Source organism: Acartia tonsa, chromosome 7, assembly GCF_053477335.1.
Source record: "Acartia tonsa isolate MP-2025a chromosome 7, ASM5347733v1, whole genome shotgun sequence".
Classification (NCBI taxonomy): Eukaryota; Metazoa; Arthropoda; class Copepoda; order Calanoida; family Acartiidae; genus Acartia; species Acartia tonsa.
In genome coordinates this window covers 38,026,886-38,098,974 of record NC_137266.1, presented here as the reverse complement: position 1 = coordinate 38,098,974, position 72,089 = coordinate 38,026,886, and the positions used below count along the sequence as shown (strand labels likewise).

Here is a 72,089-nt window from a genome sequence, read left to right as displayed (position 1 = left end):
CCCTTCTATTGTGGAGCCGGAGCATTGGTTATAACAGCATTTATTACTCTCTTCCTGGATGTAGAGATCACTCCTGTCAGAACTAAAGTTGCTTGGTGGAAAGAATTGTCATGGTAGGTATTACCTTTTTGGGGTATAGCTCAGAGAGATAGGGGACAATGGACTGTTTATTACTCTAGTCCAAAAAGTTTTATGATAAAGTTTTCTCATTTGTTGGCTTCACAACTTTGGACACTATGGTGAATTTTTATTGGTTGAGTGTTTAAACGTTTCAACCACTGATTTTAATCTATAGAAGGGACAATTTTTTGTATCATCATTGGAGATGTACATTGTACATCAATTTATCAGCCATTATCTTATCCCTTTAGAATTTGCCAGACTTTTATCCAAATTTTAAATGTGAAAATCTGTCGGGTACATCTTTGGGTAAATTTGATTTTCGCAGCTGCTATTCAAGTTAGATGGCCTTTACCTAGGGAGTAAGGGAGGGGACAATGGATCGAATATTCAAGTTTTCAGAGTCTCAGACTTTGGGTACTGGCTTAAGGGGAATGTGCACGAATTCAGCAGGTTCTGGCTAACTTTGGGTACTAGCGCATCAATGCCCCGCTAACTAGCTGAGTTAGTTTTGAATAGCAGACAAGTACTAATAATCTTAATTTCTAGCAGACAGGCTGGTTTAAACAAATATTTTTTCCCAAGAAAATGTCATTTCATATATAGAAACTCTACTGTGATATTTATGTATTAAACAATTTAAGAACCCCTTGAATTTAGGTAGAAGTTAAAAATATATGAGAAGGGTTGACAAAGTTTTAACACGATATTTCTGGTGATTAATTACAGAATGTTTACTACATTGTGATGTATCAGTAATTTAATTTTCAAGTAAATGATTTTTTTCTTATATTACCATGATCGCTTTACAATTTTGGTAAAAACTTCTGGATAAATCTAGTTTTCATTGCTTTTCAGCGAAAACACTTGAATAGAATTAATTGCCCATTGTCCCCTCCCTTACTCCCTGCCTTTCCCCCCTAACTATTTCCCATACCATTCTTTAATTAACTGTACCTCTAACTTAAATGCAATGGGACATACAATATACTTGACATCTTTAAGAAACAAAAGTATTAAATTTCTTTAAATGACGAGAAAGACTGAAAGCATAAATAACAATGAACTTGTAAAAAGAAACTATAGATAGAAATGAATAAAACTGATTAAATGGTAAATCTGTCCTGTTCTTGATGACAAATTCATCTAGGATCCTTGCTCCTCCTGCTCTTGGCTTCTACATAGTTCTAATAATACACGGAGCACTACTTGGGGTTGACGAAGGATTTTATTCTGTGTACATTACTCAAGAACTTAATGTTCCTGAAATATGGTATGGTAAGTTTCTTTAGGTAGACAATAGGGAGTGGGGACAAAACCGCGACAAACAAAACCGCGACAGGGACAAAACCGCGACATAACAAAACCGCGACAGGGACTAAACCGCGACAGTGACAAAACCGCGACATTGCAAAAAAATCTATAATAAAAAAAATCTTAATGCTAGAAGGTCAGAGCTCGACCCCCTGGCCTGCCTAGCCGCGGGCGCCCGGCCCCCTTGCCTATAACCTAACCTAACCTATATGTTTTAATGTTTAATGTACATTAACTTATTTATAGTTTAGAATTTCGTGGATTTTACAAAAAGTGGTTGGTAGATTTTTTTCAAATTTTTCAATTTTTTTTTTTACAATATTTAGGTTAGGTTAGGTTATGGGCAAGGGGGCCAAGCGCCCGCGGCTAGGCAGGTTAGGGGGCCGAGCGCTGCGGCCATGTATTTTTACAAAAAAAATCCTACATAGTTATATTTTTGTTATTGTCGCGGTTTTGTCACTGTCGCGGTTTTGTTATGTCGCGGTTTTGTCACTGTCGCGGTTTTGTTTGTCGCGGTTTTGTCCCCACTCCGACAATAGATCTATATTAAAGATGAAATATACAGAGAAATACCTGTCTCCCCTTTCCACGGACCTTCCTCGTCTGCTAGCAAATTGTTTCCTGCTACTTGGCTGTGGTAATATTCCCGACACTTTTGGTGGTTGTTCAATGACCCAATTGAGATAAGGCACAAGGCTCTTGGGATGGGGTCATACAATTATTTAAACCATTCGCCCTCTAGTGTATTAATCTAGTAGGTAGACAGAAATAAGTTTAAATTAACAATATTAAAAAGGTTAGTTTATCTTTCAAAGATGTTAAGTATGATATCTATATCTTGTAACAAATACTCCATCTTTAAAGCTTTTAAGATGGAAAACCTTTGCTTTACAATAATTCTTACAATCTGCTATGTATACATTTAGGAAAAAGGACTTAAGTCCATAAGTAGGCTTATCTCAATAACTTGTATAGTTATAACTTTGATGAAAAGGTTATTCAATCAATTGGTTAGTTACAAGCTCCATGCCACAAAACTTTGTTGGTTTTTCTCTTGAGGATCTGTAGTTTTCACTATATTTTGTATATTTTTATCATATTTTATGTGTATGTTCAAAAATATTACAGCTTTTATACCAACTACGCATGCTTTTAAATCTTTTTTTTGTAGCATATTTGGTTTCTATCAAGACAGGAACAATTGTTGTTATCAACATATTTGCAGGCATTGTTCACAGATATGTAAGTTTTTGATTATTGTTTTTACTTTCAGATATATTCATTGACAGTCTCAGTACTTTGGATTATTGATAAATTGATATCTTATAATAAAACAAGGATGACAAGTGACAACGTCCATAAAAGCGAAGCTCTAAAACGGTAGGACAAACGAACATTAACACTTGTAGAGTTCAGAACTGAATAATCAGAATATTGTATAATAGTCAAAGCAAAATTATAAGTAAATTTGTTGAAAAACTGCTTATATACAGGATAATGTTTAAGGACATATTTACATGTTTAGTGCTTGATTATAGAGATGTCAACATATTTAAAATGGACGTAAAAACATTATAGTCACGATCATAGAATTGCTATGCATTCTAAACCGTACCTAACTACGACAGGAATAACCATGCAAAGTTTGAAATCGATAGGACAAATTTAACATGCCTAAATCAACGTAAAAAGCTATCCGTTCCAGAACTTACCCTAATTATAGAAAAGCATCGCTTTAAGAAATATATCTTAAAACTAAAATATTGTATAATAGGTTGGAAGTTTAAACCTGGCACTTTCCTACGCCATTGTTGCTGCCTGTAAACTTATCATTCTTTCTTTAATGAGGTAATTTCAAATTTCGATATGATATAATACGATGCGAGAAATCAATATTCCAGTATGGCTGTAAAACATGAAATAACATTTCTGAGCCATAATACTCATTACTCATGCATCATATAGTATTATAGATATTTTTTGATGAATGAGAAAATAAAATCAAAATACTAATAATTGTTTTGTTAGTCCAGACCTTGGGCCCCTCGTGGCCATGAAACTGGAATTGTTCTTTTATTCTATTGTACTATTTGCAGAAAGAAATGTAACGTTTAGTATTATAGACATTTTTTTAATGATAAAATAAAATCATCAAATTAATATAGTTTTGTTAGCCCAGACATTGGGCCACTCGGGGCCAAGAAACTGGAATTTTTCATTTATTTTATTTTATTTTACTATCTGTAGAAAGCTATGCAATAAAAAATAATTGTCTTTTAGTCCAATCCAAACTGATGCAGTACCTGTTGCTTTAATATTTCTAACTTTCACTGATACAGCTAATGCAATAGTAAGTTTCTTATTAATCCTTATATAAAAGTAACAGGATCTCTGTCTGTGTGTTCCGAAGGATAGTGCTGAAGTGATATGGTTCTTCTTTACAATGTAGCTTCTCATTGGTACTGGGAAGGTTTAGAACTATTTTCGGGGAGGGTGTCACCAGCCTACCACGAGAAATCGTCCCTACAAAAATATTCCCTCTCCCCAAAAAATAATTTTTGAAACTTTTGTTCAGAACTTGAATTGAAAGTGGGGAGAGTCTACTTCCACCCCCCCCCCCTCCCCTACCTCCTCTCCAAGTGCCTCTAGAGGCGTAACTGCTAGAAACAAATTAAATTGAGGACTACCTACAGATTCATCAAGAATTAATTTAATTTGTTTTTAGTGTGTAGGAGCTATTGGTTATGCCTCTAAAATTTCTCCAAGCCACTTGAGAGCCTCTGCTCTTGGACTTGTTGGTTCTGCAATATGGGTTGTAGGTATTTTTTTAAAATCAAAAGAGACATCTGTTTGTATATATCTAAACTAAAATTTTCTGCAGTGAAATTAATATAAACTAAATTTAACTTTAAACACCTGCAAGTCTAAAGTTTAAACTATTTTACTTCCTGAAATCTAGTAAGCTGTACGTGAAACAAATATATATTCAATTATCGTATTTGATAAAATGCTTTTTGTTCTTTTGTAGGGAATCGGAATCATTTTATTTCCGACGATATTAGCTTTAATACCCAATACAAAACGGAAAAGGTTCCAGGCCATGGGGGGGGGGGGGGAGAGTTTCTTATAACTCATATCCCCTCTATATATTCTTTTACTTTAATGATTTTCAGCTTCTACCTCTCAATTTTCTATTAATCTATATTGTTTTTTGATACACCTATTGAACCAAAAATAAAATAATAGTTATTTCTTTCATCGTATTATAAACGGCTTTCCGCGGATATAGAATGTATAATTATAAGATTAAAACCAGTTTTTTAGCCCCCAGGTGCCGAAGGCACGGGCTAAAAAAACTGGTTTTAATCTTATAATTATACATTCTATATAAACGGCTTTCCGCGGATATAGAATGTATAATTATAAGATTAAAACCAGTTTTTTAGCCCCCAGGTGCCGAAGGCACGGGCTAAAAAAACTGGTTTTAATCTTATGATTGTACATTTTTATGTTCGAAGAAAGCTGGATATAATACGATGCTAGACATAGTTTTTTCGTATGGATGAGAACCGGTTCCTATCCACCGGATTCGAATCAATACGAGAAAACTGTATAAAGGTCGAGGAGTTGGATCCATGATATCAGCTGCTGTCAATGAACAACTTGGAATGAGAACCACTCTCCAGATTTTTGGATTTACAGGTATTTTATATCCTTATATTATATATCCTTCTTGCCCACTTCCCTTTAGTAACATAAAACAAGTTTAGGCCAACTGGCTTATAACAAATATTTAATTTTTGGCAATTTTAAATGGAATTAATTTGATGAATACCAATCTCTTTGTTTGTTATACCTTAATTTTTACTTAATCTCAGAGGTTCACTACCATTTCTTTCCTTCTTTATGTTATTTTGAAATTTTTTAAAAAGTTAACAATGCTAATTAGGGGACAGCGGAAAGTGTCATGTGTGACGTCATAAAAATATGTCTATTACCATATCTTTTTTAGGGGTTTCCTTTCCCACTTCTCCTCTCATCCCTCCTCTTTTGACGTATTTTTATGACGTCACGTATGACACTTTCCTAATGTCCCCTAATTATTAATTTGATTATGATTAATAATTGATCTTCTTTATTCTTTCAACATACAGCAAGGATCAAGCCTAAAACATTATATTTTTGGTTGGTCATTGGTGGATATACGCTATGTTTTGTTTAATAACATAATAGCTTAGCTTATAGAATTTTTGTCAGGAGTTTGGTAGTTCTCCCCATTTTTCTTCATAAGGTGTTATTTGATTGGATCATTTTTTTTTTGTAGGACTTGCAGTTCACATCTTATATCTTGGGTTATATCACTGTTATCTCAAACACAAAGAAGTTGAGCCACAGGAGTTAGAACTTCAAGACAAAGATTCTTCAGATCAATGTATAAAAAATGATGTTGGCACTGAAAAGCTTGATTAATGTACTAGTTAATACATGATAAAAAAAATGGTTGTTTTCTCCTTTTTTCGTGGTTAAAATTAATTATTAGAATCCCATGTATTTATGCTCCTATTGGAGTTATTATAGAGATATATACATCGTTTTACATGATTCCTGTTGTTTTTTAAAAACAAGGATGACAACATCCATAATTTGCGAAGCTAAAAACCATGGAATTTAATTGACTTAAAGTGCCATAACAAAGCATATAAAGATAGGTAATCGGCAAATATTGAAAAAAATAACGAAACCTTTAAAAAGTAGGTTTATATGCATACGTAAAAGGAATCATCACTAAGGCTTTGTATCTTCAAAAGCAGTCGAGAAAATTTCCCCCATAGCGTTACGGACTGAATGTCTGACTGACGGATACACGTACAGACAACGTGAATTACAGAGTAGCTTCGCTCCTAAAATATTTGTAATAAATAAACAGTATAATTTTTTTAACTAGATGAACATTTGTTACTTAAATTTTTTTTGTAACATTACAATAAGTTTTCTTGAAAAAAAAATGGCAAAAGACTTAAGTTATTGTAATTTGTATAGCTGCAGAAAATGACCAAGGATAAGATTATTTGTAAAGAAGCTAAAAAAATTTTCAGGGTAGTTTTATATATTGTTAAACAGATGGTTTTCGGCAGGGCTCGGCAGCTGTGATTGATTAAGGCTAACGATGCGGCTGCAGCTTTATCTAAGATGTGTGTATGAGTTCTCTTTTAATTTTAAATTGATTGAAATAGAGGGAGGGCTGGTGGGGGGGGGATAGATTCTCGTTTGTTTGCTGATTACTATAGATCATGTAAGATTAGATTAAATTTTGGTACTGGATAGCCACGAAGTTCCCCCTCTCATCTAGTTAATCATTTAAAAGAGGAGGGTGAGGGGGGGGGGGGGTAGTGCTTGATAGGAACTTTGAATGAAAGCACCAAAATATTTTCTCCAATTTCATATTCCCGCATTCCTTAGGGGAAAAGAGTAAAATTACAGACATACATTACTTTAATTGCCCCATAAAAAAAGTAAAACTTCTTACACTAGGAGGGTTATAGTTATAGTAGATCTTTGTACTATGTGTATCTACAAGAAGCTTCTAGAACTATATAATTATACTAGCGGCGTTGCCCCTAGCCTCTAGGGGCATAGACGTCCAAGGAGGGGGGGTAATGGGGCGATTACCCCCCCCCCATTTAAAATTTACTGGACGGACGGACAGACATTATTCTACTTTGTATTATAGATTTATTTACCATTCATGGTTACGTTCCCTGAGGGTTATTGCTCCCTACTTTAGTTTTACCTAATGTTTGCAATATTTTTGGACTCGAAATACTCTATGACTTATAAGGTATGTAAGAAGGACTTTAACTCCTGTTTTTAATCATACACTAAAATGATGACAGCTTTTTATTGCTGCGCTTGTTATTGACATAATTGTACTTGTAATATATATTTTATGGCTTTTTGCAATAAAAATGTTCATTGCAAAATTGTTTGAATTATTACAAATGTAGCAACAAGGATAACAACATCTCCAAAAAAGTAATTCATACGAAGCTGCACATGTAACTCTAAATGGTAAAATTATTTCTCGTGTCGTATTATAAACAACTTTTAGCGGATATAAAATGTACAATCAGTAGATTAAAACCATTTTTTTAGTCCCGAGATGCCGAACAGTTCCAATTTGTACAAAAACGTCCACTGTCTAAGATTATCATAATTTAAGAATTACATTTAATGCGTTTGTAGACAATTTATCATTTTATATCTTGAAGATTAAGTTAAAGATAACAAACTTTTTATATTCAAGGGAAAGATTTTTTTTAAAATTTAACATTTATGCTTTTTTGAAATGAAAAAAAGATTACTACCCCTTCTTGTAAAAACATATCAAACCTATATAACGTTTAGAAAATATTTTCTGAAACATAGTAGCTATAAAATTTAAAATCAATATTAGGGGTAGGTATACAACCCCCCCCCCCCCTCGCTAATATTAAAAATAAAAATAAAAAATATAATTAAAACGTAAAATTTTTTTGATTATGATAACAAATTCCAGTAAAATGTAATTAAAACAAGGATGACAACATCCATAAGTAGCGAAGCACAAAAATTATGTATAAGAATTTAAAGATTAGTTGTCAAAAACATGTATATTGGGGAAAAATTACGAAACCTTTTTAACATTTGTTTTTAATTTTTTAATACTTAAATATATCAGTACTATGACTAACAGACTAACGGTCAAAGTAAATTACATACTGAATGCTCAAAACAACGGGAAATTTAATTTTGATATTTTTAACTAAAAAAATTTTAAAATCGGACCATAAACACCAAAGATATGACGAAAAATGTGAAAAATATAAAAATAGCCAAAAACCTGCAAAAAGGCAGTCTGACCGCCATTGATGTTTTCTTGAAAAGAAAGGAAATTTAATTTTGATATCTATAACTGAAATTTTTTTGGAAATCGGACCATAAACACCAAAGGTATGGATAAAAATGTGAAAAATACAAAAATAGCCTAAAACCTGCTTAAAGGCAGTCTGATTGTCATAGTTGTTTTCTTGAAATAACAGGAAATTTTATTTTGATATCTAAAACTAAAATTTTTTTTGGAAATTGGACCATAAACACCAAAGATATGGAGAAAAATGTGAAAAATACCAAAATAGCCTAAAACCTGCTAAAAAGTGGTCCGACCACCATTGATGTTTTATAACTAATTGGGCTCCTTAATAATGGGAATGTTGTCAAAAAATTTCTGCCTTTTATCTTTTATAGGAGCCGAGAAAATCACGTTTCCCCCAAACTAAGACAGACGGACAGACGGACATTTCAAATTATAGAGTAGCTTCGCTACTAATAAAATATCTAATTTATATTGAATATGTAATACGTATTACGTAAATTGAATTTTTATAAGATTTAATAAAAAATAGGTTGTACAAATGGATGTAAAATATACGTGGATATTATGACAGGTGGGGAAAGGTTGTCGTCAATTTATGTTGCTATTTGCCATCTCATTTTTTAATCAGTTTGTTTATCCAGTTGGAGGGGAGGGAATGTGGTAAAGGGGGTGCTGTAGGGAGGAGAACGTTACTTTAGTCCGCTGCGCGATTCACTTTATATTAGAGAACGTGATAATCTAGTGCAAGATCCAAGTAATAATATATCCATTGTTGTACAACGTGAAAGAGTTTAATGAACGTAAAATTAATCTTCCCTTTAATTGTTATGTTTTAAATATTATCATTGTTAGGTTGCAAATATTAGGAAGGAAAAGGGGGATATATTGATCAAATTTCATTTGAAGCTTCTCTATAATTTACTTTGTCTGTCGGTCAGTCGGTAAAGCTACGGGTGGGGAATTGTGATTTTCTGAGCTGCTTTCAATATAGACGGATGCTTTTTTTGTATGAAGGTTTCCCATGCCAATGAACATCCAGTCTAAAATATACATTGGTTGTCGGTCTGTCAGTAATGCTGAAAAATACAAACATTGAAAATATAAAAACTTGTGAGAAAGGTTTCGTGATTCTTTTCTCCATTTTATCCCTTTTCTTGATTTAAGAATAGTTATTTCTCACATCGTATTATAAACAGCTTTCCGCGGATATGAAATGTACAATTATAACATTTTTTTTAGCCCCGAGGTGCCAAACTCACGGGCTAACTAAAAAAACTGGTTTTAATCTTATGATTGTACATTTTTATATTCGTAGAAAACTGGATATAACACGATGCTAGACATAGTTTTTTCGTATGGACGAGAACCGGTTTCTATCCACTGGATTCGAATGAATACGAGAAATACGAAGTATTCATCCAATATATTTTGTGCGTCGCTTCTTATGTATGTCATTCTTGTTATTTTATTCTATGTGTTTTATTCTGTGTTTCAAACTAATTAGCTGCTGCAATTAATTTTCATAAATTCTAAACATTCAGAATTAATTTTACTCACAATTTTATAAATTGAAATCAAAGAGAATATTTAATTTTCCCACATTTATGGTCGTAACCAGTGGCGTGCAGAGGGTTTTGCCAGAAAGGTGCACAAGGCACCCCGTAAATGTTTTGACACCCCCTTTGCGATTTTTGACAACCTCCTTAACCAAAATCGAATGGGGTGTAGTTGGATGTATTATAGACCACAAGAGGGTTTATAAATTTTATTTTCAGGGGATCTATTTACACTCCCTTTAAATTTTAGGGGGTCGGGGGGGAATTTTTAACCTTGAAATACTCTAGGTGTATCCACCCGGTAGGTAGATACATCCTCCTTTTGCAAACCTCTGATAGCTCTTATTGATAATAAAGACATGTAACGTTCGTTTTTACGATGGCATAATCTGATGAGCTTTACTTTTATATATGTTGTAATTTTTCTTCTAAGAACCCATAATAAAATTGTAAACTTAATGGAAAATCCTTGGATCCTGTTTAAAAGTCGTTTTACCTTATATCTATTAAGAACCCAGGAAACTCATGAAAGGACAATCGGATGAATTGAGTTATAGAGCAGATTTACAAAGGCTTAAGAAAAAACGTACAATTTGAAAAATTGAGTGGACTAAAGGTCTTTGCCCTGTCCCATTATTCTTTCTTTCTATTAAATACATCTTTCTATTCCCGAGCAAGCTCAAATGAGAAAAAAAATGCAACTTAATTTGCAAGACAGCAAGTTTTATGTATTAATATCCATATACAAGGTGGTTCCATTAGTAAAGATAAAGAATAGAGGGGGCATGAGCAATATGTAACTCTGCACATGGGGTAGGGACACTTTACCTGTTTTGTATTGGGTCTTGAAATCAGTTAATAGTGTCGGAAATATAAACAAAGCTGAGTACATACTAAAGAACAGAAAACAATTTGCTAGCTGACAAATAGGGTTTCAACCAATTAGACCAGTGAGTTATCTAGATTATACATTTATTGTTCCATCTCAGATATGATTTTCAACGTTTGTTATTTTTGTCAATAGTTGCTAATTCTGTAATGGTATTGAGACAATTATATATACTCAGCTGCTAAAGGGCGTGCAAAAAAAATGCGGACATTTTTAAAATTGAAATTTCGCAGCTTGTGTTAATAGTAGAAAAATACTACGCATACCGTTAGAACCGCTAAAAAGTCTATTTTTAGGAAATATAAAAACGATTCCTGTGCTACGCATAGTTAAGGAGCTACGTGTTAAAATGTCCCAACTGACTTAAAACTTGACTTGCGAGTAAATTTTGGGACATTTTACCATCTGGCTCCTAGATTATTTGTAGCACAGGAACCGTTCTTAATTAGGATAGACTTAAGCTTACTACAAATGGATGTTATCATCAATGCTTAAGCTAAAATTCTATATATTTTCGTATTATCAAAAGTAATCGTATTATCTAAAGTGTAGCTACTCTAGAATTTGGATATCTTGGTACGTTAATCCATAATAGTAAATTTTTAAAGAAATTTAATATTTTTAAAGTATAACATTTTACTAGTATCTTCTTTAAAATATGTATGAAAAAACTGAAATTAGTGCACATAATATTATTGCCTGTGTGTGCTCATGAAACTCGCAACCAAAGGTTTAAATGCAGTGAAAATTTTTTAGGTAACATCCTTTTTTCTGCCAAGAGGGGCATTTTAATCTCTTATCTAGTACCTGGAAGGGTTTATTTAGTTTATCATCATTGGGTAGGGATGTAAAAACAAGCTGCTACGCCCCTAGCTTAAGGGGCTCTGTTATTGTGCAATATAATATTCTAAAACCATCACAAGTTTTACATAAATCTTCTATGAAAAGGATGACTTGATCAGACCAGTCATTTTCGAAATATTTTGGTTGCTACCTTATTTTATAGATTTTCAGTAAACCGCGACCGTGGCACAACCCGTAGCGCATCCGCTCGTCGTTGGGGGAAGGTGATAGGTTCGAATCTTGGCCCAACACCGCGCCATAACTAAAGACGTTCTAAATGGTACTGCTATGTCTGGTGCGCGAAAGACATTAGTAGTCAGAGTAGGGAGTATGCCTTGACCCATAAACAGGTGCAATTCATTACCATGTACAGTTAAGACTGCTCAGACTAAGGTTGTGCAATCAATGGGTTGGTTGTCTGTTGGATGTTAATTAACCTACTATCCTTGGGTGTTACAAGCGTATGATGCTCTGGATTCTCTAGATGATCGTTAAAAAAATGAAGGAGAATCCCGCCCTTACGAGGTAAGATATATATTTGAAGTTTTGAGAAAAGAAAGGTGGAGAGGTAAATGAATGGTCCACTGGTAAATTAGAGGGTTCCATAATGTTTTATTCCTACATATGCTATGGTCAGAAATATATTCTCCCAGTGCAAATTCTATTTTTCCTCATAACATTTCCTTAGATATTATAACTGCAGGGAGAGGACAATGGGAGATAAATTCATCTACAGACTACAACTCTATCTCCCCCCTTGTGTTATTGATTTACTTTTTTGGTAATTATATTTCACCTAATCCTATCATATAAATTACTAAGTTTTTTATTTGTAGCGAAGGATCTCGCTAACCACCGAACTGATATGGTTCTACTTTAGAGGGAAGCATCGTATAGTATAGGCCCTGATATGGGTTTAGGCTATTTTATTTTTATAAATAATTCTGGGTATGGTTTTAAGCTATTTTTCTGCCCTTCTATATAGAGCCCCTAGATGCTAGATGCGCAACCGCTAGTATTATATAAAAGTAATAGGATCTGTGTGTGTGTGTACCAAAGGATGTCGCTATACGCTGAACCGTTATGGTTCTCCTTTACAAATGTAGCTTCCCATAGGACCTTAAGAGGTTTATAACTATTTTTGGGGATGGTACCACAGCACTCCAAAGATAATTCCAACCCCCCAATTTAAAAAAAATCTTTTTAAAACTCAAACAAAATATTGGATTGTCGAATTCAACCCCAATGTTGAAATCAATAGGACAAATCTAACATGTCTAAATTAACAAAAAAAAGTCAACCGTTACGGACGGACAGACCAACCCTAATTATAAAAAAGCTTCGCTTTTAAAACTAATAAAAAATAACTGCAAGTATATTAAGAAAACTTTTTCGTCGTTGTTAACACATTGCGAGTTATTTTATGTTGAAAAAAACGCCAAAGTCAATAAAAATTTACACGGCTGTCCTTTTGTATTTCTCAATTTTAATTGTTTCATAATGATTCGTGTGATGATACGGTAGTAAGGGCTTTTACTTCAAGTATGGCTTCGAAACCGATTAATATCCGCACTGGATTAAGACCGCTTCTCATCAATACTGAAAAATCATGTATAGTATCATATTATAGACAATTTTCTACGAATCGAATGTTAGAATAAAAAAACATAAAGCCAGTTTGGTTAGCTCGGGAAATATCCGCGGAAAGCAGTATAATAATACAATGGGATAAATAACTATTATTTCATTTAAATTCTATTTCTTTTACCTTTGCTGCTTACTCCGTTATTTTTGGACATACTCATCCTTTTTTTTTACATTTTTTATAAAAAAAAATATTTTGAATGTATTACACAACTTTTTCTCCATATGTTGTAACAAATTCCCAAAAGTAATTGCATCACTTTAAACTTTTTTTCACTTATTTTTGCAATTTTTTTCTCAGTAAACAAAGGTAAGTAATAGTTATTTAATTCTCGCATCGTATTATAAACGGCTTTCCGCGGATACAGAATGTACAATTATGAGATTAAACGAAGTCACCGGCTAAAAAAACTAGTTTTAATCTTATGATTGTACATTTCTATATTCGTTCCTATCCACCGGATTCGAATAAATACGAGAATAGTTATTTCTCGTATCGTATTGTAAACGGCTTTCCGCGGATATAGAATGTACAATTATAAGATTAAAACTAGTTTTTTTTAGCCCCGTGGTGCCGAAGACACCGGCTAAAAAAACTATTTTTAATCTTATGATTGTACATTTCTATATTCGTAGAAAACTGGATATAATACGATGCTAGACATAGTTTTTTCGTATGGATGATAACCGGTTCCTATCCACCGGATTCGAATGAATACGAGAAAAATAATTAATCATATAGGTATTACTAGCGGCTTCGCCCCTATCCTTCAGGGGCTTTACCTCAAGAGGTAATTAAAAAAAATAAAAAAATGGAGGTGCAACCACTTATTTCGAACACATTTTAAATAAATAAAAAAAAAATGGAGGTGCACCCACTATTTTCGAACATATTTTTAAAAAAGAAAAAAAAGTTGGGATATTTTTTGTGTCCCACCCCCCAAAAAAATAGCCTAAAACCACCACAGGACCAGTAGGTATATTCCCTGGAGAGTAAACTCCGATCGGTTCCGTGGTTAGCGAGATCTTAAGGGACTGACGGACGGAAGGACGGACAGACAGACAGACATTGTTCTACTTTGTATTATAGATTATGTTATTAAAGTATAACAATAGATGAGGAAGGGGTTAATGAACTGTATATTCCCATCGCGTGGACCCTATGCCGACTTTCAATTAAGTATTTGAATATCAGCCAATACCGTGGCAAATTGTCAAGTTGCTACAAAAGCGAAATTTGCTTGCAGATTAAAAAGGTCACCATCACCGGATCCAATTAGTTGTCTGGGTTATACATTTATACTTAATATATTTATTATTTTAATTCTTATTTAAAGGTAACAGGATGTCTAACTGTGTGTCTGGCTTTAGCAAAGGATCTCGAAAAACGCTAAACTGATTTAATTCTTCCTTGTTTTAACAAAATTTTGTAAGCTAGGCAATAAATAGATATATAGATCCTGGGTTAGGGATCTTTTTCGTCTGCTAGCAAATTGCTTTCTGCTCTTTTGCACCGAATTGGCAGTTTTGATATTTCTGACGCTATTGGCTACCATTCAAGGACCCAATTGAAAGTCAGCACAGGGTCTACGGGGTGGGGACATACAGCTATTTAACCCCTATCCCCTTTATTGTTTTACTTTAATGGCCAGGCTTTAAATACTTTCATTTCCCAAAAAGCACTACAAACAGCAAATCTTATAGAATTGCTTTCCTACAAAATTTTGCAATAATTTTAGCCAGAAATTATTAAAAATTAATACACAGATAAAAAAGATTTTTTACGAACAAAATTTGAGGAAATTGAGGAAGAGGGACAAAGTGTCTCTAAAATAAGCCATGTTACGTCATAAAAATGAGGGAGATGAAGGGAGAAGTGGGAAAGAAAACCCCTAAAAAAAGATTGATAATCCCTCATTTTATGACGTCACATGGCTGAATTTTGAGACACTTTGTCCCCCTTCAAATTTTAACTTCATAAGTATTGATATTTCATGACTTTAATTTCAAGTTTCATTTAAAATTTATAATTTCTATTTAAATGTTTTGTGTTTTGTCACACTATTTTTGTAACTAAATTTAGTTTTTTACTCGGTTTTAAAACATGAAGCACCAAATGTATTTTATTTATAACCTCTTTGTTTTACTTGATTTGTTAAAATTAAAGCTTTCCAATTCTCCATTTCTTTTTTGGTTCTTTTACAGTGAATTCATTTGTGTGTGCCTTAGGCTATTAATAATTTGATCTCATCAGCGGTTTTTGAGAAAATTAAATTTGAAAATTTCAAGTTCAATTTTCACCCACTAGGAGTTACCGCATAATCATGACAAGAAAAGCAAAGATTATTTATTTAAAATTTTAAACAACTTTGCTATTATAAAGTTCTTCATAAAACCACTCCTGAAGTGAGTTAATTAATGGCCATTTTTATCAACTGCTTTGCTAAGGTCACGGAAATTCAGCCTTAAATAAATCATATATAGAGAGGTTTTATGACTTACTTTATAAAAGCAAAGTTGTTCAAAATTTTAAATAAATAATCTTTGATTTTCTTGTCATGATTATGCGGTAACTCCTAGTGGGTGAAAATTGAACTTTTTTAAATCTAATTTTCTCAAAAACCGCTGCATTTTAGATTTTATTGAAAAGTGAAATGAAGTTAATGTAAATGTCCCAATTTAGGTTCTGACACTAAAGTCAAAGCACCTTCGAAGGCACTGTGACACCATATTAAATGTTTCTCTAATTTAACCTGTAGTGGGCTAATATAACATTTATCCCTTCCACCCTTACTGTCTATGACACACGTCAGGGCTAACAACCAAGGGGAGTAAAATATCTTTCTTCTGTTCACACACCACAAACAGTATAAGTATCACCAAACATACTTTGATTGCACGGCCTTTATCTGGAAGACTTGTGTTTTGGGCCAACGCATCACTCCCCCACCGGTGGCTAAAGTCCCAAGAAAGTTCTAGATGAGAAAAAAAAAGAAATACCAAAATAATTAAAAATAATGTTTTTGTTATTTCTAAATTGAATTATTTACAATGTTTATAATCACATGTTATTGTATTCATTTTAAATTTACAGGAAGATATGCCACCTCAAGAAAATGTAAGGGGGTAGTTGCTTTTCCCCATGACACCCCTGGGTGTATATAGGGGGTGTAGTCCTTTAAGAAGAAAGTGTAGAGAGATGTAGGGGGGTGGAGATTATGGGACACCCCCTTACCCTACTTTCTGCACGACTCTGTTTTCAACCATTTTGTTTAAAATACAGTTTTGTTTTCTGTGTTAAATTTGAATTTGATTGACCTTGTTTAATATTATTGTAGAACGTCTATAATTCTTTTTTACAAATAGATATCAATTCATATGTTTACTCAATTATGAAGTTATCTTATCAATTTACTAGATTATTATTTTCTGCCATATATTTAGTTTATAAAATATTGTGGCTTGCATGCTTTGGTTTTGCTCCATGTTATAAACCTTTTAGGGAGTGGTAAAAGAGGCTAAGGCAGGACTGCCGAATTGTATAAAGTGGGGTGTTGACACCCCTTTACACCCGCCTAGCGCTAGCATAATACTACATGGAAAAAGTTAACCAACCTTAATTAGATAAACAAAGAATCTAAAATCATTTGATTCAAATAATATGTCCACAGTATGTCGTCTTTACGTAGTTTTGTAACAAATTTGTATACAATTTTGTTTACACTTATAAATTATTACTGACACTCTAAAAGTCTGATTTTACAAACCCTACTGTCTGATATGTAGCTTAGCTTTTATGGATGATGTCATTCTTGTTAAATACAAATTTTAAAATCTAAGTAAATTTATTTTTATTTACATTAACTAAAACAATATTGACATGCATATATTAGTGATTTATCGCATCGTATTATAGACAGGTTTCCGCGGATATTAGAATAAGAAATTATAAGATTAAAACCCATTTTGTTAGCCCCGAGGGGCCGAAGGACCGGGCTACCAAAACTGGTAATAATTATAATGTTTTATTTTAACATTCGTGGAAAGTTGCCTGTAATTCGATGCTATACATGATTTTTTAGTATGGCTGAGAACCTGTTCTAATCCACCGGATATTAATCGGTTTCGAAGACATACCGGAAAATATAATCTAGTTTCGCAGCTTGGGTTTGTTCGGCCTTTTATTGACATTACCTGTCAAATTTATCAAATAAATCTTAGTTTTTCTTACTTAAGATATTTAACTACTTTTATCGTAATGTTTGTAGACAATTTTCTACGAATAATAAAATAAAAATCATAATATTAATAACAGTTTTGTTACCACTGGCTTTGGGCCCCTTTGAGACTATCAAAACTGGAATTAAAATCAGAATTATTTATTTTACTACACGCAGAAAGCTGTCCATAAAACTATGCAATAAATAAATATTAATTCATTATTGATTAGAAATATGCTTAGCCCGTTATTGCTGCGCTACCTATGCATTTAATTCTCATTTTTTTAAAAAATAATTAAATGTACACAGTACATAATTATATAATAAATAAATAAATTTTAATAAATTTATATTAATAAATATTTCATAATCAATGCATAGTTAAAATTCTAAAAAAGATATTGTTTTTAAAGTAAAATTATTTGATTGATTTAAGTTTACTTAATTTTTATTGTAAAGAAAAAAAGTTTCTTCTAAAGAATTTATTTATTTTAAGCTCTGTCGATCAATAATTTCTTAGGAAATAAAAGAATTAAATAAAGAAATAATTTAATTTTCTAAGAAACTCTGTGAGACATATGTCAAATAAGTATCAAATGGTGTATTCTTTTAACTTTAAATTAAACTTTTTAATTCTTGAAAAAGTTTTAGATGTATTCAAAATCAGATTTCACACATTTAATTTATTTACATTTAAAAGGTCTTTTGGTGTATTTTTATTATATATACATATATATATAATGTATCTTTTTATTACTTTTTATTGTATAATTATCTTTTTTACAATAGGAAAGGTCTCTTGATTCTAAAGTTAAAATTTTTAAATCATTTTTGAACAGGTAATTTTTTTTTACATATTTTATGGTAAATTCTTTGTGTTTTGAACATTTGAAATAGATTACGAATTTTAGAAATAGATACAATTTTGTAGTGTATACTAATGTTTTTAAATACTTTACGCCAGCTCATGCCAACAACGAAATTAATTCGGGAAAAAATCACGAAACCTATATCTATGTTATTTTAGCTGTCGTTGGGGGTCAACATAATAAAATTGACGACCTTTACATCTGCCCCCCAAATATTATTTTAGATTTATTTCGCTTGTTGGTTATACCTTATTCCTGGCATAATCCTTTCACTTCATATAAATGACAAAAAATCACTGATATCTTTTATTTGCAGATTTTCTAGTATTTTTTTGTGAAGTTCCTGGGTAACTTTAGTAAGAGAAATAAAGAGCCCCGCAAGGTTATATACAAGGTTACTTTTTAGACCGTTTAATTTTTTTCTTTTCATTGGTACCCTTTTAAAAAAAGCTTTTATGAAGGAGCAAGTTATTTGGGGTAGAGTCTCTTTCGTGGCAACGCCTCTTAAGGGGCGATTTTTCTTATTTTCACAGTAGATTTATTCCTATTTCTAGCCCCTGTGGGGGGCTATTACCCTGCAGGTCAATCACCTAACCAAATATAACCCAACCTTACCTAAATTAACCTGTTAAACGACATTTTAAAAATACTACGAATCGCCCCTTAAGGGGCGTTGCCACGAAAGGGACTATACCCGTTATTTCTTCCATAAGTAAGTCTATTTTCTACAAATTTAAATTTAAAGGTTTGAAACTAATATCCACATTAAATAGCACAGCTACTCTATAACTTGTTATTTGTATAGTTTAGAATCCAAAGTCTCCAAAATCTGCACCAACATCAGTATCTCCCACCTCACAGTCTGGCTCGTCATCATAACCTGAAATAATTGTCTTGTTAAACTTATAAGCTTTTATTGTAGAATTAATAAAAAGAACACAAGACTATGGTCAATGATTGATCATAAAGTAGAATTTTAAAAAAATCTGTATTTTTCAAAATGTACAAATTATATCGTTCTCTTTATCTTTCTTGTTACACACCCAGTTTGACCACCTCCTCTCATCTTATATTTGGTTTTTATAGAGTAAAGATGTAAACAGTAGCTATGATATATCTTAACAATTTAACTATTTTTGTATAAATCTTAATGTTTTTTTTTCTGTTAAAACAGATTACATATTACACGATATGTTAGGTATTAACAGTATATTGGACCATAAATAATATAATTTCAAAATTTATATTGAATTTAGTGGATAAAGAACTTAAATAGGAAGTTAAGAGGTCTTAAAATAACCTTCATTCTCATAATTAAAATAAAATAATAGAGGAAGAAAAGGTTAAAAAAGCTGTAAGGCCTCACCCAGTGGACCCTGTGCCGATTTTCAATTGGGTCTTTGAATTTCAGCCAATAGTGTCTAAAATATTAATACAGCCAAGTCGATACAAAAGAGCAGAAACCATTTTACTAGCAGACGAAAAAGATCCCCAAGTCATGGGCCAGGTTATTACATTTATTTTCTCATTCTTTTAGAATTACGAATAGGATTAATAATTTTTTTATAAATACAAAGAATACAATGGAGGGAGGCGCATTCTTTTCTGAAATATGATTAGCAATTTTAAAGATTACAAATAATTTATCAAAAAGTTTAAAACTTGCCTATTGTAAATATAAACATTAATTTGACCCACAATAGGTTGCTTAAAAGCATCTATTGTAACAAGGAAAAAAAGAAAAGTTTACCATAGTTTATTTTGTTCTTAAGGATAAAGGGATTGTTAACTAAATATTTCAGGAAGTTTTGGAAGAATTAAACAACAGCCAAGATCTGTAGGTTTTTGCAGGGATTCATTAGGCCGTTAGCAGTATTTTAAGCTAAAGCTCAACAAGTAGTTATAGGTTTGCCGCGAAAACCCCTAATTTAAACCTGTTTGGAAAATTAATTGAAAAGACAAATTTCCATTTTAAAAACAAGTTTTGAACTCTAGAATAGTTTTAAAATTATTGGCAATTTTTTTTTCAATTAACTTTCTACTTTTGGATCTACTGCAGTTCACGGTAAAATATTGCTGGTAACGAATATTGCCAAAAATCTATGAATTTTAAAGGCTGCTAGCTGCCAAACGGCTGAACGTACAGATCATACCCACACACCATTTTAAGCGGTATAAGAAGGCCTACAAATAATCTGGAATAGCCAAGATCCAATGATGCACAGGGAAAGCTTCACTGAAGAAAAAACGCGTAAAATAGGCCTTTTTCGCGCATTTCTCTGCACTGCGAGATAATTATGCATTATTGACTTATGGCTATCCAGATTATTTGTAGGCCTTCTTATGCTGCTTAAAACAGTGTGCGGGCATGATCTGTACGTTCAGCCGTTTGGCAGCTAGCAGCCTTTAAAATTCATAGATTTTTGGCAATATTCGTTACCAGCAATATTTTACCGTGAACTGCAGTAGATCCCTACTTTTTACTTAACTAGTGGCTGCGCTCCTAGCATCTAGGAACTCTGTATTCAAAGTAGTAAGGAATGTAGGAAAATAGCCTAAAACCAAACTTAGATATGTAAAAAACTAAATTGCCGAAAACCAAGCAAGGAACTCGATTGGTTCAGCAGTTAACGTACTAGGATTTGACTGTATGTAGCTAACATAGAATAAGGAGGAATAGAAGTGAAAACCCAAAAAATTTCTGGGAAATTAGAAGGAATCCTTGACTTGCGCAGTAAAGACAATAAGGCTAAAGTACATATCACAATGACTAGTTGGACAAAATAGAAAAATTTAATTTGTATCAAAATCATGATATAAAATTATGTATTGTAGTATAACACACTTGACTTTAAAATAATTTAGAATAATTCTCTGAAATTAGAAGGTACTTAATAACCCTTAATAATAGATATCTGACTGAGACTTTCGCCTCTGGTACACACCTCTTATTGAAGTGAAGACAGCAAGAGCTGCTTGGTCATTTTAGACAATGATGAAAAGTCACAACATTATCGTGTTTTTATTTTGGTAAGTACGATTGACCACATTTGTAATTTTCAAGGGTCAGTTATATGGGTACAGCCCCTTCCTTGAATATTTTTTCTGAATAATTACTGAAATCATGTTATTTACTCACAGCCTTATAGCCGTTTTGGCCTTTCAAAAGTTCCAATTTTACTTCAGGCTAGCCAGGCAGAATCTTCTACCTGGATTCTATTCTATACTTTATCTTCTTTGGTAGCTAATTTGCAGTTTCCATTTTATCACCCAAAAAACTTTTGCTACACCCAACAGAAAACAAACAAAACCAATTTGAGCAAGTTTTTGATGGTTGTGTTAAAATATAGTTGGTTACAATAACGTCTTACCCTTTTAGATACAAGTTTTATTGTATTTAGATTTTAGTATGCCCTCGCCTCCTTAAAGGTTATTCTTTTTATGGAAAAACAGTCAAAGTGAGTTATAGAGCAATAATAATAAAAAAGAGAAATAGAATCATATAGAGAGGATCTTCACAAAAAATTAGCAGTATATCTCAAGTAACAGCCGAGAAAATCACCATTACACCACAGCATCACAGACTGACGGACGGTCAGAGGAAGTGAATCGTAGAAAATCCTCGCTGATTGGAAGAGGTGGGAATGTTTTACTTATCTTACCCTGGATCAATATGAAACTTCCTTAAAAATGAGACTAATTATTTTTATAAAATATATTAGTAAATTGTTTGTGTATCAATCTGAAAATATTGTGTTATTAACACTGGGCGTTTTCCCATGGGGGTATATTACAAGTAAAAGTTCATACAAAGTAGTAATATTTTCCACACTGAGATATGTTCCACTTAAACCCAATCCAATTACACAAAGTGGTAAGGTTTTTTTTGTCTCAAGCTGAAGATTTGAATAACTTATGTAATACTTCAGTTCTCCTTTTTAGGGAAGCTTCACATATGTCCTCGGATGTTTAAAGATATTTTATTTTGGAATTTAAGCATAATTTGTTTTAGGTTTATTTTTCGGCCACCTTCTTGCCCATTTTAAGACAGTTCCCCTATATGCTTGGGACGCAGTTGCAAGTAATATAATAAAGTAAAGAAGTTCGATGTCTATACATAAAGTTAAACATTTTTCTCGTAGTCATTCGAATCCGGTGGATAGGAACCGGTTCTCATGAATACGAAAAAACTATGTCTAGCATCGTATTATATCCAGTTTTCTACGGAATATAGAAATGTACAATCATAAGATTAAAACCAGTTTTTTTAGCCCGTGCCTTCGGCATCTCGGGGCTAAAAAACTGGTTTTAATCTTATAATTGTACTTTCTATATCCGCGGAAAGCCGTTTATAATACGATGAAAGAAATAACTATTATGTAGTAAAATTCTAAGATTATACTGAACAGGGTATCTTTTATGATGGTCCTTTGATTTATTTGGGAGAGTTGTAACATTTCTAGTAGACATTTTGTATAGAGGTGGATGTTGCATTGGGCTATAAAGATATAAACAAACCCACAATATATGAAAAGCTTCCCTGCAAAGGAGAAATAAATTTTGGTACAGACAAAGAGACACAAATACAAAATTCATATATCCTACCATTTAAAGTAGTAAGGTTTTTTTTGTCTAAAGCTTAAGATCTCAATGACCACAGTACTGATTGGGTTCTTTTTTTTTTAAGGTAAGCTCCATATAGATCCCGTGATGGTTTTAGGCTATTTCATTTTTAATTTATTTCTTGAGATGGTTTTAGGCTATTTTTAGTTTATTTGAATACAGTGCCCATAAATGGATAATTTTTCTCTATACCTTTTGTAATAAATTTAATTCTTTATTTTTGTAATATTGTTCAAACACTTTGGCAAAGTAGCATACTGTTGCATGAAAACTAGTCATCTATGTGAAATTATTTTATGTATACATTCTATATTTTCAGCGGAGGTGTACTTTTAAAAGTAACTAGCGGCTTTGCCCCAAGAGATAATAAAAAAATTAAGTACCTCTGGTACTTCAACTAACTATTTTAAATTAACTACCTAAAAGAATAGGGGGGGGGGGGGATTTTTTGTTTTTGGGGTGGTTGTGGGTGACCAAGCCCCAAAGGAAATAGACTAAAACCGTCACAGGACCAGTAAGTATATTCCCCGAAGAGTAAAATCCAATCGATTCAGTGGTTACCGAGATCTTAAGGGATGGACAGACAGACGGACGGACAGACATCAAGCTACTTTGTATTATAGATATACAAAGGGGCCAATACAGTGATAACTACCATTAACATTTAACTTTACTCATAAGAATGTTTAGTGAGAGGGGGTATTTTTTCCCACGGTACCATACCTTCAAAGGCGGTTGTAACACGTAAATAGACTAAAACTTGCCGTAAGTCAAGCATAGCGGGTTATTTTAGGCCTGTTCAGTCGGTAATGAGATTTGCATAAACACATAAAACAAGCGTTTAAGGACAATCAAAAAGCTTCCATGAAAGCATAATCAAATCAGTCAATATTCAGATTTTGAGACAACCAACTTTTTTAAGATCACTGAATCAGGTTTACAGATTAAACAAATCTTTCCAGAGAAGCCTGTATTTAAATTTTAAGAAGCTTATTATAGTGCCTATAAAAATGACGTCATACAATACAAAGGACCAATGAAAGGGCAATACACAAACTAAATTACTAATAGCCGGCTAGTATACATTTTAATTGACCAAAGATGGACTAATAAACAGACTAAATTACCAATTGCAGGCCAATATACATTTTAATTGACCAATAGTAGGCCAGTATGACGTCACTTTTTTATAGGCACTGTAAAAAGTTTCAAATCTGACCTTGTTGATGTCCAAAGGCTGGGAGTAGCCCGGAGTTATCAATCATGGCGCAGGTGGAACAGTGTGTGTAGTGGTTGACCCATCCCTCGCCAGAGCCCCAGCAGGTCGCACTGGCCGCCAGGTACATCATCTCTTCTCCTGAATTTTTTTTAGTAAATCATGATTCATGTGTCAGAGATCTGAAGGGACAATGGCCTATAAATTGATGTACGTTTCCGATAATAATACGCTTGGACACTCAACTTAATGAACCAACCAATCAAAATTCAAAAAAAGTCTCCAAGGTCGTTGAGCCAACGAATAAGAAAACGTTATTATAAACCTTTGGGGAATAGTGTAATAAACGGTAAAATGTCCCCTCTCTTCCTACTCATGTGCTCCTTATATATATGAATGTGCAATAGATAAAGATGTTTTGTTTGATATATTTGTAATATCATCATTAAAAGTAAAAAGATGTGTATCAGTGTGTGTGTGTGTGTAGCTGAACTGACTTGAACCTCCAGGGTATGTTTAAAACTATTTAGGAGAGGTTAAGACAACCCTCAAAATAGAAATCAACATCGTCAACTGGTTTTGATCTATCATGAAATTTACATATATTCAAAGATAACTAGCAAGCAAGCAGGATATCCAGAAAGATAGCCAGTGTGATTAAATATCTAGAAATATAAACCTACCTCCACTATAGTTATTACTGGATATTATTTGGTTTTGATCAATCATAGAATCTGATAAACTCCGCCTTCTTCTAAAATAAATAAAAGTCAAAACAAGAAAATAGTTATTATAGACAGCTTTCCACGGATTTATATTCGTAGAAAATTGTCTTTAATTCGATGCTATACTTGATTTTTCAGTAGTTGAATAGTAGAACAGGGCAGACAAAGTAAAAGAAAGTTCACGATTTTATGAAACAATTAATAAAATTTCAAATATTGAAACAAGTTTGATAATAAGCGTTAGCAACAATTATAGAGGAACAACGCGTATTATATTAATAAATATTAGAATATTATTTAAATTTCTATAATAATCCTTATAATAAAGTAAAATGATGTGTTTGTGTCTGTTTGTTTGTAGCGAAGGATCTCGCTAACTGCTAAACCGATCGGGTTCTCCTTAACAGGGTAGCTTCTAATAGGTCCCGGCAAGAATTATAACTATTTTGGGGAAGGGTACCACCACCCTCCCAAGAGAAATCGCCCCTAGAAAAAAAATTGGCCCTCCCCAAATATTTTTTTTACTTTTTCTTTTAAAATCTAAATTAAGAAATTAGGTTATCAAATTCGACTTCCCCCTCCTCAAGTGCCCCTAAGGGCCTCTAGGAAAGTGGCCGCTAGTTTTATATGAATTGCTTGAATTCAGTATGCTAACATGTCTAAATTTTTCTATCAGACCTTTCCAATGAAAAGGACAAAATATTTTCTATCCCTTCCACCCACCCCCTATAAATTTGAAAGAACCAGAACCAAGGATCTAAAAAGTTAAGCCAATGGCCGATCAATTGATTTATTTCCCCAATGAAGATGCACAAAATTACCCCTTCTGTAGATTATAATTAGTGGTTGAAACGTTTCGACACTAAACTAATTAAACAACCAATTACATTCAATAAAATTCCCAAAATTGTTAAGCTAACAAATGAATATTATATGATTACTATACCTGAAAGAGATGTGTTGGTCGTGTTGGCTGTTACTGATTGATTGTGCTATGTGAGGGAAGTTTTGTTGAGTTGCTATGCTACCTGTTTTGCAAATATGTTATTACATATCTGCTTAATAAATTTATTGTATAGATGTATAACCAGGCAACTACCTAAAACCCCCTGTTAAGGACCTGTTAAGTCTGCTAGCAAATTGCTTTCTGCTCTTTTGTAGTGACTTGGATGTGTTGATTTTCAAAAACCCAATTGAGGGTCAGAACGAGGTCCTCGGAAAAAGAACCACCCACTTTATAAATAAACTAAAAAAATATGGGAAGGGTGATTGATGGAGTAGTTTTTCGATTGTTTGTCTATTACTTTAGGACATGGTAGGTTAGGATAAATGGGGTATTCCTATCCAGTTTTTTGTTTAGGAATATATTCATTCCTAAACAAAAAACTGAGGTGGATTCTTAAAAAAAAATTGCCCCACTAATCGCTTAGTGGGGCAAAATTGTTTTCGTGAAAAATCCTCCAAAATCACATAAAAAATCTTCAAAAATTAAATAAAATCTTATGTTCATAACCCTTCTATGATTTTGTTTAATTTTTGTAGATTTTTAATGTGATTTTGGTGGATTTTTCACGAAAACAATTTTGCCCCACTAAGCGATTAGTGGGGCAAATTTTTTTTTAAGAATCCACCTCTTGATAGGAATATCATTATCATTTAAAACTCATTTTTAATTTGCTAAAATGTGGTTTAATTTTGGTTTTTAATTTTCATTTTTTTCCCCGAGGTAGTCATTTTTTCCCCGAGGTAAACTTTAAAATTTAAAACAAAAAATACATGTAAAATAATATTTTCAAAACAAAAAATTCAAACTGGAATATCTTTTTTCACAGATTGAATTTCAAAAATCGGTCTGACAGTTTTTTCAAAGTCGGGAAGATCTATCGATTGGAAAAGGTTTGAAACCTTAAGAAAATATTTTTATACTAAAACATATTTTTTCTCACGTTTTTTCCCATGCGTAGGGAAACAAATGATACCGGGGAAAAAATGACTACCTCTGGGAGAAAAAAAAGAATATTTACATCCACTATTTAAGGGGTCGCATATGTGAGAATGGGTTAGTACACTTCACGTAGGGGTTAGGCATAAGAAAAACTACCCCCTCCTACCTTATTTTCAATTTATAAAAAAATGAGATGGAGGGATATTATGCTACACAGTCAATTTAAGGGAAGGCATCTTATCAAATAATTTCAACAGGCGGATATGTGATAGAACCTTGGAATTGTTGATTTGGTAGGCTGCCGGGTGGAATAATTATTCGTCCTTGTTGGATGTTTCCTGATTTTTTTAGTAACAATATAAAATTAATTTTAACATTATAAATACCAAACTCTTTGATTGCACACCTATTCCATTAGCTAAAAAAAGTCCCATATATGTTTAGGAACGACCTGGGCCTCTTTACAGGCCTGGACATTCCCTAAGCTTTTTTGTATTGCAAGCACTTTACCGAGTAGGGGCAGGGATATCTTAACGTCTTTTGTATGTCAAGACCAACTTATTTATACATACATAAAAATGAATACTAAGGTACCTTATTTTTTTAGATATTTAGATATTTTTTATTATTTATATTTTTCCTGAAACGTGTTTTACAGGAATTGGCGGTTTCTCGGTTATTATGATACCTAAATATTATAAAATATATTTATCTTATAATTAATAAATCTGTCTGTTGGTGTGAATGTCTACAAATCTATATGGTTATCATTCAAGGGCGTTTTTAGTGAATTTGACATTTTTTTCAAAGGTTAGGAGGTGGTTATACCCATTCAAAAATCATTCAATGTGCTTGCTATCTGTCTAGCTATTTATTCATTTACTTATCAATCAGTTTATCAGTGGGTATGTCTTTTTGTTTATCAGTCTGTCTATCTTTTTTTTTCATTTTGTCTTTATTTTTACCTGCCTGTTTATTTACATTTAAATATATGCATGTCTCTTATCAATCTAATTTTTACCTGACAGTAAGTTTGTCTTTTTATGTGTCTCTCTTTTTGTCGGTATTATACACAAACACACATGTGAACTTTAGGTCTATCTATCTATTTATATCAACTGCTACTTACCATTTGAGTTATGTAAATTGTTGTCCTTGTGGGGTGAGGGGAGAGGAGGTGGTAATGGGGGAGGGGGCGGTGGTGGAAGCTGAAAAATAATTTATTTTAGTTCTATCTTCTTCTGTTTTTTTAGGAACAAACCCAGTAGACTTAAATGTAACATAAGTGAGCTTGCAAACACTTATTGAATTAATAGAACCCTTTGGTAAGAGGGGTGTTGATTTTAGATGCATATTTCTAACTTTTTGGACTAATTTCGATTATATTCATTTAATGTTGATTTAATTTTAATTTGTGTTCTTTTGACTTTAGAAGCATGTTTAATGATATGATATGTATAACTATTCAGAGAGAAAGAGAGAAAGAGGGTACAAGGGGTTGTTTATTACAATAGTCCCCAAAGTTTTATAATAACGTCTTCTTATTCGTTGGTGAATTCTGATTTATTCATAAAGTATAGTGTTCAAATGTTTCAACCATCAATTTTAATCTATCATTGGGGATATACATCAATTTATCGGCCATTGTCTTATCCCTATAGATTCCTGATAATTATTAGTTTGCTTCATTTTTCGTAAATAATTAATGATTTCCAGGGAGGGAGGGGACATTAGGATGTTTATTATACTAGACCCCAAAGTTTTATATTAACGTTTTCTTATTTGTTGGCTTTACAACTTTATAATTGGTTAATTAAGTGGAGTTTCCAAAAGTTTCAGTCACTATTTGTAACCTAAAGAAAGGGGTAATTTTGTGTATCATAATTAGAGCTAACACAACTGGTTCAAATCTCATAATAACTTTTTTGTGTGTTGATATTCGCGAAAACTGTCTAAAATACAATGCGATTAATAATTACTTTACAGACATAATTAATAATTACCCTTGTCCTTACTGAAGGGCAAATTTTTACCATCCGTTTTTCAGAATCATTGTTCATGTTTAAAAGTTTTTAAAAATGTGCAATTATGAAAAAAAATGCACTAACTGGTATTTCCTTTCGTATTAATTGTGCACAAGCGAAGGAATAAAGAGATATGTTAATGGAAAATAATTTGATTTCTTTGAAAAAATTACTCTTAAAGAAAATATTATGGTTGGCGTTATGATAAGAATTATATTTATTTTTGTTCAGGCGTTTTTTTCCTTCGGCCACGAAGGGGGGGGGGGGAGGTTGGGTTACGTGGAAGGGACTGGTGGTATGCAGTTTTAAAATTAAAAACATTAATTGACTTATAAAGTGGAGTTTAGATTTTCAAATTAACAGAAGACAAGTATACCACATACAAAAGTTGCTGGTTGTATATACTAATTCTGTAATATGAATGTCCAATAAATTCTCGCAAACGGTAAGAAATTCAATGATTTATTAAGAATCCTAGAACAAACGTCGGAGTTAACACTTAAGCTAACCTAACCTTTTTAAAACCACATTGTAGGCTTTTTTCTTATTTGTTTATCAATATCTTAACCTAACCATTAACTTATATTTTAGAAACTCCAGAGTTTTTCACTCCGACGTTTGTCACGCCTTTATTTTTCTTATCGTATATTATTTTGTATAATTCTATTAAAAAATACGATAGCTGAGATAATGTCTTATAATAATGTTTTCTCATTCATTGGCTTAACAACCTTAGGGACTTTTATTGAACTTTGATTGGTTGGTTAATTTAGTTGAGTGTCAACACGTTCCAACCACTAAATGCAATCTACAGAAGAGTTAATTTTGTGTATCATCATTGGAAATTTACATGAATCTATCAGTCATTGTCTTATCCCTTTAGATCCCTGGAAAATATGCCAAAATTTGCGAGCATCAATTTTAATTAATTGAATTAAAGTTTGAAAATATTGGGAAAACTTTATATTACATGAATATCAAATTTAAGGGAAAACCAACAAGCAAAATAAATCAACAAATTGAATTTATGGTTCAGATATTTAAAATTGCTGACAAGAATTGGAATTAGCTGTTTTTCTGAACATTAGCTGAACATTTGACCCTTATTTTTTTTTAAAATGCTGCTTATAAATTCTTACATACATTGAATAATTAAAATAGTATATAATCTACGTGCTTAAAAATGTAAAAGAAAAACAATTGTTTTAGAAACTAAAGCATGAAAATTTGAAAACTAAACAATAGAATACATAAAATATTCTTAAATCAGGTACCAAGCCTAATTTTCATAGGCGTCCAAGGGGGGGGTAATGGGGCGATTACCCCCCCCCATTTAAAATTTACCCTACCTTGGGGGAACCATTTAGGAGGGGGTATTTACCCCCCCAAGCAATTTTGGGGGGGTAAATACCCCCCCCAAAATCAAAAATCTTTTTTTAAAAAAATTTTTGCGCGTTCCGCGCGCATTTTTTTTATAAAATTTAAATTACCCCCCCCAAAAATTTTACCCCGGGGGTAAATTTTGGGGGTGGTAAACAAATTTTACCCCTGCCAACAGATTTCAGGGGGGGTAATAACCCCCCCCCCCCCAAGCAAATTTTACCCCCGGGGTAAAAATTTTGGGGGGGGGGGTAAAAAAAATTTGCGGCGCGTTTCGCGCGCCATTTTACCCCCCCAAAAAACGAATTACCCCCCCCTTAGAAAAATTTTACCCCCCCCCAAAATAAAAAGCTTGGACGCCCCTGCTAATTTTATCTCTCTCTTTTTTCCACAATTAGAATTTTTCTTCTTATTTTTTTGTTTGTTTTTCTACAATTTCTATAATTTTCATTTTCTGTCCTTCTCTTTTTTCACTTAAAATTCTGTCTTTTTTTCCTCTATTTTTCTTGGCTAATCTGATTATTGAAGATGCACAGAAAAGGTTTCTTTCAAAACTTTACATTTTTGGTTGAGGGATAAAACATGAAAAGAGAAAAAAATAACTTAAAAATTTTAAAACTTATAGATAAGAAGTTTTATAAAAGTACATAAAATGTTTTATATATTTTTATCATCAAACACATTTCTAAAGTCTAAAGTACACAAATGGACAAAAGATAAACAAGATTCAGTAGTGAAGTATTAAAATACTAGCGGATTCGCCCCTAGCCTCTAGGGGCTTTGTCCCGAGAGGTAATTTGAAAAAAAAATAATTAAGTACCTCTGGTGCTGTAACCACCACATTAAATTAATTGCCTAATTTTTTTTTAATTGAGGAGGATTTTTTGAGGAGGAGAGGGGTTTGGGGTGTCCCACCCCCTAAGAAAATAGCCTAATACCACCACAGGACTAGTAGGTATATTCCCTGAAGAGTAGAATCCAATCGGTTCAATAGTTACCGAGATCTTAAGCTTCAGACAGACAGAAAGACAGACAGACAGACAGACAGACAGACATCGTACTACTTTATATTATAGATGATATATAGAAATACGGACAACGTAATTCAAAGGGCAGATGTGCCGAAATCATAAATAAAAATCAACTATTAAAATGCTTATTGGTATGGAGAATCTTCACAAAAAATACAGCCTTCTATCTTGAATATCAACCAAGATTGGGAATTTTAGAGTAGCTTCTCTTTTGACAATTTGGACGTTTTTCCTTAGGCACCTTCCTACAAGAGTAGCTATGCTCCCGAAAATTTTAAATAATTAACTTACCGTTGAATTTATTGCTTTCATCCATTCTCTGAAAAAAATATGAATTAATATTTTAAATGTTTTTTTTTTGAAATTTTTTGTTGTTGATTATTAACATATATTAATATTTATTTAATTTTTATATCAACTAAATTAAAATAAATATGAGATGATATAATAGAAAGAAAAAGAACAAGGAGAAAAAAGCGTAAAATAGATAGATAGATATAGAGAGATGTAGATAGATAGATAGAGAAAGGAATAGATAGAATTAATAGAATCCCTAAAAGCAAATCTTAAATTTGAGCTTCACTTTGCTTGGTAATTATGTTCCTTGTTATATTTTAGAAATGATGCGGCATTTCTATAAAGGAATTTATTGTGCCTATTGAAAAGGATTATATGTTGTTTGCAATGGATAAGGGATAGAAATGAAATACACTAGTTTTTCCAAAAGGGATTTTTTGTCTGTCCGTTAAGATCTCACTAACTTATGTACTAGAGGCTAGGGCGGGGGACATACAAATGTTCTTAAAATAGGAACATAGCCATTTTGTCTTTACAACATTCCTTACAGTTTAAATAACAAATATTTTTTTTTCAGGCTAAGAATCTTCCTATTAATTTTTTGTCCCCAAATTAATTAGATAATTTTTACTTTCATGGCCTTTTACTTCCCTATAAGTGATATGATTAAATATTTTTTTTGTAATCATGTCAGTTTTCTAGATTTATCTATTGAAAAGACTTATATTGTTATAAAATGGTAAACCTTTATAATTTGTTCCGCAATGCTATTACGAGTGCAGCGGCTCTATAACTAAAGGCTGTCCGTACATCCGTAAATTTACTTAAAATAATTATGTACATTATCATTGGTCATCCTTGATAGTTTACTTTGCAATCATAATTAGCGCAACAAATCTGTAATTAACTAGGTCCGATAGTTGCATGTTTCTAGTAGGGTTGGGCCGGATACTTTTTTTTGCCAAATACCGGATATCCGGCAGGATATTTGGCCAACGTTCGATTTCTGGATATCTGGCATTAGAAATCAGCTGGATATCCTGTATCTGGATAGTTTCAATATCTGGTATCCGGCCGGATATTGAAAATGGCTGGATATCCGGCCCAACCCCAAAGAAGATAAAGTATAGAATAGAATCCAGGTAGAAGATTCTGCCTGGCTAGCCTGAATTAAAATTGGAACATTTGAAAGACCAAAACGGCTATAAGGCTGTTAGTAAATCACATGATTTAAGTAATATTTCTGTAAAAATATTCAAAATAAATTCCTTTTGCAATAATTCACTAAAAGCCTTGTAGCCGAGTGTCCAGCTTTCTTTACCCTATTCACAATGGATTAAAATCGAATTTTATGTGCAAAGCCTTAAAAATTTTAATTAAGTAAGCAACTTACTTTTCAAAAATGTACCAAAATTATTGGTCTCAGCATTTAAATGATAGGTTTCGCTCCTATGCTGTTTTCAAACAGCTGATTATACATACTAGCAACTACATCCATACATGAACTTGAGGTAGGGAAGGGGAGGGGAGGGGTTGTACCCATTTAGCTGACCCATGGTCAATTATACTTAGCAAAACAAGGTGTACATTAAAAGTAACTTTTCATCTTTATCTAAAACGACCAAGCATCTAATGCTGGAATTATCTTCACATGAGGAGTGTTACAGTGTAGAATTTCTTATCAAAGATTAAAGGGTTAAAAGGTTAAAGAGTACCTACTATCCATAGTAAATAATAGCAACTCATTCAAGGACAAATCTTACAAAATACATTATAAAACTAATTTTAAGGGCTTTTAACAAATATTTAACAGTATCTATTAGATTTTGATACAAATTAAACTTTTTTAATTTTGTCCAACTAGTCAGTGTGATTAGTACTTTAGCATTATTGTCTTTACTGCGCAAGTCAAAGATTCCTTCAAATTTCCCAGAAATATTTAGGGTTTTCACTTCTATTCCTCCTTATTCTATGCCCAACCCTAGACTTTATAGTTAATTTTACACTGCTTTATTAAGAATTATTTATATATAAGACTCTGCATACAAAGGACAAGAAAAGCAGAAAATAGTTTTTATAGTGCCAATAAAAATTTAGTCATACTGTTCTACCATTGGTCATTTGAAATATATACTGGCCTGTCATTGGTGTATTGTGTGTATCGGCCTATCATTGGTTATTTGTATTGTATAATGTCATTTGTTATGGGGACTATAAACGGTTGGTAGGTAAATCAGTGAGGGGAAGGTGACACTTATAGAGATGCTCCGCCTATAAAAAGGGGGAAATATTATTTGACTTTGCCTAAACTATTTTTCATTCATGAATATTGAACAGCAAAGATAATTTATTTATATTTTTAGATTTTACACACAATACATGATGGCAACATCCATAAGTTGCGAAGCTCAAGAATTAGGAATGGACATCTGCAGAAAATGAACCTTAGTGCAGTGTCATAAAATTATACATTAAACTTGATAAAATAATCCACGAACCTTTTTAAAAATTAAAATTGTCTTTTTAGACCAACAGACAAAGTGGCTGGCGGATTGACCAACGGACAGACAATATAAATTATAGAGTAGCTTCGCTGCTTAACATTGAAGATAAAAATAAAGGATCTAAAGTTTCTGAAACTACAACCAATTTTCCTGTTTAGTCACCTCGTATGTCACTTAAAATCTTTAAATGGCTTGGCTTAGTTTTTTTTTAATTTTAAGAAAGGTATCATGGTATGTATTGTTTTTTGATTTTTCGAAAGCTATTTTAGTTACTTAATAAAAGACATAAGATTTTTAAAAGTCGGAGATCAAGTTAGCTTTAAATATTTTTTTGCGTTCTTACTTTGAATAAAAAAATTCTACGTTTTTTAGTTCTAATGTTCTAGAAATTATGAGGAATTTCCATCAAAGTGCCTTGACGAACAAAAACCCCCCTGCCTTTTTTTGGTAAGTGAAGGTGTTTAGAAATGTTATGTAATTTTGGGTACTGAGTAGCTTCGAAGGAAAGGGCACCGCAAGCATAGGCCCCACAGGGTCATGGACCCCTAGAGGTGTTAGGCAGAGGCAAAAAAAACTACATCCTCCATAATTTTTATTTAATTTAAAAATAAGCAGGGGGGGATTTATTGCTCAATATGTTCTTTGAGGGAAATGAAAAAATACATCCTTCATAATTTTTATTTAATTTAAAAATAAGGGGGGGGGGGATTTATTGCTCAATAGGCTCTTTAAGGGAAATGAAAAAATACATCCTCCATAATTTTAATTTAATTTTAAAATAAGGGGGGGGATTATTGCTCAATAGGCTCTTTGAGGGAAATGAAAATATTCATCCTCCATAATTTTCATTTAATTTAAAAATAAGGAAGGGGGGGATTTATTGCTCAATAGGCTCTTTGAGGGAAATGAAAATGATAAATTAAGCCTGGCTGGCTCTGTAGCTAGTCCCATATTATTCTTTTATGGAGGCAAATTGACTTTATTCACTCAATATTTACCTGTCAAAATTGGATGCATTAAACGTGAGGGACCTAAAGAGATAAGACAATGGCTGATAAATTGATGTACATTCCTAATGATGACACACAAAATTACCCCATATGTAGAATACAATTAGTAAAACGTTTGAACACCCAACTTAATAAACCAACCAATCAAAATTCAGTAAAAGCCCACAAAGTTGTTAAGCCAACGAATAAGAAAACGTTATTATAAAACTTTGGGGACTAAAGTAACAAATAGCCTTTGTCCCCTCTCTCTCTGATTAAACACGTAAACATTTTTATAATTTATGTGGACAATATAGCGTTAAATGTTTAATAAAAGTGATCTAGACTGACAAATTATCGACATGACATGGAACCTAGAAAAAGCGTGTGACTCTGATTATGACGTAAAAAAAATTAGCCAATGAGAGGCCAGTATACACTGTAATTGACCAATGGTAAAATTTATAGTAGCTTCTCATTGGTTAATTTTTTTGACGTCATAATCAGAGTCAGACACTTTTACTAGGTTCCATGACATGCTATTTTGAACTGTGTGTTATTAAAAAGGAATCTTTTATATAAATGTATTTTTAAAAATACCTAAATATTCTAACAATATTATGACTACAGTTTAATGTTTTTTTTATTGTTTGCATTAATTTATGGGTGTCCTTTAAGACCTCGTAAACAGCTGAACCGATCAACCCTCAATTTTAAGGAAAGCTTATTGAAATATTTTCGTATCCTTTTTAAGTTTTATTTAAAAACTAAACTGACATTCAATGCATTTTATAATATATCTTGGCTCCATAAAGAGAGTTTTATAAAACATTTTGGTATATCACCATATTACGCCAGTAAATAACACTTCCCCCAATTATTTTTAAAATATTAGAAGAAAAAAACATATTTTGTATACACTTTAAGGTTAGGTAAGTTCCAGCAAGCCCTCTATGTACTACAGTGTTGAGCCCCGCTGGGTCTAAATTATTTTAATAAGCTAGATTTTTTTCTTTAAAAGCAATATTGCATGAGGGGTGGGGAGGGGGGTCTAATGGAAAATAAAAGATTATTCCTATATTTTCTTTTCCTTTATGTGATATTTTGGTATTTGATAAAAAGAAATTTCTGATCATTTATTATTTATACAAAAACTTTGTGCTCTTTAAAATATCACAAAAATATATTTTGGTAGGATCTTATTTGTCTACCATTGAACCACTTAAACTTTCTTCCATCTTTTTATATTTTTAAAACAACATCAATAAACGCAAAGCTTTACAAATCAGATATACAGATCATGGAGATGCATCTTTTATGTTTTATAACATTATACCTAATGATTCTAGGAATATAAATTCCAAAAAACCAAATAAAAAAGCTCCCTTCTTTTAAGAACTCAAAGGGGAGCTTTTCTTAACTTTATCTATCAAGCATTAAAAAAGGTTACTTTTAAAATAAAATTTTTTTTATTTGTATTATGGGTGCCTACCTTGCGTTAAAAGAGATATTCTCAATATTTCCAGCAAAAGTTATTTGAAGTAAATACCACGTATTCTAAAAACTAAACAGAATTATGCCCAGTATGTACACAGCCCTTTACAGTTTGTACAGTTTTTTTTTCTCATCCATTTTACTTTAAATTTAAATATTTGGTTGTAAAAAAAGAAAAAAAGGGTCAAAAAGATCTGCTTAAAACCAGTCTGACCGCCACATTTAAGCTTTCAGCTCAAATAATGATTAGAACGTGAACATGAAATTTCAGCCGAACAGAAACCAAGAATATCGGTTTGCCACTATAACGTTACTGACGAACATAAAGACGGAGATTTGAAATCATAGAATTGCTTCGCAGCTTATAAAGACATTTTTAATTTTATTTTTAGGGTATTTCAGTGATTATTTGGCTTGTACTTTTTAAACATAATATTAATATCAAGACAGTTTTGTTACAGTGCATTTACACAATTTTTTGAGATGATATGCAATAGAAAGATCAAAACTAATTAAATTAACTATTTGTTAACTATGTAAATGTTTACTTCTTATTTAAGAAGCGTAGCTTCTTAAAAATGCGGATGATCTATACGTCCGCCCATACTTTTCAAATGGTAAAACATAGATATCATAAGGAGTTATACTTAGTGTTTTAAAGGTAGTAAATTCTACTATGTGTTGCCCCCCATGTTGTTGGTATAAGGTGTAAATTACCTGTAAAAATATTATTCCTACAAAACATGGATTATCTAAAAAAGTGTAAAACTTTATTTTCATGTTCTTTTCATTATATGCTAATTATGGATATAATCGTCCTTGTTACAGAAATAATTGTTAAAATATTCTCAGAAAGTAATTACTTAAAGTATTCAAGAAATGCAAAAAAGTAAAAGAAAAACATGGGAAACAAACTAAAAGAAAAATGAGCACAAAAGTCAAATTGTTGTCTTAACAATATAAGCAAAATTAGTGTAAATTTTGTTTACTATTTGCAAAGGAAGTTGCTTAATTCAGGGGAGGGGAAGGGGTTATGTTCTGCTTAAGATATCAATTGTCTAAAACGGTTTGTCCGTAACGGTTAGCTTTTTTCGTTAATTTAGACAGCTAGAATTGTCCTGTTGATTTAAAACTTTGTATGATGATTCCAGTCATATAATGTTAGGTACAATTTAGAAAGCATAGCAACATTATAACTGTTACTAAAATGTCCGTACGTCCATATTAAACATGTCGATTTTTAACTTTTTTAATAAAAATTTTTATGTGATATGATAAGATTGATATAAAAACAAGGTACGAAATTATAAGCAAAGTATCTCTATAATTAAGTCCTAAAAATGTATTTATGTCCTTAAACAGTGTTCTATTTTAAAGAAGTTTTGCAATAAATTTACGTATATTAATTTGTCAAAACTTTTATATTTATATTTTGCATATTGAGGTCTGACACTCTAAAAGAGTTAATGTTCGTTTGTCCTACCGTTAGAGATCTTCGCTCTTATGGATGTTGTTATCTTTGTATTATTTAATAATGTGATATTTGCAGAACAACTTTATAAAAAAATTGTGTCGTTTGATTGAAGACAAACAAGAATGACAATATCCATAGCATAATTTTCGTTTATGTTCAGAGTTCAAAGTAGGTTACAGATAAAAACTTAGTAGATTTGACAAATTTTTAGAAGAAATATTAAAGTTCTGTTCATTATGTCGTCAATAAAATATTTTTTTCAGTATGGCTTTGAAACCAATTAAAATACGCTGGATTAGAACTGGTTCTCTGCCATACTAAAATATCATGTGTACCAACCTTTACCAACAATTTTCCACGAATATTAAAATATAAATTATAAAATTAATACCAGTTTTGCAACCTTCTACTGTCGGGGCGAACAAAATTAGTTTTAATCTTATAATTTTTATTTTAATATCCGCGGAAAGCTGTCTATAATACAAAAAAATTATCTATTCGACATTCATATAATACCACAGCCAAAGAAAATCTGTTCCCAAAACCATAATGTGAAACGCACATATACGTATTGCGGGTATATTTCTATTATATGGAAGTTTTGCCTTTAAAAAGTTTTACACTTTCGTGATTAAATAATAACAATTGATCAAAAGAATAAAATAATAGCTTTAACCACCAAAATTTATTTACAATAATCATACAGCAAAAAGTGTACGAAAAAATGGCAAAAGAGCGTTGGACAATTGGAGAATTGTTTATGTAGGGAGGGAGGGGACATTGGCATATATATTATACTGGTGCCCATTATTATAAAAACATTCTTTCAGTTATTGGTTTAAAATTTGTATGTTTACTAAATGTTGATAGATTGGTTCGAGCAGTGTCTAAACTTTTCAACCAATACCTTTGTTTGTCATCATTGGAAAGAAAATCAATTTTACAATCCTTTAAGATTTTTGGGTTAAGGTGAGAATGCTATTTTTACTGCTGTTAAAAAATTGCTTTAATGATATTTTTTCTAAATCTAAGTTTAGTCTTTGTGTAAATTATTACTTTGCATATAGTACAATTAAGAGTATACAAATCTTTCAATAGAATTTTCACAACCATAATATCTGTCCTAATAGTTTAAGGAATGATATAATAGCAAAGTTTTACACAGAAGTTTAACAAAAGCAGAAATTTAAATTGTTTAATTAATAAAATTAAAGTATTGAAAAAGGTTTTATAACCTGTAGCGATTCTACTCTACAAGTCACATATGTTGGTCTGCCTGTCAGCCATTCATAACAGTCTTATGTCCTCCTCTTTTATCGCAAATATACACAAAACTTAATAAGTTTTGTAATTAATCCATTTTATTTTTTTATTCCTACCAGTGTTTACTTCCCAATCATCTAGGGGCTACTAGAAAAATGCTACAAGGCTGATAAACTAGCCTAAAACCATCACAGAACCTACACGAAGCTTACCAAAAAAGCTTAGTTATTGAGATCTTTAGCTTCAGGCAAAGAACCCTTACTTATTTATATATTAGAACTAGAGTTGGCTCGATATAACTCTCTCGCTATTGGCTAGTGTTCTATAAGTATATATCTATTTATCTATTTCTCAATAAATCAATTTTCCGCCCCCGCCATTACTATCTAAAAGAAAGTAGTGAATATTTAATAATTTAAATGGTTTTAAGATTTCTTCAATTATATTTTTTTCAGTTTACCATTATCAAAGGGTTAATATGATTAAAATTTTAGTTTCAATATTTGAACACACAGGAAGTATCGCCACAATAGAATTCTTTTAAAACAGAGTTTTCTTAAATTTACTATATTATAAATTTTGATTTTCTTTTTTATGATTATAAATTAAATACATCAATATAATGTAAATAGCAACATAAAATGAAAAAAATGAATTTATTTTTAATAAAGTAAATAATGGGTCTTGTCGTTCTGGGCAATGAGAGTTTATTATTTATTATGGGAGCACTATGAGTTTTAAACGATTATTCCTTGGAAAATTTGAGCTCATTTATTGACATTTATTTCCTATATAGATCTGTCATGGATCTTGAAGCAATAAAGCAGGCCCTTTTGTAAATGTTAAAAATTGGAAGAATCTATTAAATAAAAGTTATCGCAAATATACTTAGTAAATAAGCCTTCAAATGGTAAAATTAATATAGAAGATTTAGAAAATTTTGTATATCCTTATGACTAATAATGTTAGGAGCTAAATTACACAATATTTATGTCGTAAATAATTCAAATCTATATTTACAACAATTGAACTAATAACAGCGCTAAACTTTAACATGGTAGGCCCTATTGTTAAGTTAAAGAATGTATTCCAATATAATTTAGAATGGTTGGAAATAAATATGATAGTTTTCTGTCAACTGCACAAAGGATTACTAAATTTGTTCACATTATCCTGGAACAAGCAAGGATTTACAAGAAACAAGGATAACAACATCCATAACAGCGAAGCTTTGAAACGGTAGGATAAACTCTTGTGGAGTGTCAGAACTGAATAAGCATAATATAATGCTGTCCATGACACTCACACATGCAGGTCCAATAACCCAGGATAACTAAGGGGAGCCAAATGTATTTCTTTCTGTCCAAATACCCATGGTATTAGGTTAAGTAACACCCATCAGACAACCAACTCTTTGATTGCACAACCTTTGTCTGAGAACTGTGCATGGTAATGTGTTGCGCCTGTTTTAAGGCCAAGGCATTCACCATACTCTAACTATTTAGGTTGCACACCTGTCATAGTAGCAGAAGGAACTATTTTGAAAATCTTTAGTTATGACGAGGTTTAAGCCGAGATTCGAACATATCACCCCCTCCAAACGACACATACGCAGGTTACTTTATTAGTGCAAAGCTAGATAGAGAATGAGAAAGAGGGAGATTGATAAATAAAGATGGAATGAAAGAGAGAGAAAGGATAAAAAAAAGAAAATAAGAAACATAAAAACAAAAAACTGCGTGCCAAAGAAAAGGAAAATCCAAATAGTTTTTGAAGTTTTAAAAAAGAAAAACTATTATGTAATTATCTAACCAAATTCTGTCTGCTTAGCTAATTGTTATTGGTTAAAAGTTATATATTTAGGAAACAAGGATGACAAAACCATAAAAAAATCGGACCAAAAACACCAAACATGTAAAAATATAAACATAGCAAAAGAACTGCTAAAAGGTAGTCCGATCACCATGGATGTTTTTTGAAACAACTGGAATATTAATTTTGATATTCCTAACTACAAAAATTTTGAAAATCGGACCAAAGATAAAAAACACCAAAGATATGGGAAAATATGTAAAAATATAAAAATAGCCAAAAATCTGCTAAAAGGCAATCCTACCTCCATGGGTTTTTCATTGAACGACAGGAAATTAAATTTAGATATCCAGAACAATTTTTTTTTAAAAATCAGACCATAAACACCAAAGTTATGATGAAATACGTGAAAAATACAAAAATAGCCTAAAACCTGCTAAAAAAGCAGTCCGACCGCCATGGATGAATTTAAGTTAATTATGCTTCTTAGTAATGGGAATGTTGTCAAAAAGTTTCAGCCTTCTATCTGTCATAGGAGCCAAGAAAATCACGTTACCCCCACTTTGTCTCTATTATTTTTATTTAGATGGAGTTAGTTCTGTTTTTAGCGATTTCACTTGAGAAGGTGGTGGTACCCTACCCCAAAATAGTTATAATCCTTTCTGGAACCTAAGAGAAGCTACCCAGTAAAGGAGAACCATATTGATAATTAGCGAGATCCTTTGGTACAGATAAATAGACATCCTTTTACTTTATTACAAGGATTAAAAATACTTACATTAGATCATCTTGTGAGTTTGTAAGGAACCATTGTGGTTTGGACTGAACATTCAATTCAATAATCATTTCTAATGCATCATTTTCATTTTCAGACTTACCCAAGCCTATACTGGGATAAAAAAACATAAAAAATAGATTGAAAACAGTTATAAAAAGAATGATATGAAAAGAAATATTACCAACTCTCAATTCTTTAAATGATTGGGCCTACTATTACAAATAAGTTTAAATCTAAAATTATCTTACAACCAACTCTATAGAATCAAACTCTCTTGTATTTTGATTTTCTAAAACTTTAGTTATGTTGAAAGAAAATTGATTTTTTGTTATAAAAATTAGTTTGATATTAACAATTAATTGAAACAGATTAAACAAAAATATGTTTCCCTTTTTAGGTTTTAGAAAAGCATAAGAAAATTTCATACTAATTCAAAAACACACTCTTGATTAAGAATTATTTTAACTTATAGCATGTAGCTTAAAAGCTTAAAATAACTCATAAGCCTTTGAGCCTTTTTGTGTGTAATGAAATACTGCATATATCTATTATTGAAGAGTACAAGGTATATGTCATTGGAAACACTTATAAAAGATTCTAAAGTAAGCCTTTATATATGTACATGTCTTAAATTTCCTACAAAGACTAGACATGTATATGTGACTAAAACGTACTACTAAGCCTTTGGGACTTTTTTTATGTGTAATACTGAATATATTATTAATCAGGGGTTAGGGAAGGTGGGACAAATTAATGAAAATATCTTGTAACTTTAAATAAAGCGTTTTCAGAATCATGCAAATTCGTTCAAATCATGCCTACTTGAAATATCAAAAATATCCTAACTGTTCCTTTTCTGGAGAAAATGCAAGAAAATGAGTAAATTAAATGTACAAGTTGTTTTGAGTAATAAATAATAAATCAATAAATATTTCATGTCCTTAATACAGAGAAAAAGATATTAACCCCTTGAAGTAAGGATTCGGAGCTTATCTATATGGATATGGCAGAGAGAAGCAAAAATGACTTGATATTATTCCACTATCAAATATATCCTTTAATCATGTGTATATTAAATAAATATATTATGGAGTATATGCATAATCCGTAATTATTTATTCAGTATATAGAGATGTAATCTACCTATTTTCTGATCCACACTAGTTCCAAGTCAGGCACAGAACCCAACGTCACCGAAACTGTCCCAATTTTGTATAACTTTTGCGGAACAAGTTCCAATTACGTCATATTTTTCTTTCCCGAAAAAGAGAAGGGGGAAAGAAAAAAAAGGGAAGGGGGGAAGAAAAAAGAGATGGGAGAAAAGGGGGTTTTCCCCATCTCTTTTGAAGAGATTTTCTTCCCCCCTCCCTTTTTCGGGAAAGAAAAATATGACGTAATTGGAACTTGTTCCGCAAAAGTTATACAAAATTGGGACAGTTTCGGTGACGTCACAGAACCCTCCCCCTTACATATTTTGAAATTTGTTGAAAATAATGGGGGAAGTAGTTTTTGTTTGTTTGTTTATTACTTTAGGTAAAATAAGGTTAGGATATCTTGGGTACCGCAGGTATAGGATTTTAATAGTTAGGGCCATATACGGGGGTTAGGTATATGTAAAATCACTATAATCATTTATTCCAAAACTATAGATTTTTTTTGTTTATTTATGTTTTTTTCATTAAATGTTGGTTAATCATTGGTTATGATATAAACTCTTATTTTATCTTACAACCAGGTGTGCTTTTTATTCTCGGAATACATTGACATAAATAAATAAATAACCCGGGAGAAAAAACAATTAATTAGTCCCTACACTCTACCCAGGGCTTATAGCTTTCAGTTTTTTGGAGGATAAAAGTAGCTGCGGATTGTTGTAAAAAGAAAACCTAATTGTTGGCTGGAAAAAAATGCGCTGGCATAATGGATAATATACGTAGTGAATATTATGACCATCTAGGTTGCTAAAAAGGAGATCTTTGATTAGTCAGCTCAGTAAGAGGGGTTGGAGTAAAGGTGGTGGATGGAGGGAATCATTACAAGCTACAAGTTCCACTTTATTAAGGTACATGATAATCTGATGTAAGATCCAAGTAATAAATTTAAGTAAAAAAAAATGTAGAGTTATTAAGGCAGCTAGTTCATAAAAATGGCGGCGGATTTGTATATTAGAATGTCAGTTGTTAGGTTTACGACGGTGAATTGAATTTAAATATTTGCCTTCTGCATAGAAAAAGTAGATTACATAAAGCTGCGACTACCCAACCCTTAGTTTACACCTTCCTACAGTAAAAATAAATATAATTATTTTCGTTCTTTAGAAATGGTATAATGCTATAAATAAATGAATATAATTGGTAGAAGTGGAGCTAGTGTATAGAAGACTCTAGGGTAACTTCAGGGAAGGATGCGGAGGAAAATCGACCCTCCACCTCACTTTATCGTCGGAGGTACCCTCCCAAAAAAAGGTATAAAACCCAGTTCACAAAAGACAATGGTCGACCACTAAAAATTTTAGGTTGACCGATTTTATAAAGGTATTTGTGGGTTGTACTTGATTAGGTTGACCTACAGAAAAAATGGTCGACCTTTAAACGTTATTTGTGAACTGGGCTTAAACCTTTTAGGACCCATTGGAGATTCACTTTTAAGGAGAACCATATTTGTCCAGTGGTTAGCGAGATTTTTGTTTACACACTGACAGACAGACTTCTAGACATCCTGTTACTTTTTATTAGGACTAGCGGTTACGCCCCTAGAGACCTCTAGGGGCACTTGTGAAGGGGGGAGTTGAATCTAAAAGCCCATGTTTTGAGATCCTGTTACTTTTTATTAGGATTAAATATGAGATAAATATTTTAAAGAAAACCTAAACTCCCCTGACCTATAAAAACATGTGACATAATTTCTCGTATTCATTCGAATCAGGTGGATAGGAACCGGTTCTCATCCATACGAAAAAACTATGTCTAGCATGGTATTATATACGATGAAAGAAATAACTAATATGATTTTTAGAGACATTATTGTATTCTCAGCTGTTATAAAACTTAAATGCCAAAATCCAAAATTCACAAATGAAAAAGGATAAAAGGTTAAAAATTTTTGAATGCTTGGCTGTTTGTTAAAGCTATGAATATTAGTTAGGCAATACTCAGATTTATCCAATTTTTTTCCTGGCTTCGCTACTACAGATATTATTGTCCTTTATGTTGTAAGTATTTTATAAACTCAATTAAGTAAGTAAATACAATTTATACACAAAGGTTATTGTTTTATAATTAACTTTGCTATAAGTAAATTAGTTATTTTATTTGTACTTTTTAGTTCTCTATACAAAGGCATTGTTCGTACCTCTGTCTTCAAGATTCAAATGCAAGTTTCCAAATGAACAAGTAGGGCGTTTTCCTTTAGGTCTGCTAAAACATAGCTAACCCATGAACCGATTAGGTTTTCCTTTTCAGAGAAACTTTATATTTGTTTTTTGAAGGTTTATTTAATTAATTTTGGGAAAGGATACCTACATCACTGTGCATGGTAAATAGTTACGACTGTTTTGGGCCAAGGCATTCACCCTTAGCCACTTTAAACCTTCAGTGAAAAATTAACCAAAAACTACACACAAAAACTTCTAAAGTTTGATTAAATTAATTTTCGTTTGGTAGCTATAGGGTCATTGCTATTTTAGGGAGGTATTGTCTGGAATATACATTTATACTAACAAATCTATTATTGAAATCAGTGGCGTGCAGAGGATTTTGCCAGGGGGTAAATATACCTCCATGCACCCCCATTTGGCACGCCTATGATTAAAATGATTATTAAATTCCTGAATAGATGATGAGATAGCAATGGCCAGGTTGTTACAACATGAGGGTGGCAGCGTTGGAGGGTTTGGCACTCTGGGTGGGAGACATTTTATTAGAAAATGTTTTTTTTGAAGCATCTTATAGTGCCTGATAAAAATGACGTCATAAAATACAAATACCCAATGATAGGCCAGTATACATTTTAACAGTGGTCAATCAAAATGTATTTAGGCCTATTATTGGTCTATTAGTATTGTATGATGTCATTTTTAAGAGGCACTATAAGTTTTTTTTCATTATTCTTTTCTAATTTCTTTTCCTCTTTCTCATTTTTCTTTTTAAACGAAAGCATTCTAAAACTAACTGAATCTTTAAGTGCAGAATATCTATAGAACTGGGAATTGGAATCCGTTGTAAAACAACCATCCTGGCGGCTTTAGGATTCCAGCAGCATTTATGGGTCATCCAGGTACTGAGTTACTTAAAGGGGCCCGTTGGTTTAGGCAAAAAAAAGGTATAAGATGCCTATTTTATACCTTCTAAACCTTAATATCTTCCAAACCTTCTAAAAAAATACATAACCCTTTTTATAATTTTACTTAACATTTTCTGAAACTGAGATATTTTGAAAAAGAGAGAAAATGTTAATCTAATTTTTACTTTTAATAAAATTTCCTGCTAACAAATTTTCCAGCTGCTATAAGGTCAGGTGAGTCTAACAACCGCAGGGATCCCTCCATGGTTTGGTAATCACGGTCCCTGGAAAAAAATAGATAGATAATTATAATAACAAATATAGATGAACAATATTTTACTTGGACCAATGGTAATACAGTGTAGGAACAATCCAATCTTATTATTTGATAGACATTTTACGATTGAATAAATGTACAATAAGTATAGATGTATACCCCCGACAACACCCTGCCCCAAGTGGCAGTGAGTCTCTTTTCGTCTGCTAGCAAATTGCTTTCTGTTCTTTCAATAAACAAAAATTTCAGTCTTCTAGAAATCAATTGGACGAATTATTGTCAATCTTTTATCACTTATGGGGGATTTTAACATTTAGTGCTTATAAACTTTTCATAATGATTTTTAAGACTATAAAGCACATTATCCTAACACACACAATATATTTAAAATCTTATTATCCGAACGAAATATCATAGAAATTAAAATATTTGCTACACAACCCTCTAATTTGTTTAATCTTGTTTTTAAAATCCTTAACTTTTAGTGTATAGCTTTCCTGATACTTGTGGCTTTGTGGTGAACATATAATAATTAGGGTTGGGCCGGATACTTTTTTGGCCGGATACCGGATAACGGATATCCGGCTGATTACAAATGCCGGATATCCGGTAGCCGGCCGGATATCCGGCCAAAGCCGGATATCCGGCAAATATCCGGTTATCCGGCCAAATTACCGGATATCCGGCCGGATAACCGGCCAAGTTACCAGATATTAAAGTAGTAAAAAAATATTTCTTCAGAAATCTTATATAAATTTACATAAAGTTAAACTTATTCAGAAAAAATGTTCTTCTAGCTTCAATAATAAGAAAATTATAGCCATTTAAGATTTTAAAAAGCAGAGATTTTTGGTGTAAAGTATAAAAGATTATAGAGCCGGATATCTGGCCGGATAGTTTCAATATCCGGTATCCGGCCGGATATTGAAAATGGCCGGATATCCGGCCACACCGGATATCCGGCCCAACCCTAATAATAATCATAAAAATGTCCCATTCCCATGAATTCATGGTATTATACTGCATTCAACTTTTTAAACGGATAAATGAACCAAAAAAAATTACTTTTTCTATAGTTCAATATTGCATAATGTTTTTAAGAAAGCTACTCTGGAAATGTATTTAACTATTTTTTCTGTCTGTCTTTAAAGGTTGTCTGTTGTCAGTTGTCAATTCAGTGAATATGTGTTACACTGGATATGACGAACCAAATACCATTGTAAAAATAAATATTAAGTATCCATTTATCTCTGTACGGAATTGCTGGTTTTAAAGCTATGTAGCTATCACTTTTTCCCTGCGCTTTAATACTTTTATGATTATATTATGTACTTTAATTTTAACATGTATATGTGGTATCCGCCGAGGATAAATGGCAGACACCGGAGTTCAATTAGATTACGGCAGTGTGACAGACGTGGACACCTTACTATAGAGAAGCTACGCTTCTCTAGCATTCACTAGATAATGATCAACATCTATTTCAGTTGTCACTTTATTGAAGGTTTAAAGGATACTAAAGCTATATACAACAAACAATGAATACATGGATAGGAATAAATAATCATAACATAAAAGCATTATAACACATATACAATAGTCAGTTTGGGCAATAATGATCCCCCATCCCTGGAAAGGGTGGGGAGAATTAAGAATACAGTTAACCATAATAAACATGACAGATTCAATCATTAATTTTAAGCATAGGGAGGGGGTCGTCAGACCCCTTCCCCAGGACTCGGGGGAGGGCCATTGACCCTCCACCGAACCCCAGTTCAGGGGTGCCATAGGCATGGCTCACGGTTGCCGAATACCACATATACAATATACATTATACATATATGTATAATTTGATGTATAAAAGGATTTTGTGTTTTCCACTAAAAGCTCAATATATTTTCAAGTGAGGTTTTGTATACAATTAGGGAAAGTCTGTAAAACATATATCTAAACATAAATTTAGAAAGAACGTGTCCTTTTATTTGTTGACCTATTATTTTTGAAGTAAAAGTAAAAAATAAGCTGGCTTAAGGTACTAAAACGCAACAAAAATTGCCATTATTAACAAAAATAGTAAGATCTTTAATTTGACACCTTACTTTTTTAAATTCTGTTGAGTAATTATTAAAAAAGTCTATTTTTTGAACCCCGTTGAATCAAAACTTTGAATTTTGGGAGCCCTTCACGAATGGGTTAAAACAAAATCACAAAAGTTAGGACACGTTCTTTGAAAATCTTCTAATTAGAAGGGGTAGTGACTCTATAATCATATTACTTTAAATTATATTTTAATTGTTCATTTAGCAGGTAAATGTAAAATAATAATAAAAATCTTCAGTGAACATTCTTACTAAAAGTACATCATAAATGTGTAAAAATAACTTGTGATGTACAAATATTTGATTTATCTTTTTTTATCAAAATGTGTAGGTTTACATAAAGCAGTATTTTAAAAATATTAATATTTTATAGTTAGAGTTTAGTTAAAATCAAACAATAGATCAAAAATAATAAATTAGTACTTTCCTATGTATTAAATAGTATTTTCATAGAAATCAAACTTTTGAATGGCTGAAAATTGTGTAGGCAAAACAATATTTTAAAGTGTTTTTTTTCAGCTTTTTAAGAATATATAAAAATCTGTTACATGAAATTGAAACATTGGGATTATCAAATAGGATTCTTAATATAAACTTTTTATTTTCTTGTGGGCCTTTTAACCTTCAACAATGCTACACACCAGGGAGGAAGGGGACATTGGGCTGTTTATTACGGTACTTGCTTACATGTGGTAGACTGGAGCACCGAAAACCCCCCCCCCCCCGCTTAGTTTTGACAAAAATCAAAAATAAGGGGGGGGGGGTAGTTTTTTAATGTCTGGAAAACGGCAAGGAGGAAAAGTGCTCAGCAAGGCAAAGACTTAACCCCCCCCCCCTTAATTTTGAAGAAAATCAAAAATAAGGGGGGGGGGGGGGTAGTTTTTTCACTGTACACACGCCAGAAAGTTGAGTGAGGTAAATCAAGAAAATCCAGTATACCAGAGGGGAAACCTTATTACAGGGATATTCATGTTTTGGGGCATAATTTCCTTATTTTTGCGCAAAATTAAAACCTTTTACTGGCCAAAGTCAATAAATAAGGAAATTATGCCCCAAAACATGAATATCCCTGTAATAAGGTTTCCCCTCTGGTATACTGGATTTACTTGATTTACGTCACTCAACTTTCTGGCGTGTTGTACAGTGAAAAAACTACCCCCCCCTTATTTTTGATTTTCTTCAAAATTAAGGGGGGGGGGTTAAAAACTACCCCCCCCTTATTTTTGATTTTTGTCAAAACTAAGCGGGGGGTTAAAAAACTACCCCCCCTTATTTTTGATTTTTGTCAAAACTAAGCGGGGGGGGGGGGGGTTTCGGTGCTCCGGTCTTCACATGTAAGCAAGCACTTTTATTACATTAGTCCCCAAAGTTTTATAATAACGTTTATTATTTGTTGGCTTTACAACTATGGGGACTGTTATTGATGTTTATTGGTTGGTTCATTAAGTTGATTTCCAAAAGTTTCAACCGCTTATTGTAATCTACAGAAGATAAAAATTTGTGTATCATCATTGGGGATAAACATCTATTTATTGGCCTTTGTCTTATCCCTGGCTACAACCACATACAAGTACTGGAGCACTACTTAAGTATATAAAATAGAGTATATAATAATAATAAAAAAAGGCAAATGATAATATTTTCTTTTATTCCAAAGGCAAATTTTCTAAAAACTAAATGACAAAATCTATTAAATCGAAGACCAAAAATAAAGGTAACATTTTAGGTTTATTATACCTCTTTGTTATAGGAATATACATACAAGATTTACATTTAGAAATATAGAAGACAAAAATGGGAATCCTTGTCCGTTGCCCATCAAGTATATTTTTGTTTCCGCACGTGATAATCAATCATATCTTCTTATCCAGTAGAAAGGTTTCTCTAAAGGATATAGGGATTACACAATGGCCAATAAATTAATCTTCATCCCCAATTATGATACACAAAATTGCCACTTCTGGAGCTTACAATAAAAATAAAATTAAAATAATAACAAGCCGTTTTCACTCCACAGGGGGAGAATAGGCCGCTTACAACTTTTCAGTGTTTCTGTAACAATGTGGCTACTTTTATGAATATGGGATAGGGTTGTCAGCCCTAAGCTCTATGATTGCGAGCTCAGACAACCAACCGTTTGATTGCACGACCTTTATTGTCTGAAAGTCCAAACTGTGCAGTGTGCATGGTAGTGAGTTGCGTCTGTTTTTGGGCCAAGGCATTCCCCCCTACTCTTACTATTGCTGTCACCCGTCCTAGTTTATGGTCCTTTGTCTTATCCCTTAAAATCCCTGACTTCCCTGGATTCCTTGGCTTTAGTTTTTACATATATATTAATATTAGGTAGAATCATACAAAAGTTTCTAGGTAAAAGGCACATAAAAAAAAACGTGGTTAAAAGTTTGATTTGCGCGGCTTAGGTTAATAGTAGAAAAACCCCACCCAGTACGTTATAACAGCTAAAAGCTTGTGTTTTTTTGAAGCATAAGACTCTTTTTATACTAATTATGATTAAGGGGCTATAAAAGAAAGTGTGATTTGAGTTTGTAGGTTTTTCTTATGATTATTTTATGTTAATTTTATTTTTTTTTATAAATAACTAGCGGCTGAGCCCCTAGAATCTATGGGGCTGTATATTCAAAGTCGTAGTTAAAGAACAGGAAAATAGCCTAAAACCTTTGAGAAGCTTCTATATAAAGAGACACACAATCAGTTTAGTAGTTATTGGCATCTTGAGCTTAAAAAAATACTTTATAATAGGATAAAGATATTTGGATAGATTGTCCAACTAACAAAATATAGGATTTTATATGATAACATTTTTTAGTAGTCTGAAGGTCAAGATATATTATTTTATTAAACATATTTACTTTTGTTGTCCTTTTTTAATATAAAGGGAAAAATGGCCTAAAAATTGAAGTAGATTACTTAAACTTTTGGACACTTTTTGAAATAACCAATCAAAATTCAATAAAAGTCCCTAAAGTTTTTAGGCCAACGAATAATAAAAACGTTAACATATAAAACTTTGGGGACTATTGTGATATTTTAAAGTTAGTATGTTTTTCAACCTATTTTAAAAAAATTACACTATTCTAAGACATGAAGATATATTTCGATTTTAGCAATCATTTTCAATTCATTTTGTCTAAAAAATATAGTCATGAGACATTAGATAACAGCAAATATGATCAAAGATATTAAACATACATTTATATAGAACAATGTCACAAATTATTTTGAATCTTAGGTATCACCATAGAATACAGATGACTACTGAAAAAGTTTGAAATAAAAGATTAAAACATTAATTTTTTAAAACAGGAGGAGTAGGGAATAATTCTTGGCCTTGTTTGAGTTATGGGGCGGGGCATAGTTTTTATTAAAGGAATTTTTTTGATGGTTAGGAAATAGGCGGAGTTTTGGATGGTGAGTTTGGTTGAAGGCGGAGACAGAAAAAAACTGGGAGGAGACAAAAAGTGGGAGGAGTGGGGGGGGGGGGTTATGAAAAGGTTGTGAATTTATCTTTGTCCTTGGTTGTTCATGGGTGGAGATTTGGATTTGAAATCTGTTAAAAAAATGGGTGGAGTTATTCCTGAGATGGGAAAAATTTTAATCTTTATGATATCCTGCTTTGTTAAGGTTTTAGGATGGAGGAAGAATTGGTGTTCTTTTGAATTAACCAAAAAAGTGAAAAAATGTGTACATTTTTTTGATGAAACATGAAATGAAAACTACATGGTATAAAATGTTGACTTATTTGAGAATTTTGGAAGTATAATTTGATGATGCAAACAATTGATTTGTGTTTAAGGATAATCTGAATATCAAAGAAGCTTAATCCTTTGAAATGTTAACTGTGTTTTAAAAGTTTTTTTTATAAAAATTTGCAAATGCACACAGTTAATTTGAGTATAAAGAAATGTTCAGAAATAAAATATTTTTTACAAACTAAATGATGAGGGTTTTTTAGTAGATCTCTGAAACTGCAAACAAGTGTTATGTGTTGAAAAAGAAATTGTTTGGAAAAAGGATTTTTTTTGTTTAATTGATGATTAAATGTTTGTTGGGTGTAGCAAATTACACAATTTTATTGAGAGCAGAATCAAAAGACCTAATCAAAAGTTTTTCCCTAGCTAGGCGTATCCAGGGGTCTGTGCTTCTTATTTTCTCTATTGGGACAATTTCCAAGTCCTGTAGATTGTGTCCTTGGGCCTTGAAATGACTTCCAACTGTAGTTGATCCAGTTTTGATTGTGTGGCTGTGCTCGTTAAAACGGCTGGAGATTCTACTTGTTTGGCCCACATACGGATAAACAGCCTTATTTTTCATCCCTCCCTATAGGTTAGGTATACTTTTAATTGTCATTTTTGCTGGTTTATGAGGTTTAATTCTCAGTAATAACCTCAACATAAATAAAGAGGTTGAAAATTGAACCCATCTGAACATGAAATTCATAATAAGTGCTGGAAAATGTCTTGGCCAATATAAGACAAAACGAAGACTTCCAAACGAAGGTTTCACAATCAAAGGATTGTATGTCTACAATGTGCAGGTAGGTCACGCTATACATTTTTTTAATTCTTCTCAGAGGAAATAATTAAGTTATATATGTAATGAAAAAAGCTAAAGACTCAAAGATTGATTTCATAAAGTTGATTAATAAACGATACCAGAGGTGGATTCTTAAAAAAAAATGCCCTACTAATCGCTTAGTGGGGGAAAATTGTTTTCGTAAAAAAATCCTCCAAAATCACATAAAAAATCTACAAAAATTAAATAAAATCTTATGATAATAACCCTTCTATGATTTTGTTTAATTTTTGTAGATTTTCAATGTCATTTTAGTGGATTTTTTACAAAAACAATTTTGCCCCACTAAGCGATTAGTGGGGCAATTTTGTTTAAAAATCCACCTCAGTTATCAACATTGTACTCATTTGTAATACAAGGATGTTGATCTTATTACAAAAATATTTTTTACGTTGATATGGATTTATTTCATCCTGCTTCATTTCTACAATTTTTAAAAGCGAAGCTTTTCTATAATTAGGGTCGGTCCCTCCGTCCGTCCGTCCGTACATCCGTCCGTCACATAGAGTTAGCTCTTTTCGTTAATTTAAACAGGTTAGAATTGTCCTATCGATTTCAAACTTTGCATAATGATTCATATAGTAGTTAGGTACAATTTAGAAAGCGTAGCAACTCTATAAACAATACCAGAATGTCCATACGTCCATTTTAAACATGTTGATTTTCAACTTTTTTGACAACAAATTTTTGTATGTTAAAATTATCCGATTCTTCTGATTTTTTGAAAACTGATTCCTATTACATCAAGGTATAATGTTATTAGCGAAGCATCTCTATAAACAAGTCCCAAAAATGTAAGTATGTCCTTAAACAGTATCATCTATTTATGCAGTTTTGCAACAAATTTTCTTAAAATATTGTTTGTACTGATGAATTAATATTCTACTAATTCAGTTCTGACAATCTACAAGTGTTAATGTTCGTTTGTCATTCCATTTCAGAGCTTCGCTTTTACGGATGTTGTCATCCTTGTTAATATAGGGTGTTTTTTTTTAATAAGTTAAAAGTATTGCTGAATTTAACCCACTTGCCATTGACAGAAATTAATAATCTATATCTTAATTTCTTCATTGATGTGGGACATTTTGTATGAGAAAAAAATATTTGGCGATTTTCAACAAATTCTGCCTTAAAAACCGGTTTTTCCAAAGTATTTTTATTTGGAAGATTTTTGGATCATGATTAATTTAAAGAGTATGCAAAAATGCGTACATTTAAAAAATAATCAAATTGCGCGGCTTGTGTTAATAGTAGAAAAATGTTATGCATATCGTTAGAATTGTCATAAACTCTAGTTTTTGGAAATATATGTAACACATACATGCTATTTGTAGTATAGAAGCTACATTGGAAAATGTGAGAAATGTTGAAAATTTTAAGTAAGTTGGAACATTTTACCACGTAGCTCCCAAACTATACGTAGCACAGGAATAGTTCTTAAACACCTAAAAACTAGAGTTTATGACGATTCTAACGATATGCATAACATTTTTCTACTATTTACATTACTATAAAATAAGTCTGCCAAAGGGATAACGTTTTATAAAACTTTGGCTACCAGCACAATTTACAGACCAATGTTCCATCCCTCCCTCGCTGAATATCTATTCCTTTCCCGACCATTGGTAGGCCAAGCAAAACTTTTATTGTAAGAAAATTAGATTTGGTAGAATTAGGAGAAATATATTTATACCATTCTCTTTCATTTATTTTTGGCAACGCAGCTGGTTTTTAACTAGGGCGTGTCCGTATGTATATTAGTATAAAAGTATTGTTATTGGTAGCGAAGCTCCTCTATGATTTACTATGTCAGTCCATCAGTCCATCCATTCGCTATGAGTTTAATGTGTTTTTTTTTCTTACCAAAGAGCAACTAGTTACCTTTTTACTTAGTCTGTCAGTATGTCGTTCATACTACACATTAAAATTTATTTTTATTTTTTTTATGTAGGTTTAGTGATTATATATAATTTAAAAGTTACAAATTCAATCTCTATCTTTTTTTATGACAACTTAACATCTGCTTTATAACTCGTTTTTGTCAATATAACTATACTTACAGTTAGAGTTATTTCTTAGATTATGCTATTGATTTAAAAAAAAAAGAGCTTTGGTTATAGTCTTTGAATAGATAAAAAGCAGTACGTTATATAAATTGATAAATTGATTGAAGTAAGTATTTAAATAGAGAAAGGTAGGTAGTTAGATATATAGATAAATAACTATTTATGTATAAATATTTGACAATTTTACATCTAATCAGAATAAAAAGCCAGATAGATACACAGACGAATAGACAGACGGATTGACAACCGGACAATGATCGATATATTTGATAGACAGACATACAGACAAAATGACACACTGGCCGATAAATAGACAGACAGACAGACAGACGGACAGACAAACAGATAGTTTATAATACCTAAACCAAATAAATCAGCTATAAGACGAACAGACAGACAGACGGACAAACAGACATACTAATAGTCAGACAAACGGATAGAAATACAAAAAGACAGACGGACAGACAAACGTACATACAGACAGACAGACGAACATTCAGACAGACTGACAGACAGATAATTTGTAATACCTGAACCAAATAATTCTGCTATCATCAAATATATATGTAGATAGAAAGTAGAAAGACTGCTAGAAAGACAGACAGACGGACAGACGGACATTCAGACGAACAGACAGACAGACAGACAGACGGACAGACAGACAGACAGACAAACGTACATACAGGCAGACAGATTGTTTATAATACCTGAACCAAATAATTCTGCTATCATCAAATAGGACAACAAACATTTCTTTCCAATCCTTCCCAAGTAATCTCTCTGAAAATATAAATTTAATGAGTTACAGTTTTATCATTGATAGAATGGTCCTAGCAACTTCAAAACTTATACATTATTTCGATAAAAGGTGGGTTCTTAAACAATCTAGCATCGCTGAATCGGCTATGGTAGCCAGATCACAAAATTTTAAGAAAAATGTCCTTAAATCATAGAAGGGTAATGAATAAACTTTTTATTTAATTTTTGTAGACTTTTTATGTGATTTTGGAGGATTTTTTATGAAGCAATTTTTGTAAATCCACCTTCTTTTAATATTTTATTAAGTTTTCCTGAAATGTTTGGGAAATTTTATAATAAGCTTACTTTTTCAAAATATCTTTTAAATTCAAATCAATCTTTTGTAAAGAATAAGAAATAAATGTGTACGGACGACAGACAAACAGAGTAAATTATTTAGAGCAGCTACTCTACTGAGAAAACAACTTACTTTTATGATAAAGAAGGTAGCCAGATTTCACTTGTCTCGGCAAAGCTGAAACAAAATTATTTTTAGTTTGCAATAATAAACGTTTATTTAATTTTCCTATTATATAAAGTAGTGAGTTGTTTTTTGTCTGAATCTTAAGATCTCAATAACTACTGAAATGATTTAGTTTTCTTTAAAGGTCCTGTGATGGTTTCAGACTGGTTCATTCTAAGTTAATTCTTCAGATAGTTTTTCGCTATTTTTCTACCCCATTTCTGCTTACTGAACCCCTAGAATTATTCAAGGGGCATAGCCACTAGTGTATTTATATCGTTGTATATCCAATAACATTTCAAACCAAAGATATTTAATTTATGTAAGTCTATTAAGATCGCTGGAACAGAGAGAAATCAAATTTTCAAAAAAACTCCAGAAAAAATGTCATTTTTACAATAAAAAAGTTTTATTAAAAATAAAAAAAATATTTTTTCTGCTGAAGGTATTTTGTGCATTGTGTGTACTGACTTATAATTGGAAAGGACAAAGCAAAATTAGGTTAGCTTTCTGGGGAGCAGATACTCTATAAGTCTGGTAAGCTTTTGGTTAAAACAGACTTTCAATGGGGTTATCAGGGATGGAAGGGACATTGGACTGTAAATTATACTTGTACCCATAGGGTTATGGCTCGTCAACTTTGGATACTATTTGGATAAATTTTGATTGGTTGGTCTAAACTTTCAACCAATAATTTTGTTTTTATCATTATTGGGGAGCACATACATTTTTTGTCCCTTGGGTATATGTATCAGTAGGTTGTTATCCTTAATTAAAATTGATTTTTCTTTTTGTAGCTTAAGATCTTCCTAACCGCAGGACCGATAAAGATCTCCTTTACATTGCAGCTTCTGATAAGTACAGTAAAGTTTTATGAATATTTTGGGGAGGCTACCTCCACCCTCCCAGGGGAAATCTTTCCTATACAAAAAATAAACAACCTAACAAAGAATTAACTTTTACTTTTTCTTTCCCAAACTAAAATTGAAAGTTTAGAGTCGATTAACCAAAATGTGTTTTCATTGTAACAACATAAGACTTTAATACAATCATAATAAATTTATAACCTTTATAATACTGACTTTTAATATACAAGTACTTATACCCCTAGCAATTAGGAGATCTGTATTATAAGGTTGGAAAAATTAGCCTAAAAACATCTCAAGACTTAAATTTAGAAATAAAGCAGCCTAAAACCATCTCGAGAACTATGTGAAGCTTCCCTAAAAAGGAGAAGTCAATTGGTTCAGCAGTTATTGAAATATCAAGCTTCATTAAAAAACGTTAATACTTTATATAATAGGATTCTTATTTTTAAATTCTTTGAAACAGCTTGTATTTACATTTGGATGTTATTGCTCTTGTTCACTAATAATAAAATGCACCACAGAAAAGAAAATCCATCCTTCGGAACCAACAAATGAACCAAATAGACCCCCCTTATTTCCCTCATTTATATGAATGTTATAGTCTTAAATGGAGGGGGGGGGGGGGGTGTTCTCATAAGTATTAACCTAACATTATCATAAAAATTATCCAAAATAAGCACTTAAAAATAGTTTTTTTTTGTGGTCCAGATTCAGATTAAGGGAAATGACTAAAAAAGGCTAACAAAAAGTATAAATTGCATACCTTATTAGTATTTTTTCTTTTAATAAATTTATATCTTATGCTACAAAGTAGAGAGTAAGGTTGTTTATTACACTAGTCCCAAAAGTTTTAAAATTACGTTTTTTATTTGTTTGTCTAACAACTTTGGAAACTTTTATTGAATTTTGATTGGTTGGTTCATTAAGTTGAGTGTCCCAAAGTTTCAATCACTAAATGTAATCAACAGAAGGGGTAATTTGGTGTATTATTTTTGGGGATGTACATCAATTTATCGATCACTGTCTTAAACCTTTAGATTCCTGTGTATATATGTACACAGCACACTAAACCGATTGTTTTTTTAATTTAAGAAAAAATTTAGTACTGTTACAGGGCAGGTTTAAGTATATTTACAGATACTATTTGCTATGATCTTCCAAATGTTTTTTTTTGTTTAACCAATTTGCTGCACTCCGAGTGAAAGGATTTCAAAAGTAAAATTTATTTGAGCTGACATTTTACTTCTATTTCACTTAGTGGTAGTCATTCTATGTATAATACAAAGTAGCTTGATGTCAGTCCGTCCGTCCCTTAAGATCTCGGTAACCACTGCACCGATTGGATTCTACTCTTCAGGGAATATGGTCATGCGGTGGTTTTAGGCTATTTTCTCGAGGGGTGGGGCAGCCCCCCCCCCCCAAAAAAAAAACTAAAACATTTTCCATAAGGATTAGGGGCACTCATGGAACAAAAACCATAATCCGCACCTATAATTTTGCATCTTTAATAGAGGAGAAAAGCCCTAGAGGCTAAGGGCGGAGCCGCTAGTATACAATAAAGAAGTAGAATTTTGTACGTTCTGTATTGTGTCAATTAAGATCTAATAAACGGTTTTTATATTATAAGTTTACATTGTTTAAAGATTTAATCAAAATAGTCATTAAGCTAAAAAATATATAGACTTCCAAAAAAGTGTTTTAAAAAATGTGTTTTTTTTTGTGAAAAATTTCAAGTGAATAAAAAATGCTTCAAATTTTCCTTATCTACATAAAAATTAGATTATATAAAGTTTTTGCCAGCGCGACCATCTTTAAAGAAAAACTTTTCTACAATATGTTTCTGCAGACAGTTATTTTTGTAACATCACAACAGTTTCTGTATTGTGTAGCCTAATACTGTAATGTCATATTAATAGAAATATATGACTTTAAAAGTGATATTCTAAAAGTTTACAATATGACCTCATTCTTTATCCCCCCCCCCACTCCCCAACGTTTTTGTAGTTTTTCTCGGTATTTTTTGTCTTGTACTTTTTATGTGGTATATACAATTTTCGAGTATAAACAATTTATTTTTTTTAAAAAGATTGCTTTAATTTCGCAAGATTTACACATGAAACTTTCTTGAATACTGAATTAGGTCCATCGAGAACAATATTGCCCGAAAGAAAACCATAAAACCATATGAATAATTCGGTAGTTTAACTCTAAGAGCCTATAGAGCACAGAACCCCCACCCTCCTTGTCCACAATAAAAAGTAGTTTTGTCTGAAGCTGAAAAATTTATAACTCTTGAACCAATTGAATTCTTCTTGAAGCTTCTCTTATGCACTGGTAATGGTTTTAGGCTATTTTTGCTGACTTTATACCCCATGAATACAAAGCACCTAGATGCTAGGGGCACAGTCCATATTCTTGAAATAAATAGTGAAAGTAAGGGTTAGGTTATATTGGGTACAGGGTTAGGAAACCACAATATAGACCCAAGCATTTCAAAAATAAAAGGGGGGGGGGTGGGAAGTTTTTGTGCTTAGTAGGCACTCATAATACCCAGGGAGAAAAGGGACATTTTGCTGTAATAACACTAGTTCTCAAAGTTTTAAAATACAATTTTTTTTCGTTTGCCTAAAAACTTTTGGGACTTTTACTGAATTTTGCATGATTGGTTGGTTTATTAAGTTGAGTGTCCACTACTTATTGTAATCTTCAGAAGTCGCAATTAGGTGTTTTATCAATAGAGATGTACATCAATTTATCTGCCATTGTCTTTTTCCTTTAGATAACTGCATAATACCAGTTTACCATTATTAACTTAGAACTAGGTCGTCATGAATGTTAACATAATGTTACTCAGTCTAACAGGGCTACAAATGTGTAAAGACTGCCAATTTATTACCATAACTAACATTTATCATATAATATTTAATATTTTTCCTAATAAAACGAGGAAAAAAGAAAAGTTGTATTATACAAGATTTTTTTTAGCAGCTTTATGTATTTTATACAAATCATAGGATGTACCTTAAATACAGGTATGGACAATAAGATAATGTACAATTTAGGATTAATAATAATTGAAGATTTACAAAGTATCTAAAAAAATAAGCCTTGTGACGTCATAAAAATGATGGATGAGAGGAGAAGTAAGAAAGAAAACCCCTAAAAAGAGATGGATAATCCCTAATTCTTATGACGTTACATGGCTTATTTTTTGAGACACTTTGTATAGATTCTTAATATTGTTTGTAGGAAGTTATGACATCACTATTTTTTAATCTAAACATGATTTAAAAAAAAAGGTTTTATGCAAACGAATGGCGGAACGAATTAAGGGGAGCAGTATAAATTACATTCCATTGTGCTATCTTTCTTTTATTTCAACTTTGTCAGAGAGAGAGAGAGGGGACAATGGGCAGTTTATTACACTAGTCCTCAAAGTTTTTACTAACGCTTTCTTATTCGTTGGCAGAACAACTTTGGGGTCGTTTTATTGGTTTAAACGTTCCAACCACTAATTTTACGCTACAGAAGGTGTAATTTTGTGTATCATGGTTGGGGATGTACACAAAATTATTGCCCATTATCGTATCCCTTTAGATTCCTGCATCTTTGTACTTATACTATTACCTAGATATCAAATACTTTTCTAAAGTCAAACCTGCAATAATTAGCCGAAAGTGCAAAAAGTAAAAAAAAAAAATTCTAAAGCCTAGCTGTTCTATAATTTCGGTTCGGTCCGTCCGGGTGTTACAGTTATGTCTTTTCGTTAATATAAACAGGTTAGAATTGTCCTTTCGATTTCAAACTTTGCATGCTGATTCCTATAACAGTTAGGTACGACTTAGAAAGCGCAGCAACTCTAAAATCGTTAACAGAAAGTCCGTACGACCATTTAAAACAAGCTGGTTTTTTACTTATTGTTGTCTAAAGAGTAATTTATAGTTGAACGTTAGTCCATTAAGAGGGCAGTATTAAAGAATTCTCTTATCGTTATGAACATTTATAATTCACAGTGTGAGATAATTTTTATGGCAAAGCTTCTCTATAAATGTAACCAAAAAGGTCTGTACCGCCGTTTTAAGTCAAGCATCTTTTATGCAATGTTACAGTTTATATGCAATTTTATATAAATTAGCATGATTTAATTGAAATTTTATAATCATAATTGAGGGTATATAGACAAGAGACTAAGCCATAATTAATAAGATTCTCTATCAACTTAATTAATATAAACTGAGGCAAAACAATTATGTTTTAAAAGTTAAAATTCTGTACAAAAACATGGGCAATGTTACAGAAATTGAAATCCTAATTTAAAAAAATTGGTATGTTTTGATTATGGTAAATGATCAAGACATAGCAATTAATATTAATCAATATAATTAATAAAAAGTATGTTTTAAAACTTGAAATTCTGTACAAAGTTGCTAAACATATTTTAACAAGGACAATTTAATAAAGAGTAAAGTTACTCTATGAGTTCATACCTACAGTAACAAGGATGAAAATACTAAAAAAGCGAAGCTTAACTTGCAAAGACTAAAATTCCTTTTTAATCTATCATAAAATTATTTAAATACTGAATGCTTTACTTTGACCAACTAAGACTAAATTACAAAGATATTTAGCTTATCTTATTAGGCGCCTAATGATCCTAGGAATCAAAATTCCAAAAAATCGAATATTATATTGCATTGCTTTCAAAAATCATTCTGGAAATTTTATGAAAGAGTTGCTTTATTTTCTAAATCATTCCCAACTGTTACAGGAATCATCATAATCATACCTGGAATTGGAGGAGGTTTTTCTTGTAGACATCTTTCCTCTGCCGGCCCGTCATAAACCTATAAATAAATTTATTCAAAAATAAAAAGCAATTTTCAAATTTTACTCGCACGGCTTTAGCGTGTCGGGGAGGTGCTATACTAGAGACATTTAAAATATTTCTGCTATATCAGTCACGTAACATTGATAGTAAAAGTAGCGGGTATGCATTTGCTAATATACAGCTGCATCTAATAACCATGCATAGTTGAAACTTTTGAATAAAGGTTGTATAATCAAATGGTTGGTTGTCTATATGGGACCCCAACACCAATAGAGCTCATTAACTCGTTAGATCAGAATCCAAGGAATTGATCTATGTGCATGTTTAAAAAATCCTTAAGAGGAATAATTCCCTAAACTGCATCTTGCACCGAGAGGCAATACCCTCTTTTAGATTAGCTGCGCTGCTAAAAAATTAATTCATACAATTTTTATACTTTTCTTTTATCTTCAATATTGAAGAAATATCATGTATATAAATAAATGACCAAATTGCATAATCGCAATATGTAATAATACGTATACAAGAACAATTATGTTCATAATTATCGCAGCCTGTATACATAATTTAGGTTATTTAATAAAATTTGATTTGCCAAAAAGAAGCTAACGTTACATAATTTACTAAGTAAAAAATAGCTGATTCACGTTTTATTTCTATACTAATGGCCACGCCTCTACAGACTTATGTGGTGGTAAATTGAATTTACCCCCCCCCCTCCTCCTTGTTTTAGTGTGAAAAAGAAAAAGTACAACCCCCCTCTATTATAAAATTGGTATAAACCTAACCGAGACCTATAATAAGGTATCCTATAAAGGAAAAACATATCGTTTCAGCGACTAGCGAGATCATTTTGTACAAACAAACATCCTATAACTTTACTATAAGAATTTACAAACATACGAACAATGATTAAATATAGAATAGGTACACAAACCATAATGCACTATTTTCACGCAATTCTTATACAGTGTTTATATCAAACTACTAGCCAAAGGACATTTGTGGAACCGAAGCTAATCTTCCAAAAAATACAATCAAAGACCTTTCGTACAGGAGGAAGCTTTTTATAGTGAATGTAAAAAATACCGTCAAACTGGCCTTCGGTTAATTAAAATGTATACTGGCCTGTTATTGGTAATTTATTCTGTGTATATCATTGTATATCTTGTGTGGCATATCATTGGTCATTTCTATTGTATGACGTCAATTTTTTTTATAGGCACTGTAAATAGCTTCGAAAAGGAGGCGTGAGCCTTGAGGGATTTAAAAAAAGATAAAGACAAAGGTTTTTTACAAGAACCTCCCGCGCGTCGCTTTATACAAATAAACCTTATCTGTTGTTGTATAATATCTGTATAATAGCATAACTAACAGACCAATGGACCAAGTAAATTTTGTACTGGATGCTCTGTGGTCATAAAAAATACATTATCCTCCATAAGACTTAACTCCGACAAAGACTTAAGAGATATAAGACCTAATGGGACAAAAAGCAAAAATGAAATATAACATAAACTAGCGACTACACCCCTAAGGTTGGAGGGGGAAAAGTCGACATCTTCTTATTTTAAGTTCCAAAGTAAAGAGTAAAAAAATAATTTTTTGGGGGGTGGGGGTGAAGATCTACCCTACCCAAAAATAGTTTAAAACCTTCCCAAGACCTATACGAAGCTTCACTGTAAAGGAGTGAACAATATCGGTTCTGCGGTTAGCGAGATCCTTCGGGACAGACAAAAAACGCTTACTACTTTATATAATAGGATACATAGATGACATCCATAAAAGTTATTCTATAAGTTAACATCCTACATATAAGTTAGATTAGGTTAAGATTATTTGATATAAATGTGTGGATCTTTTTTTTACACATTAGGATCTTTGTCCAATTAAGTCTTATGTCGGATTGGGTCTTTTTTAGAAAGCCATCTTGAATAGCAGCTAAGATACTTAAATTTACTCCATACCATTAGGTACTGACGAAAGGACATATAATGTAAATTATTGAGTAGCCTAGCAACAAAAAAAGCTGTAATGTATAAACAGCATTTTTTACACTACCTTATCAACAAAATGATGGAAGTATGGCATTTTTTTATGCAAACAAACACCAGAACTAATTTCAGAATACAAAGACAGTTTACAACAATTTACAACTGTACTTCAGCTGAGCGTCATTCACATTTTCATTTTAATCTGAAAATAAAATAAAATACATTTTCATATCATTAATTCTCAAATTCTAAAATGTCATATATAAAGTACTTTTTATGTCTGTAACTTTAAATTTCAATGAATACTTCACCGATTGATTCTCCAATTTAGGGAAGCTTCACATAGGTACGGGGATAGTTTTATGCTTTTCAATTTTACGCTATTTTTCTGTCCTTTCCTACCCCTTCGAATATATAACCCTAGATGCTAGGGATGCAAACAATAGTCCATACTTGTGAATCCAGATCCTCAATTTTCATTAAATATTTTTAAAAGCGAAGCTTTTCTATAATTAGGTTCGGTCCGTCCGTCCGGAACGGATAGCTTTTTTTCGTTAATTTAGGCATGTTAGAAGTGTCCTATCGTTTTCAAACTTTGCATGTTGATTCCTGTATTAGTTAGGTACGATTTAGAAAGCGTTGGAACTCTATAATCATTACCAGAATGTCCGTACGTCCATTTTAAACATGTTGTTTTTTTACACTTTTAACAACAAATTTTTTAATTATCCGATTGATCTGATTTCTGGCATATTGATTCCTGGGACAAAAAAGTACAATATTATAAGCGAAGCAACTCTTTAATCAAGTCCTTAAAATTTAAGTATACATTTATATTCTGATTATTCAGAATACTGACACTCAAGTGTTAATGTTCATTTGTCCTTCCATTTCAGAGCTTCGCTTTTATGGATGTTGTCATTCTTGTTTTTCTACATTTTTATACAGTTAAGTAATTTTTCAAATATGTGAGTTATGAATAAAAGAAAAGTTTATCTGGTGGTAAACTTTTATAATTACACAACTGTTGTGCGCACCATTTGGCCTTAATCATCCCACAAGGGAAACAGGGAAAGGTAATTTCAAGATAATTTTGTTCAATTTAAATGTTAATGATGATTTTTTTTTATAAAAACTAGAAGATTAAGTAGATACATGGTTGTAGATTAGACAGTTGAATAATCTTAATACCCCTCAACCCCCAAACCCCTAATTATAATATCTAGGTAACTATTTGCCGATAAATTGATGTTTATCCCCAATGATGATACACATAATTACCCATTCTGTGGATTACAATTAGTGTTTGAAACATTTGAAACTGGACATAATAAACCAAGCAATCAATATTCATTGAATGTCCCCAAAGTTGTTAAGCTAACGAATAAGAAAACGTTATTATGAAACTTTGAGGACTAGTGTAATAATCAGCCCATTGTCCACTCTCTCTCTGACTATTTGACCATTAAAAGCTTTCGCCACATTAAAATCTCCGATTTGCCAATCACATTATTCATGACCCCTATTGTAAATACATATTCAGTTGAATATTTTTGTACACAAAAGTTTTGCTAATATCTGTGAATAGCTCAAGTTTCCCCATTAAAATATGGAAATTATATCTAAACAAAACATCAAAACCAGGGATCGGAAGCCTCACGTAAGCCGCGCATAAGCCTCAGATTTAAACCTGCTTGTGAGCAGAAAAAAAAATTTAAGAAAGAAGGATTGTCTGCTAAAGAGCCGTTTTATACATCCAGCTGAATTTTATAGTGATAAAATCACGATTTCACTGAGGCTTACACGCGGCTTACGTGAGGCTTCCGATCCCTGATCAAAACTCTTTACCATAGATGAATTATAAATATAGTATATGTAATATTTTTGAAACAATATGATAATGATCATTGATTAAGTACGAATATAAATTGAAATAAGCAACATGTATATATGATGATACTTTTTAAATCTTAAGCATAGCTTGCTTCATTTTATGCCTAACCTAATATAATTATTTTCACTACTATTTCTTAGTTCTTTCACTAATTGTCTTATTTATGTATTAACATTTGGTATTATCTGTACTTAATTTACCTTTGATGAAATTCAAAATTTTAATGTTTTGATTAAATCCCAGTTAGACAGTCTTTGCATGGAAAATTTTATCCTCTATTATAAAGAAGATAACTTCTAATTTTAATTTTAAAATCACCATAATCTAATAGGTTTCATCAATCACCCTTGATTTACAATTTTACAAGATTAGTTAAATCAACCGAAGAAATATTTCAATTTGATTTTGGATATTGATTCTTGAAATTTTAACTAATTTTGAAAGAATTTGAATACTTACATTGAAAAATATAAGTCCAATATCCTGAAATCTTCCTTTCTAGCAAAATGTAAGTTTAAATTTTAAGCAGAAAGATTTAAACTTTGACAAGATTTAACATTTCTGAGAAAGTGGACACTCAATTCTTGACAATTTCATTTTACTATTTCAAAATTGTTATTTGAGCTGACCAACAAAATTCAAGTCATTGCTCAAATATTTTTTCTCTCTTTATTTTTCTAAAATTTCAGCTTTCTAACTATTTGTTATGAGGCTGGTTATGTATAGTATTTATTTCTGAATAAATTATTTGTTTTTGTCATAAAAAATGAATGTATTAATGGTATTGGATGTAAGAAAATATACACAAGTGGCTGTGTTAATATAATTAATCACTAGAAACCTGTAGGTATGTTAATGTTTGATAAGGTTCTATGGATAAATAGGAATTAATGGACAGACGTATCAAATAATCAGAAAGATTAATCTGTGTGAGGAAAAGAAAATATTTTTGTTCTTGGCTGATTATTCCATACTCTAATCAGGAAACTACATGCAAATGAAAGGGAAATGGTTTCCCATCTGATCCTTAAGGTCTGTTATATAAAAAAAAACAGTAAAAATCATTGGCATAAATTTAACAAAAAAAATTACATGAAAGATCTTTGGGGCAAATAGTGGTTTATTGATATGCTTAAAACGCTAATATATAACTTAGATTTCTATAGCTACTGATATAATTTAGTTTTCCATATAGGAAAGCTTCATATAGATCTCATGATAGTTTTATTTTATACTGAAGTCTTGAGATTGTTTTAAACTATTTATCTTTATCCCTTCATGTATAGAGCACCTAAAATCATAGAATAAATCTCTTCTTAGTTAGCCAACAAAAAAAGAAATTATATTATTCAGTTTTCTATCTGCAGACAACTGCCTATAATGCCTTGTGATAAATATATTATATTTATCATTATATAACAAATAATACTAAAAACTAATCATTTCTTGGTTCAACAAAAGATAACATTAATGTATATTTGGATTGGTTGGCAGTATGGGAAGAGCCAGATAATTTTACAGTCTGCTGAATAACAAAGTTAGGCCTACATTTAGTCTGACCTTCCTCTAGGTTAACTATCATTTATAAGAAAAGATATTGGCTCAACAAGGAAAAAAAGTAGCTTGAGATTGATGGTGTTTCTGTATAGTTAGCAAGTAATATTTTTTAATAGCAAAGCTACTCTATTATTCACTTTGTCCCTCAGTACATCTGTCCATTCGTCCGTAACGCTATGGGGGAAATGGTATTTACTCAGCTCCTATAAATGATAGAATGCTGAAAATTTTGACAACATTCCTATCATTAAGGAGTACAATTAACTATAAAACATCAATGGCGGTCGGACCGTTTTTTAGCAAGATTTAGGCTATTTTTGTATTTTCACATTTTTCTTCATACCTTTGGTGTTTATGGTCCGATTTTCAATTTTTTTTCAGTTATAGATATCAAAATTAAATTTCTTAAATTTTAAACCAAGTGCCATAACCTAATAGAAAGCTATGATGAATCAGGCTGAAGATAAAAGTTGTATAAAGTTGACATTAAATTATAAAATTAACATTAATAATCATAATTAAAAGTTAAGCATATAAAACAAAGGTATTAGCTTTGATTTGCTTTGCTAGCAAAAGCATTCCCATCCTTTAAGGCATCATTTTTTCTCAATCAGTTCATTGATTATCAAGATTCTATCAGACAAACAAAGAACATACTGCTTTTTATTATAATTTAGCTTCTATGCACCTAGCATCTTGGGGACACACAGAAAACTGTCCCGAATTTGTATTAATTTTGAGGAACAAGACTCCAGTGACGTCATATTTTTCTTTCCTGGAAAAAGGGAAGGGGGTAAGAAAATCTCTTCAAAAGAGATGGGGAAAACCTCCTTTTCTCCCATCTCTTTTTTCTTCCCCCCTTCCCTTTTTTTTCTTTCCAACTTCCCTTTTTCGGGAAAGAAAAATATGACGTAAATGGAGTCTTGTTCCTCAAAATTAATACAAATTCGGGACAGTTTTCTGTGTGTCATCTTGGGACTTTAAAATATAACAGAAAGATTTTGATAAGAAATTGATGAGAAATTTTCAGGTAAATGAATATCTAAAGATGAATCTATTGGCACACTTTAAATAATTTCATGCTCAGTTCTCACACACCCACACACACTCAATATTAAAGTGCAATATTTTTTGCAATGCAGCTACCCACAACTAAGGTATGTTTGTTTGATAGTTACACAGTTTATAACAAAGTACCCACACAGTTTCTCTTTCATTTTTCCCATGCAAATCTGTTTACAACCAATAAACACATATTGAGATTTGACTAAATATGTAAGCAAGCAGTAGCATGCACAATGATTCACCAGGGGTGTTGCGAAACATATTAGGGGGTGCAAAATGTAGGCAAACCCTCCACATTTAATTTTCTGCAACCCCAACAAAACTCTACCATACGCCATTGTTCAAATTGTTTGCTTAGATGTTAAACAAAAATTTGATTTGATTATTACTTTTACTGAATTTGGCGTACATTTTTGTATTACTAAATGTATTTTTAGCATAAGTATACATTGTAATAAATAAACCTTTATAATCTTTCTGCTGTGCCCCTACTTAAGTATAAAATTCTCCCTGTAAATATTATGATCAACAGCCGAGCTATATTGATTACATGCTCTTTGATTTTTATATTTTTGCAGGATCAATGGATAGTGAGCAAATAATAATTATTTATAATTAAATGCATTCTTAAGTTACTGGTGAAGATATGCGCAAAATCGGTCTTTTTTGGTTCATTTACTGTGATGAGATTGATCTATCAGCTTTTAGAGTTATTAAACAATACCTTTATATGGAAGTTTTAATTATACATGTTTTTTTTAGGAAAACAGTGGGGTAAATGATATGATAAATCTTATTTGTTTTCAAAAGGAATTGATAAAGTTACTTGGATATAAAGTTATAGCAGCAGCAGCAGCAGATTTTTGCCTACTCTAATAAATTGGCACATTCAGCTATCAAATATAAATATACCCTCCTCCACCCCTTTATCACTGTACCCTCGCTCCTATTGGAGGAACGAACTGACCAATAAATTAGGAATACAGTAGCATAAGAAAAGTATTAACAAGAATCCCTAAATCTAAAGAATAATCTAAAAGCTTAGATTTGAATCTTTTTAAATATTTTAAGATGTAATTTCCCACAAACAAACATCTATCTACTTCAATTCTCCTTTTAATCCCTTGATTAAAAAAATTATGATAATAAATATTTAAGATAAATGAAGTTGCTAAATATCCATTTAAGCTGATTAAGTTTGTGCATTTTTTTGGCAAGTGCCTTTTTATACAAATGAATAATGCAAAATTACTTGGCATATTTTAAAGTGCTTTAGTTTATTATTCAAAATTATAATATTTGATTTAATTATAATATAATTAATGGCTTTGTTCAAGTAAGTCAATGGCAAAAAGTTTGAAAATCCCCAGTTAGCCTCCCCCCTATGTGCCTATACAATTTGTTGTTGAATAAATAAAAACATCATAAATAAAAAATCCATTTTTAAATCTTCTACTAAGGCACCTTCTTACCCACTTACCATTAATTACATCAAAAAAACAAGTTTAACGCCAGCATTACGCAACATAAACATCAAAATATCCAGCAATTTTAAATGGAATCAGTTTGCTGAATCACATCCTAGGATATTAATTAAAAACAATCTTTTGATTGCACAAGCTTTGAAGGTGGGCTCTTATTTTTTAATGAATTACGTCTATTTTGGATTAATAATTCAGTAACAGAATATTATAAAACTTTATCTGGGCTGTGTGATCATTGTTCAGATTCAGGTATTAATCCAGTTACTGACCATAAAAGATATGAGAATAGAAAAAGAGAAAATTAGATGGCAGAGTTTTTGCAAAGTGTAATATTTTTTCCCGGATCGCTTAAAAACCGATTAATATCTGGTGGGTTAGAACCGGTTCTCAGCCATACTGAAAAATTATGTCTAGCATAAAATTATGTCCAGTTTTCTACAAATATGAAAAATGTACAATCATAAGATTAACCCCAATTTTTTAGCCCGTGCCTTCGGCCTCTCGGGGCTACAAATCTTATAATTGTATTTGCACATTTTTATATATGTGAAAAGCTGTCTATCAAAATGCCAGAATCAACTAGAAAAGGCTATCCATGTTCATTCTGGTGTCCAAGAAGATCTCAAAAACAGATGTATTGTTTAATATAAATATTAATTTCAGGCAAGCTTTTTGTAAGCTATTAATGGATAAAAAAATTCGCGATATATTAATTTACATCTCAAATGGTGATAACAAATTATCCCTAATGTAGATTAAACACGAACAAGTGCCAATTCAATAAAAGTACCCACAAACACGATAAAGGGATTTTAAAACTTTGGGTATCAGTTTAATTTAAAACTTACTCCCTGAAAGTTAATAATATATTCAGCTAGGCCTTATTGGCCTCTTGAAAAAAGGCGTACGAAAGCTAAAACAAAAGGATATAAAATTGGGTTTGGTTACTCCAATCACAAAACGACCCTGAGAGACTATGTTCATGCCTCTTAATTTCTAAACAAAAAAATTAGCAATGAAACCATTCTTTTCTTCTGTACAATAAAAACATAAACGGTAGCAATAAAGATTTCTAATAACATTTAGTGACAGCTGTATAACAGCACATTTGCAGGCTAAAAAATACACAATTTTATTGTTATACCATAGTGTTATTGATATTTAGAAACTACATAGAAATTTATATTTAATGAGATTAAACATGTTATGGTAGATTTGTGGGGAAAAAAGGCTTTTGTCATGTTTTCTAAATTATTTAATGAAAAAATGCCTTTATCATAAATTGAAAGGAAGTAATCTGTATGTCCATCTGTACTTCTACCTGTAAGATCTCGTCTACTGCAAGAATGCTTGGAGTCTTCTATTTAAGGAATAAACTCAGGGCTCGGCAGCTGCGCCTTAGCCGTGCATAAGCCTCAAATTTAAACCTGCTTGTGAGCCAAAAAAATTCAAAAAAGGATGAATTGTCTGTTTAGGAACAGGTTTTCACATCCAGCATAATTTTGAAGTTATAAAATGACGATTTCACCAAGGCTTGCATGTGGCTTACGCGCGGCTGCAGAGCCATTAATAAAACTATTTGTTATTGGTTTAAACCTGGAGAATTTCTTTCAACTTACAAAACAAAATTAAGAAAAAAATTAAACTAAGTGATAGGGCCGCTTCCAACATCTCGAAAGGCGAATTCCCTAGATGCTTTGGGCGTAGCTACTCATCTTATTGTATAATGAAGTAAGCTTTTTTGTCTGCAGCATAGAATCTTGCTAACCACTGACCCAATATGGTTCTCCTTTACATTGAAGCTTCCTATAGGTCCTGAGGTGGTTTAAGGCTATTTTATTTTATAGATAAAGTCTGGGTATGGTTTTAGGCTATTTTTCTGCCCTTATTTATCCTTT

The 72,089-nt window shown here is 31.8% G+C and overlaps 2 protein-coding genes across 3 annotated transcripts in view; one reads left to right on the top strand and one right to left on the bottom strand.

The window, feature by feature from the left end:
* Positions 1-6,036, top strand: part of LOC145324307 (uncharacterized) — an 8,764-nt gene extending 2,728 nt beyond the window's left edge. The window contains exons 5-12 of the mRNA XM_080166923.1: positions 1-113; positions 1,271-1,398; positions 2,606-2,676; positions 3,209-3,282; positions 3,715-3,784; positions 4,160-4,253; positions 5,053-5,136; positions 5,759-6,036. The exon at positions 1-113 is cut by the window's left edge and continues 4 nt beyond it. Of these exons, the coding sequence (XP_080023049.1) occupies positions 1-113; positions 1,271-1,398; positions 2,606-2,676; positions 3,209-3,282; positions 3,715-3,784; positions 4,160-4,253; positions 5,053-5,136; positions 5,759-5,904 (780 nt within the window). The 3' untranslated portion in view covers positions 5,905-6,036. The remainder of the gene's footprint in view (positions 114-1,270; positions 1,399-2,605; positions 2,677-3,208; positions 3,283-3,714; positions 3,785-4,159; positions 4,254-5,052; positions 5,137-5,758) is intronic.
* Positions 6,037-17,105: 11,069 nt separating this feature from the next.
* LOC145323704 (uncharacterized) lies at positions 17,106-64,395 on the bottom strand. 2 transcript variants are annotated; one of them, XM_080166169.1, is made up of 15 exons: positions 64,259-64,395; positions 62,156-62,213; positions 56,468-56,512; positions 55,947-56,019; positions 46,408-46,488; positions 45,755-45,825; positions 41,924-41,972; positions 31,604-31,631; positions 28,007-28,085; positions 27,522-27,565; positions 27,153-27,219; positions 25,879-25,960; positions 24,891-24,961; positions 24,211-24,348; positions 17,106-19,248 (listed from the first exon to the last, which is right to left on the bottom strand). In XM_080166169.1, exons 1-15 carry the CDS (start codon positions 64,286-64,288, stop codon positions 19,175-19,177), a joined length of 990 nt encoding a protein of 329 aa, XP_080022295.1. In that variant the 5' UTR covers positions 64,289-64,395; the 3' UTR covers positions 17,106-19,174. The 2 variants fall into 2 exon arrangements, with proteins under 2 accessions (XP_080022295.1, XP_080022296.1); XM_080166170.1 differs by having other exon boundaries at positions 24,891-24,958.
* Between the last annotated feature and the right edge of the window lie 7,694 nt (positions 64,396-72,089).

Excerpts from the sequence above, each read along its gene's own strand:
- LOC145323704 (XM_080166169.1), bottom strand. The coding sequence starts at position 64,288 with ATGCCATACTTCCATCATTTTGTTGATAAG. Across the intron at positions 28,086-31,603 it reads TGAAAGCAATAAATTCAACG|CTTCCACCACCGCCCCCTCC; the intron begins GTAAGTTAATTA and ends ATTATTTTTCAG. Across the intron at positions 25,961-27,152 it reads ACCAAATCAACAATTCCAAG|GTAGCATAGCAACTCAACAA; the intron begins GTTCTATCACAT and ends TTTGCAAAACAG.